Source organism: Oenanthe melanoleuca, chromosome 10 (assembly GCF_029582105.1).
Source record: "Oenanthe melanoleuca isolate GR-GAL-2019-014 chromosome 10, OMel1.0, whole genome shotgun sequence".
NCBI lineage: Eukaryota > Metazoa > Chordata > Aves > Passeriformes > Muscicapidae > Oenanthe > Oenanthe melanoleuca.
In genome coordinates, this window is record NC_079344.1 from 853,057 (window position 1) to 922,482 (window position 69,426).

The 69,426-nt window shown below is 54.3% G+C and overlaps 1 protein-coding gene and 1 long non-coding RNA gene across 19 annotated transcripts; one reads left to right on the plus strand and one right to left on the minus strand.

Moving 5' to 3' along the window:
* Positions 1 to 15,920: 15,920 nt before the first annotated feature.
* On the plus strand, positions 15,921 to 58,237 carry TLE3 (TLE family member 3, transcriptional corepressor). 18 transcript variants are annotated; one of them, XM_056500132.1, is made up of 21 exons: positions 15,940 to 16,156; positions 16,634 to 16,776; positions 16,852 to 16,952; positions 17,043 to 17,106; positions 17,985 to 18,029; positions 27,029 to 27,091; positions 27,722 to 27,826; positions 36,951 to 37,155; positions 39,558 to 39,574; positions 42,224 to 42,343; positions 43,462 to 43,512; positions 43,627 to 43,782; positions 43,865 to 43,997; positions 45,759 to 45,937; positions 47,091 to 47,167; positions 50,172 to 50,421; positions 52,106 to 52,353; positions 54,247 to 54,394; positions 54,827 to 54,977; positions 56,220 to 56,296; positions 57,784 to 58,237. In XM_056500132.1, the coding sequence occupies exons 2-21, from the start codon at positions 16,753 to 16,755 to the stop codon at positions 57,889 to 57,891; spliced, it is 2,322 nt and encodes a 773-aa protein (XP_056356107.1). In that variant the 5' UTR covers positions 15,940 to 16,156; positions 16,634 to 16,752; the 3' UTR covers positions 57,892 to 58,237. The 18 variants fall into 18 exon arrangements, with proteins under 18 accessions (XP_056356110.1, XP_056356104.1, XP_056356113.1 ...); XM_056500134.1 differs by having other exon boundaries at positions 45,759 to 45,922; XM_056500133.1 differs by having other exon boundaries at positions 36,954 to 37,155.
* On the minus strand, positions 36,354 to 36,944 carry LOC130257529 (uncharacterized). The gene is made up of 2 exons (XR_008841334.1): positions 36,655 to 36,944; positions 36,354 to 36,459 (listed from the first exon to the last, which is right to left on the minus strand). It is a non-coding gene; the product is annotated as an uncharacterized LOC130257529 (long non-coding RNA).
* Positions 58,238 to 69,426: the final 11,189 nt, after the last annotated feature.

Consider the following 69,426-nt stretch of genomic DNA (forward strand, 5'->3'; position numbering starts at 1 on the left):
GTGTGTCCTCTGCCCCGTGTCCCCTCTGCCAGGTGTGTCCTTTTCCAGGTGTGCCCTCTTCAAGGTGTGTGCAATTCCAGGTGTGACCCCTGCCAGGTGTGTCCTTTCTTCCAGGTGTGTGCTGTGCCAGTGTGTGTAATTCCAGCTGTGAGCAATTCCAGGTGTGTGTAATTCCAGCTGTGTCCTCTTCCAGGTGTGTACAGTTCCAGGCGTGTGTAATTCCAGGTGTGTCCTTTCTTCCAGGTGTGTCCTCTTCCAGGTGTGTGCAATTCCAGATGTGTCCTTTCTTCCAGGTGTGTCCTCTTCCAGGTGTGTGCAATTCCAGATGTGTCCTTTCTTCCAGGTGTATTCTTTTCCAGGTGTGTCTCAGGCTGCTCTGAGACCGAACAAACTGAGAGCTCCGAGGGGGGGAAAATTCCGCCTGGATTTTCTGTTTGTGGCTGGGAGGGGAAAAAAACCCGAGCAGAGATTTTGTGCTGCTCTTTTGGGGTGGGGCCGGACACACCCCTGGGACACGCGTGGGACGGAGGAATTCGACCCTTTCCGAGGGACAGGACAACATTTCCTGTCCCATTCCAGCATCCTTCACAACCCCCACCCCTGGCGATGAGAAGCTGCACTTTCACCCTGTAAATAATTTATTGTGGATTTGCATGAGGGTTAAACCCCTGAGCGGGACCCGCTTCAAAGCGCAGCAAGCTCCAGAGCGGGAACTGCGCATCCCACAACCAGTCCGCCCAGTTTGGGAGCACCAGCGCCGCCCCAGCTGCTCATTCCAAGCTTTCCTTGAAGTCATTAAACCCAACCTTTAAACTCCGGGAGTCTGACGGTGCGAGCCGAGCACGATGTGGAGGCACATCTGTGATAAATCTGCTTTTAATCCGCAGCCGGTGGATGCTGAGGTGAAGGGACGAGGTGCTGGCTGAGCACAGAGCTCGGGAAAACCGCCCCGACCGTGATCCATCACCTCTCACACAAAGCAGCCTTTGGTTTTATTAACTACTGAAATACGCTGAGAACTGTTAAGAAAGCAGCGCGTAAATCTCCCAGATTCGTGATTTTATGGGGGTTTAATTCCCGGGGAAAGCAGCGGCCAGGCGGTGACGTCATGGTCTGGAGGTGATTAGCGGCTGCTTAATGAGGGCGGAGGGGGACCCCAAAATTCTCCCTGCAGGGCTCAGGTGCGGCTTTAAGGGTGGGGTTTGTGAGATCGGGGTGGGAAGGGACCTGAAAGTCACCCAGCGCCAGCCCTGTCGCGACAGGGACAGCTGCCGGTGTCCCCAGGCTGAGCCTGGCCCTGCTTTAATCCAGAACTGCTCCGGTGCTGCAGCCGGGACAGGGCTGGGACTGGGGCTGCTTTCGGATTTTGGGGCTGGTCTTGGATTTTGGGGCTGATTTTGGATTTTGGGGCTGGTTTCGGATTTTGGGGCTTGTCTTGGATTTTGGGGCAGGTTTTGCCTTTGGAGTTTGGTGCTGATTTTGGATTTTGGGGCTGGTTTTGGATTTTGGGGCTGGTTTTGCTTACTGGGGCTGCCTGCAGCCGGGAGAGGGCTGGGACTGGGGTTGGTTTCGGATTTTGGGGCTGCTTTCGGATTTTGGGGCTGGTTTTGGATTTTGGGGCTGATTTTGGATTTTGGGGCTGGTCTTGGATTTTGGGGCTGGTTTTGCCTTTGGAGTTTGGTGCTGATTTTGGATTTCGGTGCTGGTTTTGCTTTTGGAATTTGGTTTTGCTTTTGGATTTTGGTGCTGATTCTGGATTTTGGTGCTGATTTTGCCTTTGGATTTGGGTGCTGGTTTTGGATTTCTGTGCTGATTTTGCCTTTGGATTTCGGTGCTGGTTTTGGATTTCTGTGCTGATTTTGCTTTTGGATTTCGGTGCTAATTTTGCTTACTGGGGTTGGCTGCAGCCAGGAGGGAGGGCTGGAATTTGGGGCTGATTTTGGATTTCTGTCCTGATTTTGCTTTTGGATTTCAGTGCTGGTTTTGGATTTCGATGCTGATTTTGGATTTCTGTGCTGATTTTGCTTACTGGGGCTGCCTGCAGCCGGGAGGGAGGGCTGGAATTTGGGGCTGATTGTGGATTTTGGGGCTGATTTTGCTTTTGGACTTTGGTGCTGGATTTGGATTTCGGTGCTGGTTTTGGATTTTGGGGCTGATTTTGCCTTTGGATTTCGGTGCTGGTTTTGCTTTTGGAATTTGATGCTGGTTTTGGATTTCGATGCTGGTTTTGGATTTCTGTGCTGATTTTGCTTTTGGATTTCTGTACTAATATTGCTTACTGGGGTCAGCTGCAGCCAGGAGGAAGGGCTGGAATTTGGGGCTGATTTTGGATTTCTGTCCTGATTTTGCTTTTGGATTTTGGGGCTGATTTTGGATTTTGGGGCTGATTTTGGATTTCTGTCCTGATTTTGCCTTTGGAGTTTGGTGCCGATTTTGGATTTAGATGCTGATTTTGGATTTCAGTGCTGATTTTGGATTTCAGTGCTGATTTTGCTTACTGAGGCTGCCTGCAGCCAGGAGAGAGGGCTGGAATATGGGGCTGATTTTGGATTTTGGGGCTGATTTTGGATTTCGGTGCTGATTTTGCTTTTGGATTTTGGTTTTGCTTTTGGATTTCGATGCTGATTTTGGATTTTGGTGCTGATTTTGGATTTTGGTGCTGATTTTAGATTCTGGTGCTGATTTTGGATTTCTATGCTGATTTTGGAATTTGGTGCTGATTTTGCTTTTGGATTTCGATGCTGATTTTGGATTTCTGTGCTGATTTTGGATTTCTGTGCTGATTTTGGATTTCAGTGCTGATTTTGCTTACTGAGGCTGCCTGCAGCCGGGAGGGAGGGCTGGAATTTGGGGCTGGTTTTGGATTTTGGTGCTGGTTTTGGATTTTGGTGCTGATTTTGCTTTTCGAGTTTGGTACCGATTTTGGATTTTGGTGCTGATTTAGCTTTTGGATTTCGATGCTGATTTTGGAATTTGGTGCTGATTTTGCTTTTGGATTTTGGTTTTGCTTTTGGATTTCTGTGCTGATTTTGCTTACTGGGGCTGGCTGCAGCTAGGAGGGAGGTTTGGATTTTGGCGCTGGTTTTGCCTTTGGATTTCGGTGCTGATCTTGGATTTCTGCGCTGATTTTGCTTTTGGATCTCGGTCTGAGCTCCCTCCCCAATCCTTTTCCAGCCAGCAGAGCTGGAGTCAGGAAAACACGGCATTGGAGGGGGAAAATCCTGTGAGCCACAGCAAAGTGCAAACACGGGAATAATTAAGAGACACATCAGGCCAGCAGCACAGCGGGTGATTTAAACCGAGCCCTGGGCTCTGTGGCCCTCTTGCCGCCCCAGGCGGGGCTGGGATGGATTTTTGGGTGCCCAGGAGCGGCAGAGCCGCAGCTCCGCCAGGATTTGCCGGGGCACGGCTCGATTTTAATAAAAAAAGCAAAATTGAAAAAGGTTGTTGGAAAAGCTGCTCCAGATCTAGAGGGAAATAACTGCGGCTCAGGGCTTAGGAAGCCAAAATGTGTTTTGGTTCTTTCCACTTTTGGAAGAAGTGTTGAGAGTTGTTGGGGATTTTTGTTGTGTTTTTTTTTTTATTTTTTTTTTTCTCTCTTGCTCTCTCTCCTCCTGTGATTATTCAATTTGCCAAAGCTGGGACCAAACCAAACCCTCGGTGCCAAAACCTCCGCACTTGGAGAACATTTGGGCCCGGAGCTGGAGATTAAATTACATCTTGCACATGGCCCCAGCCGCACTGGATCCCTGTCCAAGACACACACGAGTTCCTGGTTGTTGAAACGCGGCTCTGGAGGAGCCCGGGGGGTTCTCTGTCTTCCCAAAGCCAGGGAAAAAAAAAATTAATGAAAAATAAAAAAAAGAAAAATGAAAAATGAAAAATAAAAAAATTAAAAAAGAAAAATAAAAAAGAAAAATTAAAATAAAAAATAAAAAATGAAAAATGAAAAATAAAAAAAATATATTAAAAAAAAGAAAAATAAAAAATGAAAAAATAAAAAATATTCCGGTGCTCTGCCGTGTTCTTCACGCAGAGACCTCCAGGTGCCACCAGAGCTGTTCCCCCCAAAATCACCAGAGCTGCGTCCCTGTGTTGGGTTGATGTGACAGAAATGTGAATTCTGCCCAGCTGGGGCAGTGCCCCTGATCTCCTGGCACACATTATCTGCTCATGGGCCATCTTTAACCCAGCTGGGCAATCATCTTTATCTTCCCACAGCCCATCCTCCCTCCAGGAGATATCTCCTGTTCATGGCCACTGAGTCCCAGGGCATGACTGATAAAATTCCATCATCCCATGGGAGATGCTCCAGCCAGGGGAGCAGCCAAGCCTTTCCTACCCAGATAAAAACTGACATTTGGGACACCAAGGAACCTTCTTTCCACTGGATTCCAGAGGAAAACCAGACCTTTCCACATCATCCCTGGAGCTTCAGAGGAAACTGCACCTTCTCCAGGAGCACTGCTCCAGCTGAACCACATCTGCCCCTGCAGGAGGATGCAGCCACCATTGAATGGGACTGTGCCAACACCCTGACTGACTGACGGGTGTCAGCTTGGATTCTGACTCTGGCAGGGCTGGGATTGTTCTGTGTAATGCTGCATTGCTATTTTAATTTTCCTAGTCGAGAACTGTAATTCCTAATTTCATATCTTTGTTGAGAGCCACTTAATTTCAGAATTATAATAATTTGGAGGGAGAGGATTTACATTCTCCATTTCAAAGAGAATCTCCTGCCTTTACTGGCAGCCACCTGTCCTTGCACCAGGACACCCCTCCAGCCTCTCCCTCCCCACTTCCCCATTTCCCTTTCCCACATCCCTCCCCATCCTTTGCATCCTCCACAGCCACAAACACACATCCTCCGTTCCCGGGCAGTCTGAGCCTGCTGGAGCCGCTCGCTCCGGGGATGATTCCCCTGAAACGCTGCGGTTTAACAATTAACAACGTTAAATTTGCATTTCCCCGCCGCCTTTAATCTCCTGGCGGCCGCAGCGGCGTGCCCGAACAGGCTGCGGGCTCTGGGGTGTCCTGGGCTCCCCTCCTGTCCCTCGCCAGGGGTTTGAGGCAGAAATTCAGAAATTCTCGTCCGGGATTGCAGCAGGGCTCGGGACGCAGCGCCGGCAGCTCCGGCTCCTTTTGAAGGCGCTCGTCCCAATTATCCCCTCGTTCCCGGCGGAGCTGCAGATTCCAGACGGCTTTGAAGCAACCTGCGGGAGGATTTGTGCCCGTTCCAGGCTTGGGAGCAGCCTCAGCCACATGAAAAAAAAAAAAAAATAAAAAAGGTATTTCTGGAGCTATTAAAGCAGTGTCTTTTAATGATTTAATAAAATAGCAGCAGGACTCTCTGATGTCCAGAGCAGAGCATCATTTTCCAAACCCTGAATTTTCCATAATGAAGGAGCTGGAGGGACCCGGGAAGGCTCTGAGGGTCACTCAGAGCTCACAGAGGTGGAAGAGCAGGGCCGTAATCCCATTTATTTTGGGATTTATTGCAGCCACCCCTGATAAACGCAGGCTCGGGCAGCTGTGCTTGCTCTCTCTTCAAGCAAGAGCAGGAACATTCATCACCCAAGAGGGAATTTCTCTTCTCTGGGGGCATCGTTTGACGCTCTGTCCTTTCCCTTGGGTTTGGGGTTGGGTTCCGGATCCCCTCAAGGAGCTGGAACGGAGGATCCAGAGCTGGGGGAGCGGCTGGTGGTCCCCGGAGCCCTCGGAGTGGCCACCTGGGCACGGGGAGGAGCCGGGCCTCCCTCGGAGCCCCAGAATTTTGGGATGGTTCGGGTCGGGAGCGTGTCCCAGCCCGCGGCCGGGTCAGCAGCGTGGGTTCGGCTCGTGGCTCAGCCCCGGGCCGGTTACACAACCCGAGCAGAGCTCCCGGAATTATCCTGGAGTGAGCCGGGTATCCTGGAGGGGCTGCCCAAAACCTGATCTCCCTGATCCTGCCCCTGGATCCCCGGCCGTGCCCAGGCCGGGCTGGATTTGGGACACTGGACGGTGTCCCTGCCATGGGGATGGGATGTCCCCTTCCTTTAGTGTCCCTTCCCACCCAAACCACCGGGAATTCCCCGATCCTGTGGTTTTATGATTTTACACAGACTGGGAAGCCCTGGCTGCTCCAGCCCTGCTCCAGAACCCGGGCAGGGGAAGGCGGCTCTGCCCTTCCAGAGGCAATTTGGGATGAATTTGGGATGAATTTGGGATGAATCACGGGCAGCTGGGCTGGGCTCCCAGCCCTGCCTCTGCGGGTTGGGGCTGGTTTTGGGGTGCGGGGCTGGTTTTGGGGTACAGAGCTGGTTTTGGGGTAGAGGACTGTTTGGGGTACAGGGCTGTTTTTGGGGTACAGGGTTGTTTGGGGTGTGGGGCTGGTTTTGGGGTACAAGGCTGGTTTGGGGGTACAGGACTCTTTGGGCTACTGGGCTGTTTGGGGTACAGGGTTGTTTGGAGTGTGGGGCTGTTTTTGGGGTACAGGACTGTTTGGGGTACGGGGCTGGTTTTGGGGTACAGGGCTGGTTTTTGGGTGCAGGATTTTTTTTGGGTACAAGGCTGTTTTGGGGTGCAGGACTGTTTTTGGGGTACAGGGCTGTTTTTGGGGTGCGGGGCTGGTTTTGGGGTGCGGGGCTGGTTTTGGGGTAGAGGACTGTTTGGGGTACAGGACTATTTTTGGGGTACAGGACTATCATTCCCTCAGCTTTTCCCCGGCAATTCCCACTCCAGGCCGGGCTCCTCCGGGATCCCACAACGATTCCCGTGTTCCTCGTCTCCAGGGTGTGAAACCCCTCCCAAAATTCCCGGGCGGATGACGAAGCTCTCCGGGACGCGGCGCTGCCGAGGCTCTTCCCAGAAGGGGACAGAGGGGACAGAGGGGACCGGAGCTGCCAAAGCCCCGCGGGTTCGGTCCCCGCGGCGCGGGTCAAACACTGAAACCCATTCATTCGTCTGAAAACACGGGGACAAAGGCGCTGCCTGTTCTGCTCCCGGCGGTGGCAGCGGGCACTGACCCCTCCTGTCGCCTCCCTGTCGCCTCCCTGTCCCCTCCCTGTCCCCTCCCGGCCCCACAGATGGTGGGAGGCGAGGCTGAGGTTGGGTCCCCTCCATCCCCAGCGCAGAGCTGAGCACCCCAAAGCTCCCGGTTTGGGGTCAGGTTTGGGGTCAGGCCATAAAACGAGGCTGAGAATCGAGGAGTGGGACACGAGGATGGGGATGGTGCTGCTGCACGTGGGGATGGATGGAGGGATGGATAAATGGATAAATGAAGGGATGGATGGATGGATGGATGGATGGATGGATGGATGGATGGATGGAATGGATAAATGGATAAATGAAGGGATGGATGGATGGATGGATGGATGGATGGATGGATGGATGGATGGATGGATGGATGGATGGATGGAGGCATGGATGGATGGATGGATGGATGGATGGATGGATGGATGGATGGATGGATAAATGGATGGATGGATGGATGGATGGATGGATGGATGGATGGATGGATGGATGGAGGGATGGATGGATGACGGATGGACGGAAAAATGGACAGACGGATAAATGGATAAACGGACAGAAGAAACCCCAATCCCCATCTCTGAGCGAGCCATGGCACCGCTGCCACCAGCCCCACACCCCGATCCCCAGAAGGAGCCCCCGGGGCGCAGCAGCCGCGGGAGCAGCGCGGGGCCGGGGCCGCTCCCGAGTCCCGGCCCTGAGTGTCTTCCTGGTTAAAAGCTCTCCAAATCTCGGGGGCAGCTTGTTTTGACATTTGATTAGCCGCAGAGAACAACTTGAGAGTGCTTGAGTGACTGAGGCGGGGAGGGAGGGAGCGGGGCAGGGGCGCTGGGCACGGCTCCAGCCCGAGATAAGCGCGCTGCCGGGAGCGCCCAGGGCGGCGAGAGGAAGTGGTGAGTGAAGTCAGCTGAAAGCAGTTTCTTCTGCTCGCTCTGAGTCATGAATTTCATTAATACCTCGGCAGCGGCGTCGCCCCCCAGCCCCGGAGCGGGATCCGGGATGGAAATCCACCCAGTGCCAGCATGGGTGAAATTTTAGCTTCAAAATCCTGGGAATTCCAGCCCCAAACCCTGGGAATTTCAGCCAAAAAATCTGGGAATTCCTACCCCAAAATCTGGGAATTCCTGCCTCAGAACCCTGGGAATTTCAGCCTCAAAATCTGGGAATTTCTGCCTCAAAACCCTGGGAATTCCTGCCTCAAAATCTGGGAATTTCAGCCTCAAAATCTGGGAATTCCTGCCTCAAAACCCTGGGAATTCCTGCCTCAAAATCTGGGAATTCCTGCCTCAAAATCTGGTAACTTCAGCCCCAAAATCTGGGAATTCCTACCCCAAAACCCCTGGGAATTTCAGCCCCAAAACCCCTGGGAATTTCAGCCCCAAAACCCTGGTAGTTTCAGCCCCAAAATCTGGGAATTCCTACCCCAAAACCCCTGGGAATTTCAGCCCCAAAATCCTTGGAATTTTAGGACCACAACCCTGGGAATTCTGGCCCGTGTCCCGACCTCCTGGTGGCTTTCCCAGGTCCCCCAGCGTGTCCACGCGTGTCCGGCCCGCCCGCAGAGGTTTTGGGATCATCCCCCTCCCGCAGCCATCAGCTCCCAGGGGTTTGGTTTCTTTTTGTTTTGTTTTGTTTTGTTTTTGTTTTTGTTTTTTTTTTTTTTCTCTGCCCAGAGCTCCGACAGGCCGTGTCAGGCCGGCGGTGACACCGCGGGGCTGTTTCGCTTTCCCTCGCTATCATCGCTATCAAGTAGGAGTTAACAGCTCTTGTTTATACAATGCCTATCTGGCCAGGGGCTGATTTAATTCCTCCCACTTCTTTTAAGTGCAAATAGACTCTAATGTGTGTATTGGGCTACTTGAGCGGCTGTTCTGCTGAAATCCTCGCTTTCCAAATAACTTACCCGCAGTTAATACCGGCCAGAGGAGAAGAGCAAACTCCTTAAGAATTTAGCAATAAGAAAAAGAAAACAATGGCTTTAATATTTCCCCTTTTCCCGCTGGCTCACAGCTCCGATCCCGAGCATCCCGAGCGCTCGGGGGATGCGCTGCCGCTCCCAGCCCCGCGTCCCGGCCTCCCGTGGCTACCGGCGGGCTGGGAGCGGTAGCCACGGACTCGGGCAGCGTCTGCAGCCGCGCTTGGCAGCAGAGACGGAGAGAAACCTCATCCCTGAGCGAAACTGCGGAGTTTCTGCTGAGTCACAGCCACCAGGGAACGGGGGGAGAGCAATTACAGCCCAAAACTGGGAAGGCATCCCAAACAAATTGGTTATAATTAACAAGCAGAAGAATAACACCAGTAATGCCATTAGCAGGCCCGAAAGCCGTTTGCAATAGAATATCTGTAATCAGGCAGCGCTCGGCAGGAGCCGGGCCCGAGCTGTTTGTCCCGAGGGGGAGGGAGGGAGGGAGGGCAGGTGAGCCCCAGGGGAGCCGGGACAGATCCGGGAGTGGCCAGGAGAGCCCGGGAGCACCTGGGAGGATCCAGGAGGATCCAGGAGTGCCCAGGAGGATGCAGGAGCACCTGAGAGGATCCAGGAACATCCAGGAGCACCCGGAGCACCCAGAACATCCAGGAGCATCCAGGACCATCCACGAACATCCAGGAGGATACAGGAGCACCTGGGAGCACCCAGGAGGATCCAGGAGCACCTGGGAGGATCCGGGAGGATCCAGGAGCATCCAGGAGCGCCCATGAGGATCCAGGAGTGTCCAGGAGCATCCAGAAGGGTACAGGAGCCCTTGGGAAGATCCAGGAGCACCCAGAGGATCCAGGAAGATCCAGGAGGATCCAGGAAGATCCAGGAGTGCCCATGAGCACCCGGAGCACCCAGAACATCCAGGAGCATCCAGGAGGATCCAGGAGGATGCAGGACCATCCACGAACATCCAGGAGGATCCAGGAGCATCCAGGAGGACACAGGAGCACCTGGGAGCACCCAGGAGGATCCAGGAAGATCCAGGAGGATCCAGCAGCATCCAGGAGGATCCAGGAGCGCCCATGAGCACCCATGAGCACCCAGAGCATCCAGGAGCACCCAGAGCATCCAGGAGGATGTAGGAGCACTTGGGAGCACCCAAGAGGATCCAGGAGTGTCCAGGAGGATCCAGGACCATCCAGGAGCATCTATGAGGATCCAGGAACACCCAGGAGAGTCCAGAAGGATCCAGGATCATCCAGGAGGATTCAGGACCATCCAGGAGCACCCCAGAACATCCAGGAGTACCCAGGGGCACCCATGAGAACCCAGGAGCATCCAGGAGGATCCAGGAGTGTCCAGGAGGATCCAGGACCATCCAGAAGCATCCATGAGGATTCAGGACCATCCAGGATCACCCAGGATCACCCATGAGAACCCAGCAGCATCCAGGAGGATTCAGGAGTGTTCAGGAGGATCCAGGAGTATCCAGGATCACCCTTGAGAACCCAGCAGCATCCAGGAGTATCCAGGAGTATCCAGGAGGATCCAGGAGTATCCAGGAGCTTCCAGGAGTATCCAGGAGTATCCAGGAGTATCCAGGAGGATCCAGGAGCTTCCAGGAGTATCCAGGAGGATCCAGGAGGATCCAGGAGCACCCACGAGGATCCCAGAGTGACCTGGCTCCAGCCACAGAGCACAAGGGGGGTGTCCAGGGCACAGCCGAACCCGCCCTGCTCTCCCACATCCCTGCAGGTTTGGACATCCCCGGACATCCCATCCCTGCAGAGCCCCAGGCCGGGCTGGAGGGGCCCCCGGGACCGGGGGACGCGTCCCTGCCACGCCAGGGGTGGCACCGGGTGGGGTTTAATGTCCCTTCCAACCCCAACCGGAGCAGCTGGGATCGGACCCTGGTGCTGGGCACGATCCCCCCGTCCCAAATTTGCAATTCCGGCTCCTTGGAGCTGCCAGGAGCGTTCTGGGGCTCTCCCTCCCCCCAGCACCCACCAACCCCGGGGACACACGGCTGGTTTTGGCGCTGGGAGCCTGCGGGGGGCTCGGCGGGGATTTTGGGGGGTCCCAAACCGGGGTGCAGCCCCCAGGGCTGGGCTGGGCCAAATCCGCGGTGAGGGCGAGCTCAGGGGAGCTCGGGCTGTGAGCGGCGCTCCCGGAGCCGCTCACGGGGAGGTTTGGGGGAGAAGGGACCCCAAAAGTCTCGTCCAGCCCCTACCACGAGCGGTGACCCATCCCGGGGCTGCTTCCCTGCGGGTTTTTGTGGCCATCCCGGTGGCCAGGGGGGCTCAGGGGGGCTCAGGGGGCTGGAGAACCTCGCAGCCCGGAGCAGATAAAGCGCAGCTCGCCACAAAACCAAATATCCGGGCTGCGCTTCGCCGCCTCCCCGCTCTGAAATCCTGTTTAGATAAAGCTGAGAGGCGGAGGGAATTTGGCAGGCAGGGTCCTGCCCCGCGCGGAGGGCAGATAATGTCACCTGCGAGTGTAAACACGCACCCTGAGCGCGCTGCGAGCGCCTCGGCAGCGATAAAGTCACCGCTGGGGCGGCCGGAGGGAGGAGGGGACAGCCAAGGGACACGCGTGGGTGCGGACGGGGGTGGCACGCGTGTGCGCGGCCGGGAGCCGCGGAGGATCCGCGGGGCTGCGGCCCCTTCCCGGGGCGCGGGGGACGGGGGGACATTCGGGGTGTCCTGACCCAGGGACATTCGGGGTGTCCTGACCCAGGGACATTTGGGGTGTCCGGACCCAGGGGACATCCGGGGTGTCCTGTCCCGGGGGTGGCAGTGAGGATGTTCAAACCCTGGGGACATTCGGGGTGCCCTGTCCGGGGGGACATTCGGGGTGTCCTGACCCAGGGACATTCGGGGTGTCCTATCCCAGGGGTGGCTCAGAGGATGTGCCACATTTGGGACATTTGGGGTGTCCTGTCCCGGGGACATTCGGGGTGTCCTGTCCGGGGGGACATTTGGGGTGTCCTATCCCAGGGGTGGCTCAGAGGATGTGCCACCACATTTGGGACATTTGGGGTGTCCTGTCCCGGGGGACATTCGGGGTGTCCTGTCCCAGGGGACATTCGGGGTGTCCTGTCCCGGGGGTGGTGGCAGTGCCAGGGAGGGGACAGTGGCTGATCCCACAGAGGAACCTCGGGAAGGGGAAGGAAGAGCAGCTCATGGTTTCCCCGAAAGGGACAGGACGGTGTCACCGAGTGTCACCGAGTGTCACAACAGCCCGTTGTGCCCAGAAGCTGAGCCCGAGCTTTGTCCCCGAGGGGAGGGGACGTGCCCAGCTTCCCTTCCCGGCTGTGCCACCTCACAGGGCACCAGGAACGGGTCACGGCGGGGCAAAGCCACCTCGGAGCTGTGACATCCCCAGGGAGGGGCGGTGACATCGTCCCAAAAACCCCAAAATCACCATCCCGTGGGAAGATGAGGGATTGTGACATTATCCCAAAAAAAATCCCAAAATCACCATCCCGTGGGAAGCTGAGGGATTGTGACATTATCCCAAAAACCCCAAAATCACGATGCCATGGGAAACTGAGGAATTGCCATATCATCCTGAAAAACCCCAAAAATCACCATCCCATGGGAAGCTGAGGGATTTTGACATTATCCCAAAAACCCCAAAATCACGATCCCATGGGAAGCTGCCACTTTAATGATGCCACTGAATGTCCTCAAAGCCTTCATCCTCATCCTCATCCTCATCCTCATCCTCATCCTCATCCTCACCCAGAAAGGAGGGACACAATGTCCCCACTGATGTCCCCACTGATGTCCCCACTTCAGCTTCTCCCACCGAGGCTTTTCCTAAGAACCTTCAGGGGAAAAAAAAAAAAAAAAACAAAAAAAAAACCCAAAAAAAACCCAACTCAGAAAAAAGAAAGAAAATAAATTCTGGGAAAAGATCACGGGTTTCTAATTGGGATGTGCAAATATCACTTTAAGCAGACTTTAAATCAATATGAATCTTTTCACCTCTAATCGTTCTTTTGATTCTTTTTTTTTTTATTTTTTTTTTTTCCTCCCCCAACCAGGTGAGTTTTAATAAGCTAAAATGAAACATCTCCTCTCTCAGAGCAGCCCCAGCATGAGGAATATCAATTAACAAGAGCCATCCTCGTTCCTTGGAGCTCACCACAGCACGGTGGAGCTGGGGCTCGATGGGAATGGGAAGAAAATTACAACCTTTTCAGGGAAACCATTAAGTAAAAATCAGAATTTGTCCATAAGTACCGCGGGGGGAGGGGCGCAGCCCTGCTAATGGCTTCTATTTTGAGCAATAAAGTGAATTTTCAGTGTAAAATCGCCGCTTTCTGTTCCTCTCCCACTGGCCTCACGTCCCCTGAGCCCGGCCCTGGAAAGTCCCCGGGACAGAGTCTGGCTCAGCCCCACCACGGGAATCTCCCCCTTTCCCACGTTTCCAGCTCAGTGGGAGCAGAGTGAGGCTGGGCAGAGCCCCTCAATCCTGGAATTGTTGGGATGGGACCTTAAACCCACCCAGTGCCACCCCTGCCATGGCAGGGACACCTCCCACTGCCCCAGGCTCCAGCCTGGCCTTGGGCGTTCCAGGGATCCAGGGGCAGCCACAGCTGCTCTGGGAATCGTATCCCAGCTGGGAATTCCTTCCCAAAATCCATCCATCCATCCATCCATCATCCATCCATCATCCATCCATCCATCCATCCATCATCCATCCATCCCTCCATCCATCCATCCATCCATCCATCCATCCATCCATCCATCATCCATCCATCCCTCCATCCATCATCCATCCATCCATCCCTCCATCCATCCATCCATCCATCCATCCATCCATCCATCCTCCATCCATCCATCCATCCATCCATCCATCCATCCATCCATCCATCCGTCATCCATCCATCATCCATCCATCCATCCATCATCCATCCATCCATCCATCCATCATCCATCATCCATCCATCCATCCATCCATCATCCATCCATCCATCATCCATCCATCATCCATCCATCATCCATCATCCATCCATCCATCATCCATCCATCCATCCATCTATCTATCCATCCATCATCCATCCATCATCCATCCATCCATCCATCATCCATCCATCCATCATCCATCCACCATCCATCCATCCATCATCCATCCATCATCCATCCATCCATCCATCATCCATCCATCCATCATCCATCCATCATCCATCCATCATCCATCCATCCATCATCCATCCATCCATCATCCATCCATCCATCCATCCATCATCCATCCATCATCCATCATCCATCCATCATCCATCCATCATCCATCCATCATCCATCCATCATCCATCCATCCATCCATCATCCATCCATCCATTCCCTGTTCCTGTCCCTTGTCCCCAGCCCCTCTCCAGCTCTCCTGGATCCCCTCAGGCTCTGAGCCCTCCCTGGCTCCTTTTCCCTTCTCCAGGAGAACATTCCCAGCTCTCCCACCTCTGTGGGCATCCAGTGTCCATCCCAATGGAATCCCAAGGGATGGACACCCCAATGGGCACCCCAATGTCCATCCCAATGGATATTCCAAGGGATGGACACCCCAATGGGCATCTTTGTGGGCACCCAGTGTCCATCCCAATGGGTGTCCCCAATGGATACCCCAATGGATCCCCCCAACTTCACCCTGATGTAAAGTGTATTCACAAACAGCTTCAGCCTCGACAGAGGAAAAGCCAAAAAATATAATCCGAAAAATGGAAGAATGAGGGAATTATGAAGAGCTGGGAATGGCGGAGGAGGCGGGAAGGGCGCTGGGGCAGTGACTCCGCTCCGCGCGCGATCCGCACCGCGTTTTGCGGCGCTCCGGCCGCGCCCCACGTGGGGCAGGGGGCGTGGCCAAGCCGCGGCAGCCAATAGGAAGCGGCGGGAGCTGACAGCGCTCGGCACGTCAACAACCGGAACGCGCCCAATTAGCGGCGGGCGGGGGGGTGGCCGGGACACCCCCATCCATCCATCCATCCATCCATCCATCCATCCGTCCGTCCGTCCGTCCGTCCGTCCCCACCCGGGGGGCAGCGGGGCGCTGCACCCCCACGCCGGGGACGGAGGAGCGGGGCCGGCACTTCGCCCGACTGTTTGTTATTTATTTGGTTCTGGTGGAGAAAAGCGGCGAGGCGCGGCGCTGCCGCGGAGATCGCGGCCCGCCCGGCTCGGCGGTGACAGATTGTTTGAGCTGGAGGAAGCGCCGGCCCGGGCTAATTACGCCGCCATGGCGGGCGGGGGATGCGCGCCGGCGGCCCCGCGTGGCTTTGATTGACAGCGCCGCTCCCCTCGGCCAATAGCGTCGGCGCTTCGGCTCGTTCCGCGCTGTGATTGGCCGAGCGGCGCCGAGCGGCGCGCGGCCCCACGTGGGGCGGAGGCTCCGCTGACGCGCGGGCGAGCGGCCATTTTGTGCGCTGGGCCGGGCCGGGCCCGCCCGTGAGGCCGCGGCCGCTCCGGTCCCGCTCCCTCCGCCCCGCCGGGACCGCCGCTGCTCCCGCCCCGCCGCTGCGGGCGCGGGGTGTCCCCCGTGCGCGGCGGGAGGCTGTGACGTTATTAACGCCATCCCCCGTGTTCCTCGTTAAACCCCCTCAGGCGTGAGGGGAGGCGCGCGGGGGGGGGGGGTGAGCAGCGCGGCCCTCACGGTACATCAAAGGCGCCGCGCGGCCGCCGGGGGAGGCGGGGCGGCCTTGCCGGTACGGGGGGTTCGCAGGCAGCGCTTTCTGCGCGCGGAGGCGGTGCCGGTGACAAAGCGCTCGGTTCTGCTTCCCAGCCCGAACCGGGCCGGTGCAGCGGGGTTACGGCCGGGCCGGGGGGGGAGGCGGGGCCGGGGCGGGGCTCCGCGGTGGGCGTGGCCGCATCAGAGACGAGCTGCCATTGTGACGTCACTGCCACGGCGCCCAACCAGCGCGCTCCGCCGGCGGCCCCACGTGGGCGCGGCGCGCCGCCATTGGCTGGCGCCTCAGAGGCCGCCCGGGTTTTGTCCCCCGCCCGCCGCCCCGCTCCGCCCGGGCGCTGTGGCGGCACCGCGTGCTCGGGCGCCGCTGCCCCGCTCCGCGATGGCTCCCGGAGTTACGGCGATCCCGGCTGGACGCAGCTGAACGGCCGCTCCCCGCTGCGGGGGGGACCCGCTCGCACCTCGCATGTCCGCGGCGCCCGGGAAGTCGGATGTGTACGGCCTTCCTCCCCCTCCTCCTCTCCTCCATGGCCGTCGTGCTCCGGCGTTAGTTCCTGGCTTTGCTTCCCCTTCTCCCGGCCGCAGGAATACCGCGGGACCCTCCTCCCGCCGCCGCGTTGTTGTTGTTGTCGCTGTGGCTTTTTGATCTATTTTTTTTTTTTTTTTTCTCGGCGGCGCTGGGGGGGGGGGGGGGTGGCTAATTTTTTTTCTCTTTTTTTTTTTTTTTTTTTTTTTTTTAATTTTTTTTTTTTTTTTTCCGCCAGCGAGTGCCGGAAGGAGAGAGAGGGGGGGGTGAGGAAGCGGAGAGGCCCGGGGAGCGCGGCGGCCCCGGGGTCGGGGGGGGGGGTGTCGGCACCTGGCCGGGGCTCGGCTCCGCGGCTGCGGGACCGGGGGGCGGAATATGCGGGGAGAGGAACCGGCCGGGCCCCCCCCCAACACCACCCCCCCCAACCCTTCCACCCCCTCCGCCCTCCCTCCTCCGCCCCCCGCACGGACTTTCCTCTCTCTCGTCCCTTTGTTCAGTTCTCGGCCTCTCCGGGAGCGCTCCCAGCCCGGCGGGCAGCAGCGGCAGCTCCGCACGTCGCGATCGCCGTAGCGAGGCACGGCGCGGCTGCTCCCAGTGACCGCGCCCCAGCCCGGCCATGTACCCCCAGGGCCGGCACCCGGTGAGTCCCGGGACCCCCCCCGGTAACCCCCTTCCCACCGCCGGGACCCCCCCCGGTAACCCGCGCTTCCCGCAGGCTCCGCACCAGCCGGGCCAGCCGGGCTTCAAATTCACCGTAGCCGAGTCGTGCGACCGGATCAAGGACGAGTTCCAGTTCCTGCAGGCTCAGTACCACAGGTGAGCCCCGGCTGCGCCCCCCCCCCGCTCTCCCCGAGCCCCCCGTCCCCGCCGGGGTCTCACCGTGCGCTCTCCCCCCCTCCTCCCCAGCCTCAAAGTGGAGTATGACAAGCTGGCGAACGAGAAGACCGAAATGCAGCGCCATTACGTTATGGTGAGAGACTTTAATCAGATTTCGGATCAGCCTGGAAATGTCATTAGCTGCGAGCCTGCGAACGGGGCGGGGAGGGGGAACCGGGGGACCCCCCTGTCGGTAGCGGGGACCCCGGGGCGGGGGGGCGGCGGTGCCGCGGCCGGCTGGAAGCGCCGTCCCAAGTTTCCTGTTAACCCCTTTGGAGCGCTGCTGCTGCCGCGGGGGGGGTCGGGGGAGGGGCTGGAACAGCGACCCCGAGCTTATGGGGGGTCCCCGCTGCTGATGGGGGTCCCCCCCCTTTGCTGACTTACCCCGAGGCCACCCGGGAGCCATCCCGGCTCTCCCCCCTCTTGCCCTTCCCGAGGGAAACCGGCACTTTTGTTGCCTCAAAACGCTCTTTTTTTTGAAGCTAAATTTGCATGGCGATTCCCCCGGGTGGGCCGGTCGGGGTTTTTGATGGGTTTGGCAGCATCCAGCCCCCCCTTTTCCCGGCCGATCCCGGGCTTCCCCGGGGGCAGAGCAGATTCCCCCCCTCCCCCGGTGAGAAGCTGGATTTTTGGCCAGACTCCGGGCTGTACCTGTTCTGCCAGGGCTGAGCAGACGCCTGTCACCCTCTTTGTTTTTCTAAGTAGCTTAGGAGGAGAAAACAGGAGTCAAAAGGAGTGTCCCCTCGTTAAGTGCCTGCCAGTTAAACCCATAAACATCTGCTTATTATAAGGTGTAATTTCCTTGGCTACCCGTGCTTTAAGCCCAGTTTTGCCCAGGATGCTTTTTGGTAATGACCTTATGCAAATACCTTCTGCGAATCGAATTCAAATTCTCCTTGGCTCTCGTGTTTAATTGAATTTATTTCTTTTTTTTTTTTTTTTTTTTTCTCCTCCCTTTGCTCCTTCCCCCAGTACTACGAAATGTCGTACGGTTTGAATATTGAAATGCACAAACAGGTGAGTAATTTCGAGGGGGGAAGTTGTGATTGATTGATCTCCTGTTGCCCTTTTCCTCCACCTGAGGTGGAATCGGCCCTGATTGCACTAAATGGGGAATAAGTGCTGGAGGCAGGGATGTGACTCCAGGTGGGATCCCGTGGCCCGGCTGTTCAGTTGGCAGCCGCAGGTTGATGGCACTCGGGAGGGGTTTATTTTGTCGATATTCACCAGGAATTCCGGTTTTTTTCGCCGGAGTGTTTATGCAGAGAGGTGAGAACAGCCTCGCCTCCCGCGCTGGGAGGTCAATACCTGGAATAGCGCGTTCCCAAGGCTTGGAAAACAGCGATAGGGGCAGCGCTGGTGTTGTGGGTACAGCAGGGCTGTTTGTAAGGTCATCCCCGCTCCTGGAGCGTGAGACCGAGCAGGGAATTATCTCCCGAGCTCACCGTGTGTTGCTCAATGTCACGGAGTTGTCTTTGCATCTGGGAAGTGAAGCAATGTTTGGGGCTGGTTGGGGTTTTTTTTTTTTTCTTTTTTTTTTTTTTTTCTTTTTTTTTTTTTTTTAATTTCCCCTCCCTTCCAGTCGCCTCTAATGTGTAACTTGCCTGAAGGAAAAAATAGAGAAGGGCCCAGCAGAATGTGGTGTGCTACCTTGATAAGATTATCGGTAAAGAGCCTAAAGGCTGCGCACATGATGGTAAAACTTAAAGGAATAAAGTTATTATTGAGATTAGACCTGATTATTTGTGCTGCTGCTGCTTACTGGTTTTAGAAGGAGTTCCAATTAAGAACTTAAGGCAGATAGAAGTTGACATCAACTTTGTGCCGCTCGCGAATCAGCCCCATTCAGCTGCAAAGCGCTCGGGTTTAACAGCGGCATCGCCCTGCTCTCGGCAGCCTGATGAGATGCAAAGCAGCGCCTCTGAGAGCTCCTCTCCCTTCTTCCCCCAGTCACGGGGCAGCCAGAATAATTCCTGCTTAGTCCTCAGTTTTTTTGGTTTTTTTTTTTTGGTGGTTTTTTTTTTTTTTTTTTTATTTACTTATTTTATTTTTTGTGAATGTTTTTTTCCACGGAGATAATCCCGAGTTCCCGCTCGGGGGCTGCTGTGAGGAGACCCCCGAGCTCGGGGGAACTCGGCCGGGTTGGTGTTGGGGTGCTGGGGAACACCCCGAAATTGGGGGTTTTGTGTGGCCAGACAGAGCCTGTGGCCACCCCAGCAATGCCCAGGGGGCACTGGGGGGGTCTGGAGTGACCCCAGCCCGGGCTCTTGGGGCACAGGGTCTGCTCTCCCCGTGTCTCACCCTGCTCCTGCCTGGCTGCTGGAGATGCTGGGATGGCACCTGGGGTGTTGGGGTGATCCCCTTGCAGGGATGACACCCCAGGATATTGGGATGATCCCCTTGCAGGGAGATGCTGGGATGACACCCCAGGATGTTGGGGTGATTCCCATGGTGGGGTGATTTTCTTGCTGTGATGACACCCGGGATGTTGGGGTGATTCCCATACTAGGGTTGATCCCGTTGTTGGGAGATGCTGGGATGACACTTGGGATGTTGGGGTGATCCCCTTGCAGGGATGACACCCCAGGATGTTGAGGTGATTCCCATACTGGGATGACACCCCAGGATGTTGGGGTGATTCCCATACTGGGATGACACCCCAGGATGTTGGGGTGATTCCCATACTGGGATGACACCCCAGGATGTTGGGGTGATTCCCATATTAGGGTTGATCCCATTGTTGGGAGATGCTGGGATGGCACCCGGGGGTGTTGGGGTGATTTCCTTGCTGTGATGACACCTCAGTATATTGGGGTGATTCCCTGGCAGGGATAACACCCTGGGGTGTTGGGGTGATTCCCGTGGTGGAATCCCACCCCAGGGTGTTGGGGTGATTCCCATTCTGGGATGGCACCCGGGGGTGTTGGGGTTATCCCCTCGCTGTGATGATTCCCTTGCAGGGAGATGCTGGGATGACACCCAGGATGTTGGGGTGATTTCTTTGCTGGGATGGCACCCAGGATATTGGGGTGATCCCCTCGCTGTGATGACACCCCCGGGCTGTTGGGGTGACCCCCTAGTGCCGTTCCCCAGGCATTCCCAGCGTTTCCCTCCTTCCCCCGAGCTCTGGGATGAGCTCTGGGATGAGCTCTGGGACGCGCGGGTGGAGCAGCCCCAGGATCCCCAGCCCGGTTCCCTCCCTTTGCTGTACCGCGGTTCCCGCATCACCCCGAGCCCTTCTCGGTGACATCTGCTCGGGCAGAGCTGGAACCGTCTCCTCCTTCCATTGACAGCAGCACCGAGCGAACAAAGCAACCCGAGCCGGGCGAGCGCGGGGCGGGATGAGGTTTCCCCCCTTTTTTGGGGCCGGGAGGAGTGGGGATGAGGTTCCCCCGTTTTTTTTTTTGGGGCCGCAGCATCCCCTGCGAGGCACGGCTGGCCCCGCATCCCGCTAATTGCGGCGTGGTCCTGCCGGCATCTGGCCCGGGGTGGCTGGTCCTGAACAAACAAGTTTATCAGCTGACCTGTTTAGCGGTTGACTCGTGTTTATCTGCACACAATCAAGTAGACTGAAGTGCCTGAATTATTCATGCGGTGTCCTGCCCTCCAGACTTGACTGCTTGTGATTACATCTGCTCCAGACAAACATTGATGGATACTTCATCTTTAAGCAAAAGGGGATTGTCTGTCTGTGGGCTTATATAACAGATTATCTCTTCCACGCTGAATATTAAGTGTGTGCATATGTGGCTGCGTGTGGGGTTGAGGTTTTTTTTTTTTTTTTCCTTTTTTCCCCCCCCCTCCCTTCCTTTCTTCTCGTTTTGTTTCTCGTTAGGAAAAAAACGGAGTTTCATAAACAATTCCATATGCAAGGAAATATTTAGGAAGTGATTCCCCAGTCGGTTGCAGTGAATCGTTCCTTACCTCAGTCTTCCTGCTGAACCCGACCCTCCCCAGGCTCAGCTTTCCTAAACCCGACTCCAATCAGGAGTTTTTCTTTTGAAACACCGGCAAAACTTTTTTTTTTTTTTTTTTTTGGGCTAATTGATTTTTTCCAAAAAAGAAAAAAACTTCCCCCTGTCGGGCCGTGCATTGTTTGTGTGCAGATCTCCGTGGATAATCGCCGAGGGCAATAACCATTCCAAAAGGAAAACTCTATTTTTTTTTTTTTTTGCGTGGGGGGAACAGGACACCTCGCAGGACAGAACCTTTGTGCTGCTTTGATTTCTTGAAGCTCGGGAACGCTTCTTGTTTTCCTGCCTAATGCTTGGAAAAATAAAAATTAAAAAAAAAAAACTAAACCCCCCCAAGACTCGCAGGGAAGAGAAGCAGCTTTTTGTGTGCGTGCGTTTCTGGAATATTCCAGCAACACAATCTCCTTTCTGTCGCGCTCGTTAGCGAGGAGCGCCAGGTAATAATTTGCTAAATACTTCACATTTGCGAACCGAGCTCTCAGCACTCCCAAAACAGAAAAAAATTCTCTTTTCCCTGCCTGGATTTAACCAGATTCGCCTGAATTTTGGGGTTTCTCATGCAGCTTCACCCCGCCGGTGATAATCCCCTAACGAGGAGCCTGCGCTGCCCTCCCTGCCTCCCCCGAATTTAATTCTCATCAGGGCAGGCTCTCCACTTTGCTAACAGCGATAGCAGCCACAAATAGCTTTCAACATGCCATTGACAGCAGAGAGCACTTGAAATAGTGGCAGACAGCTGAAAGTGCCGTAATTGTGCACCCGGGTGAGAACCGCCCTGCTCGAGGGCCGGCCCCGCGTGCGCTCCCCGGGACAGCATCCTGCTTCCAGCAGCTGCTGCGAGCTGGGGAAAAAAATAAAATAAATAAAATCACCTCGGGGTGCCCAAGGAGGATCTGGGGTGGGGGTTGTGGGGTGATGCTCCTGCAGCCCCTTCTCCAGGGGTTCAGGGGGTGTATGTGGGTTTATTTTAATTTTTTTCCCATGGAATTATCACTTTTCCAGGGATTTTGGGGTGCCAATGTGAGTTTATTTTATTATTTCCCATGGAATTGTCACTGCAGCCCCTTCTCCAGGGGTTCAGGGGGTGTATGTGGGTTTATTTTATTTTTTTTTCCCATGGAATTATCACTTTTCCAGGGATTTTGGGGTGCCAATGTGAGTTTATTTTATTATTTCCCATTAAATTGTCACTGCAGCCCCTTCTCCAGGGGTTCAGGGGATGTGTGTGGATTTATTTTTTTTTTTTTTCCCATGGAATTATCACTTTTCCAGGGATTTTGGGGTGCCAATGTGAGTTTATTTTATTTTTTTCCTATGGAATTGTCCCTGCAGTCCCATTTTCAGAGGAGCCAGTGTGAGTTTATTTTATTTTTTTCCCATGGAATTATCACTTTTCCAGGGATTTTAGGGGTGCCAGTGTGAGTATATTCTATTTTTTCTCATGGAATTATCACCTCAGTCCCATTTTTAGGGGTGCCACTGTGAGTTTATTTTATTTTTTTCCATGGAATTATCACTGCAGCCCCATTTCCAGGGGTTCAGGGGTGCCAGGGAGGTGTGGATTTATTTTATTCTTATTTATTTTATTCTTGTTTATTTTATGTGTGGATTTATTTTACTTATTTATTTTATGTGTGGATTTATTTTATTTTTTCCAATGGACTTGTCACTGCAGCCCCATTTGGGGCTTTTTTTGAGTGTTCTGTGCTGGATGTTTTGGGATGTTCTCTGCAGATTTATGGTTGAATTTTAGGGTTTTTTTTGATTGTTCTGTGCAAATTTGGGGGTTTTTTGAGTGTTCTGTGCAGGATGTTTTGTGGTGTTTTCTGCAGTTTTGAAGTTGATTTTTAGGGGTTTTTTTTAGTGTTCCGTGCAAGTTTGGGTTTTTTTTGGAGGTTCTGTACAGGATATTTTGGGATGTTTGGGGTTGATTTTTAGGGGTTTTTTTGGAGTGTTTTATGCAAATTTGGGGTTTTTTTGGAGTGTCCTGTGCTGGATGTTTTGGGATATTCTCTGCAGTTTTGAAGTTGATTTTTAGGGTTTTTTTTAGTGTTCTGTGCAGGGTGTTTTGGGATGTTCTCTGCAGAGTTGTGGTTGCTGTTTGGGGTTGGGTTTTTTTTTTGAGTGTTCTCTGCAGATTTTGGGATTTTTTTGGGATGTCCTGTGCAGGATGTGTTGGGATGTTCTCTGCAGATTTTGGGTTTTTTTTGGGGCATCCTTTGCAGGATGTTTTGGGATATTCTCTGCAGATTTGTGGTTGCTGTTTGGAGGGTTTTTTTTGTGTGTTCTGTGCAGATTTGGGGTTTTTTTTTTGGGATGTCCTGTGCAGGATGTTTTGGGATGCTCTCTTCAGATTTTGGTTTTTTTTTTGGATGACCTGTGCAGGATATTTTGGGATTTTCTCTGCAGATTTTGGGTTTTTTTTTTGGGATGTCCTGTGCCAGATATTTTGAGATGCTCTCTGCAGATTTTGATTTTTTTTTTTGGGATGTCCTGTGCAGGATATTTTGGGTTGCTCCCTTCAGATTTTGGGGTTTTTTTGGGATGTCCTGTGCAGAGTTTTTTGGGATACTGAGCAGTTTGGGGCTGGTTCCTACAGGCAGCTCCACCCTCCCAGGACCAGGAGCCCAGCAGGGATCTGTGTCCTGTCCCTCGGGGGTCACCTGGGGCTGGGACCTCCTGCAGCTCCCCTTTCCCCTGACCCCAACCTGGCACAGGGAGCATCCCCTGCATCACCCTGCACCCCCAAATTCTGAAAAGCTTCTCTGCCTCTGCCCTCAGGGCTGGTTTTGCATCCCCTCTGCCCCGTGCAGGTGCAGGGATGGCAGAGCTGAGCTCTGTGACACGAGTCCCCACGTGCTTGGGATGCTGCTGGTGGCTCTGGGAGCAGCTGAGAGCAGCCCTGGCCAGAGCCAAGAGCTCCCAGGGTTGATTTATCACCAGTGCAGATGTTTTCTCTGGTTTCTCTGAAGCCCCAGGGCAGATTCCTGGCAGTGAGGGGGGCTGAGCTGGGATTTCAGCCTCTCCCCACTCCTTGCCCTTTTCTGCAGCATCCCAGGTTCTGCTGGTCCAGGGAGGATGCAGGAGCTGGGATTGCCATGGCAACCCGGGCTGGGAATGGATGCAGAGTTTGTTTGGCAGGGGGGTGAACATGGAGCCCCCTCCCCAGTTCCTGCCATCCCAGGGAATCCCTTCCCTCCCAGTTACAGCTTTGATGGGGCTGCACCTGCCAGGGAATGGGAAAAGGGAAGTGAGCAAACATCTGGTGAGTCTCCTGCTCACAGGAAAACCTCTCAGCTGTAAACACATTTTGGACATCCAGTATCTCTGTGAATATTCCAAAGTGGAAAAAAGAGCTTGGCTTGGAAATTTTGCTCCTTCCCTCCCTGGGATTTCCCAGGTCCAGCCCAGGGGAGCAGTGCTGGCTGCACCCTGCTCCCCTCAGCCTGGGCCAGCTTTGTTCTGGTTTGTTCTGGTTTGTTCAACCCAGAGCTGGGAGCTGGAGGATAAATCCTCAATCTGATGGAGCAGCAGTGCCAGGAAGCCTGGAAGGAGCTTTTCCTTCTCCTGTGGGCTGGTGGCACACACAGGGCTGGGATCTGGCACTGGGGCTGAAAACCTGTGCTGGGGACAGGGGTGACAACAGCCAGTGACAGGAGCCAGGAATGGCTCCCACTGTGAGCACAGGGTACTGGGAAGTGTCCCTTCATCCCCTGGGATTGTCCCTTCATCCCCTGGGATTGTCCCTTCATCCCCTGGGATTGTCCCTTCATCCCCTGGGATTGTCCCTTCACCCCCTGGGATTGTCCCTTCTTCTTCACCCCCTGGGATTGTCCCTTCTTCTTCACCCCCTGGGATTGTCCCTTCTTCTTCATCCCCTGGGATTGTCCCTTCTTCTTCATCCCCTGGGATTGTCCCTTCATCCCCTGGGATTGTCCCTTCATCCCCTGGGATTGTCCCTTCATCCCCTGGAATTGTCCCTTCATCCCCTGGAATTGTCCCTTCACCCCCTGGGATTGTCCCTTCTTTTCCATCCCAGGCATTGTCCCTTCATCTCTGGCAGTGTCCCTTCATCCCTGGAGTTTTCCCTTCATCCCTGGAGTTTTCCCTTCATCCCTGGAATTTTCCCTTCATCCCTGGGATTGTCCCTTCAGCCCTGGAATTTTCCTTTCTTCTCCATCCCTGGGATTGTCCCTTCACCCCTGGAATTTTCCTTTCTTCTTCATCCCTGGGATTGTCCCTTCATCCCTGGGATTGTCCCTTCATCCCTGGGATTGTCCCTTCATCCCTGGGATTGTTCCCCATCCCTGGAATTTTCCCTTCATCCCTGGGATTGTCCCTTCACCCCTGGAATTTTCCTTTCTTCCCCATCCCTGGAATTGTCCCTTTGTCCCTTTCCCCCCTGGGATTGTTTCCCACCCCTGGGATTGTTTCCCACCCCTGGGATTGTTTCCCACCCCTGGGATTGTTTCCCACCCCCGGGATTGTTTCCCACCCCTGGGATTGTTTCCCACCCCTGGGATTTTCCCTTTTTGTCCCTCCCCAGCCTGCAGAGTCCCTGGCAGTGTTTGCAGGGCTGTGTGCTCCCCTCCCTGCATCCTGCCACCCTCATCCTGGTGCCACCTGAGCCAGCCCTGTCCCGTCCCTGCCTTGGCACCGTGTGCCAGCACGTTCCCAGCCCCTGGAATTGCTAAGAAAAGCAGCAGGTGTAACCCAATCGCTGCCCAGGGAGGGGCTGTGCCTTTTTTTGGGTTTTTTTTTTTTTTGGGGTTCTTCCCTCCCACCGAGGTGGCTCCAGGATTTCCCAGGCTGGGAATGTTGCTTGTGGTGGTTGGGTTGTTCCTGGAGCAGGAGCAGCAAGGGCTGGGTGGCCTTTGGGGTTTTTCCCTCTAATTTAGGATATTTGGGATCTTCCTTGGGGTGCTTGAGAGGAGCTGAGGGATCCTTGGGGTTGGCTGGGTTAGAACCCAGAGATGCTGTGGGGTCAGGAGGGGGATTTGGGATGATTTTGGGTGGTTTGGGATGAATTTGGGGTGGATTTGGGATAATTTGGGGAGCAGGGTTGGCTGTGACTGTCCTGGGAGCAGCTGGAGCTGAGGGATCCTTGGGGTTGGCTGGGTTAGAACCCAGAGATGCTGTAGGGCTGTGCCAGGAGCTGATTTTTGGGGTCAGGAGTGGGAAATTGGGATGATTTGGGATAATTTGGGGAGCAGGGAGTGGCTGTGACTGTCCTGAGAGCAACTGGCACTGAGGGATCCTTGGGGTTGGCTGGGTTAGAACTCAGAGGTGCTGCAGGGCTGTGCCAGGAGCTGATTTTTGGGGTCAGGAGGGGGAATTTGGGATGGATTTGGGGTGGTTTGGGATGGGTTTGAGGTGGGTTTGTCACTGGGGTGGGACAGGGAAGGGATTTTGGGAAAGGACACGGGGGGTGGAACAGGAAGAAGTTTTTGGGAAAGGACGGGGAGAGGAGACAGGGGAGAGATTTTGGGAAGGGACAGGAAGGGGATTTTGGGAAGGGGAGGGGATTTTGGGACAGGAAAGGGATTTTGGGAAAGAAGAGTGGGACAGAGAGAGGAATTTGGGAAAGGACATGGAGGGGATTTTGGGAAGAGGGGACAGGATGCACAGGAGGTGATTTTGGGAAGGGACAGGGAGAGGATTTTGGGAAAGGAGAGTGAGACAGAAAGGGGATTTTGGGAAGGTACAGAGAGGAGATTTTTGGGAATGTAGAGAGGGGAGATTTTGGGAAGTCTGGGGCCAGAGAGGAGATTTTGGGAGGGTACAAAGAGGAGATTTTGGGAAGTCTGGGGCCAGAGAGGAGATTTTGGGAGGGTACAAAGAGGGGATTTTGGGAAGTCTGGGGCCAGAGAGGGGATTTTGGGAAGGTACAAAGAGGGGATTTTGGGAAGTCTGGGGCCAGAGAGGGGATTTTGGGAAGGTACAAAGAGGGGATTTTGGGAAGTCTGGGGCCAGAGAGGGCATTTTGGCCCCCTGGGAGGCTGCCTGGTGCTGATGCTGCTTTTCCTTCTTCCCTTTTTTCAGACAGAAATTGCTAAAAGACTGAACACCATTCTAGCCCAGATCATGCCTTTTCTGTCACAAGAGGTGAGGACAGAGCCCCCCCTGCTCCAGGGGTCCCTGGGGGGATTGGGGTGCAATGTCCTGCCCCAGGGCTTGGGGGATGCACTGAGCACAAAATGGGGAAATAGGGGAAAAAGTGAAAATTGGGCAAAAAAAATAGAGGGGAAACAGGGAAAATGGGGAAAAAATAAAGGGGAAAATAGGGGGGAAAAAAAAAAGGGGGGGAAGAGCGAAAAGAGGGCAAAAAAATGGGGGGAAACAGGCAAAATGGGGCAAAAAAAGAGAGAAAAATGGGCAAAAAATAGGGGAAAAAAGAGAGAAAAATGGGCAAAAAATAGGGGAAAAAAGAGAGAAAAATGGGCAAAAAATATGGGGAAAAAAGAGAGAAAAATGGGCAAAAAATAGGGGAAAAAAGAGAAAAATAGGAAAAAATAGGGAGAAAAAAAAGAGAAAAATGGGCGAAATAGGGGCAAGAAATAGGGGAAAAAAGAGAGAAAAATGGGCAAAAAATTGGGGAAAAAAGAGAGAAAAATGGGCAAAAAAAAAGGGGAAAAAAAAATAGAGAAAAATGGGCAAAATAGGGGAAAAAGATTGGGGAAAAAAGGGGGAGCATGTGTGGGGTGGTGCCGGCTGTGACTGACCCCCTGTCCCCAGCACCAACAGCAGGTGGCCCAGGCTGTTGAACGTGCCAAGCAGGTGACAATGACGGAGCTGAATGCCATCATCGGGGTACGTGGACTTCCCAATCTGCCTCTCACCGTGTGTATTCCCCTTTTATTCCTTCATTTGCCATGGCCAGAGGCAGCCCTGCCCTCGGGGGGTGCTCGGGGGGCTCCCGGTGCCCAGAGTGCCACAGGGGTCCCCAAAACTGCCTGGCTGTGGGACGGCACCAGAACTGTCCTAAAATTGTCCTAAAATACCAAAACTGCCCCATTCCCACTGCCTGGCTGTGGGACGGCACCAGAACTGTCCTAAAATTGTCCTAAAACACCAAAACTGCCCCAGTCCCACTGCCTGGCTGTGGGAAGGCATCAGAACTGTCCTAAAACACCAGAACTGTCCTAAAACTGCCCCAAAACACCAAAACTGCCCCAATCCCACTGCCTGGCTGTGGGACGGCACCAGAACTGTCCTAAAATTGTCCTAAAACAGCAAAACTGCCCCAAAACTGCCCCAGTCCCACTGCCTGGCTGTGGGACAGCATCAGAACTGTCCTAAAATTGTCCTAAAATACCAAAACTGCCCCAGTCCCACTGCCTGGCTGTGGGACAGCATCAGAACTGTCCTAAAATTGTCCTAAAATACCAAAACTGCCCCAGTCCCACTGCCTGGCTGTGGGACGGCACCAAAACTGTCCTAAAAATACCAAAACTGTCCTAAAACTGCCCCAAAACTGCCCCAGTCCCACTGCCTGGCTGTGGGACAGCACCAGAACTGTCCTAAAACACCAGAACTGTCCTAAAACTGCCCCAAAACAGCAAAACTGCCCCAAAACAGCAAAACTGCCACAGTCAAACAGCCTGGCTGTGTGAAAACACTAAAACTGTCCTAAAACACCAAAATTGTCCCAATCCCACATCCTGACTGACCCAAAAAACCAAAGCTGCCCCAAAATTCCAAAACTTCTTCAGTCCCACAGCCTGGCAGTCCCAAAACACCAAAAACTGCCCCAAAACACCAAAAACTGCCCCAAAACACTAAAACTGCCCCAATCCCACTGCCTGGCTGTGTGAGAACACCAGAACTGCCCCAGTCCCAATCCTGCCCCAGTCCCAATCCTGCCCCAGTCCCAATCCTGCCCCAGTCCCAATCCTGCCCCAGTCCCACAGCCTGGCAGTCCCAAAACACCAAAAACTGCCCCAAAACACAAAACCTGCCCCAAAACATCAATCCTGCCCCAAAACACCAATCCTGTCCCAGTCCTGCCCCAGTCCCACAGCCTGGCAGTCCCAGTCCCACACCTCCCCCCTCCAGGCCAGGGCTGGATTTGCTCCCCCTGGCAGCTCCAGCTTTGGGGTTTTTGGGGTGGGAGCCCCCCCAGCCCCCGAGGCCAGGCCTGTCTCTGAGGGGCTCTTGCTGTGCAATGTGCTGTGCCCTGAGCTCGTGTTGTTCCTGCACTGACCCCTGCCCTGCACAGATTGATGCAAAATTAACCTTGTGAATTATTCCTTTAATTAACCTTGTGAATTATCTCCATAATTACTGTCACCCTCTTGCTCCTGCAGCAAATATTGGAATTCCCAATCCAGGTGGCTCCAGAGCTCCTCTGGCTTTGTTTCCCAGAAAACACTCATTTATAATTTTTTAAATTTTTTTTTTTTTTTAATGACTATTTCCACTTTTTGATCTTTCTAATTCTCTGTGCTAACTTTTCTTCCTTCTCCTGTATTTTCTGTGGAATCGTGCTCTGGGCTCCTGCAGTTTTTTTTGGGAATGAGGAAAAGCAGCTGGATCCTTCCTGGTGGGGTTGGTGACACTCAGGGAGGGCCCCAGAAATTGGAGCTGAGTTTTGGGGTGACCCTGAACCCTCCTGCTGGGCTGGGATGGAGCAGGGATGGTGGTTCCATGGTTTTAGGGGATGGAGCTTCCATGGTTTTAGGGGATGGAGCTTCCATGGTTTTAGGGGATGGAGCTTCCATGGTTTTAGGGGATGGAGCTTCCATGGTTTTAGGGGATGGAGGTTCCATGGTTTTAGGGGATGGAGGTTCCATGGTTTTAGGGGATGGAGGTTCCATGGTTTTAGGGGATTGAGGTTCCATCCTCCCATGGATTTTGGAGAAGATTCCAGACTCATCCCAGAGCTTGGACCTGGTTTAACTGGAGGATTTGTGCCCCTGCAGCTGCTCCAGAGCTTCCCAGAGCAGGAAATCCCAATAATTTTGCCTTTTCTCCTCCCCTTTGTCCATTTGTTTCTGTAGGGGATGGAGGCTCCATGGTTTTAGGGGATGGAGGCTCCATGGTTTTAGGGGATGGAGGCTCCATGGTTTTAGGGGATGGAGGCTCCATGGTTTTAGGGGATGGAGGTTCCATGGTTTTAGGGGATGGAGGTTCCATGGTTTTAGGGGATGGAGGTTCCATGGTTTTAGGGGATGGTGGTTCCATCCTCCCATGGATTTTGGAGAAGATTCCAGGCTCATCCCAGAGCTTGGAGCTGTTCTAAGTGAAGGATTTGTGCTCCTGCACCTGCTCTGGTGCCCCCAAAAACACAGAATCCCAAGGATTTGGGTTTTTTTTTTTCCCTCCTCTCCTTGCATGGAGTGGTTTGTTACTGTAGGGGATGGTGATTCCATGTCCTCAATCATTTAGGGGATGGTTCCAGGCTCATCCCAGAGCTTGGACCTGGTTTGGGTGGCAACTGCAGCCCCTGAGCCCCCAAACTCAGAGGATTTGGTGTTTTGCCCTGTTCCCAGCAGGTTGTTTTTGTAGGGCTGCCCACAAGGACACAGCCCTGGGGTGTCCCAGTATCCCAGAACTCCATCCCTGGGGTGTCCCAGGATCCCAGAACTCCATCCCTGGGGTGTCCCAGGATCCCAGAACTCCATCCCTGGGGTGTCCCAGTATCCCAGAACTCCATCCCTGGGGTGTCCCAGTATCCCAGAACTCCGTCCCTGGGATGTCCCAGTATCCCAGAACTCCATCCCTGGGATGTCCCAGTATCCCAGAACTCCATCCCTGGGGTGTCCCAGTATCCCAGAACTCCATCCCTGGGGTGTCCCAGTATCCCAGAACTCCATCCCTGGGGTGTCCCAGTATCCCAGAACTCCATCCCTGGGGTGTCCCAATATCCCAGGGCTCCATCCTTGGGGTGTCCCAGGGCTCCATCCCTGGGTTGGTTTGCTCAGTTCTGGGGTGTCCCAGTATCCCAGGGCTCCATCCCTGGGGTGTCCCAGTGTCCCAGAACTCCATCCCTGGGGTGTCCCAGTGTCCCAGAACTCCATCCCTGGGGTGTCCCAGTGTCCCAGAACTCCATCCCTGGGTTGGTTTATTCAGTTCTGGGGTGTCCCAATATCCCAGGGCTCCATCCCTGGGTTGGTTTGCTCAGTTTTGGGGTGTCCCAGTATCCCAGAACTCCATCCCTGGGTTGGTTTGCTCAGCTCTGGGGTGTCCCAATATCCCAGGGCTCCATCCCTGGGTTGGTTTGCTCAGCTCTGGAGTATCCCAATATCCCAGGGCTCCATCCCTGGGTTGGTTTGCTCAGCTCTGGAGTATCCCAATATCCCAGGGCTCCGTTCCTTTGTTGGTTTATTCAGTTTTGGGGTGTCCCAATATCCCAGGGCTCCATCCCTGGGTTGGTTTGCTCAGTTTTGGGGTGTCCCAATATCCCAGGGCTCCATCCCTGCTGTCCCCAGCCCCCCAGTGCAGGTGCTGCAGCACCCCAACCCTCCCAGAACGGTGCACAGCTCTTGCTTTGCCCCTTCTGAGGTCCAGAACTGTTAATTTTGTGCGTCTGGGCCATTGTGTCTCTGCTCCTGAGCTCCAGGCTGGGCTGCACTGGAGCCTTGGTTTGGTTGTAGCCCTGGGAATGATTAAACTCTGTCACTAAATTTAACTGAGCTGAAGTGCTGAACCATTAAATCAGGAACAAAGGCGTGGAGCTGATGGACATAATCCAATTAAAGACACTCCTTGCCAGCCCCACTCCCAAATTTGGAGCCTCTTGTGTGTCCCCATCTCAGTGTGGCACTGCTGGGGGTCCCCAGGGCTCCCCCAGGATTGTTCTCCTGGGAATTTTTTGGGGTTTTGGGGCCATCCCTCCCTGCTGGGAGCACAGGAGGAGCCCAGCTGATGCTGGAATCCTGAGGGGTGTGAGGTGGGATGGGCTCAGCCACTCCCTGAGCCCAGAATGCTGCTCCAGTCCTTGTCCTGTGTGTGTCACTGGTCACCTCGTCCCTGAGGGGGGATTTGGGGTTCCCAGGGAGCTCCCCAGCCCTGGAGTGCTGCAGCAAGGCCTGATGGGCACAGGGATATCCCTTATCCAGGGATAAGGGCTGGGATAAGGCAGGGATGGGCTGTTCCAGCAGAGCACACCTGGAGAGAGCAGCACCTGCAGGGATTCACCCCAAGGGAGTGATGGAAACTCATCCCCAGGGATTCATCCAGTGGGAATGATGGAATTCATCTCCAGGAATTCATCCAGTGGGAATGATGGAATTCATCCCCAGGAATTCATCCAGTGGGAATGATGGAATTCATCTCTAGGAATTCATCCAGTGGGAATGATGGAAATTCACCTGGTGGGAATGATGGAAATTCACCCGGTGGGAATGATGGAAACTCATCCCCAGGAATTCATCCAGTGGGAATGATGGAAACTCACCTGGTGGGAATGATGGAAACTCATCCCCAGGGATTCACCCAGTGGGAATGATGGAAATTCACCCAGTGGGAATGATGGAAACTCATCCCCAGGGATTCATCCAGTGGGAATGATGGAAACTCACCTGGTGGGAATTCACCTGGTGGGAATGATGGAAATTCACCCAAGTGGAATGATGGAAACTCACCTGGTGGGAATTCACCTGGTGGGAATGATGGAAACTCGTCTGGAGGGAATGATGGAAAGTCACCTCCAGGAATTCACCCAAAGGGAATGATGGAAACTCATCTCCAGGAATTAATCCAATGGGAATGTTGGAAATTCACCTCCAGGATTTCATCCAGTGGGAATGATGGAAATTCACCTCCAGGAATTCACCTGGTGGGAATTCATCCAGTGGGAATGGTGGAAACTCATCTCCAGGAATTAATCCAGTGGGAATGATGGAAATTCACCCAAAGGGAATGATGGAAATTCACCTCCAGGAGTTAACCTGATAGGAATTCACCCCATGGGAATGATGGAAATTAATCTCCAGGAATTCATCCCCAGGAATTCACCTGATGGGAATGATGGGAATTCATCTCTAGGAATTCACATCCAGGAATTCCCAGCCTGCCTTGGGAATTCACCTCCAGGAATTCACCCCATTGGAATGATGGGAATTCATTCCCAGGAATTCACCTGGTGGGATTGATGGGAATTCACCCCAGGAATTCACCCCAGGAATTCTCTGGGGTGCCAGCTGGGCTTTGTCCCCTCCCTGGGCTCTGCAGGATGTGATTCCCAAGGGATTTGCAGGGAGCACTCCCTGGGCTGGCACAAGCACATGGAGCAGGATGGGAGCTGGGAATGCTCCAGTCTGGGAGCTGGGAATGTTCCTGCCCCAGTCTGGGAGCTGGGAATGCTCCAGTCTGGGAGCTGGGAATGTTCCTGCCCCAGTCTGGGAACTGGGAATGTTCCTGCCCCAGTCTGGGAACTGGGAATGTTCCAGTCTGGGAACTGGGAATGTTCCTGCTCCAGTCTGGGAGCTGGGAATGCTCCTGCCCCAGTCTGGGAACTGGGAATGTTCCAGCCTGGGAACTGGGAATGCTCCAACCTGGGAGCTGGGAATGCTCCTGGCCCAGTCTGGGAGCTGGGAATGCTCCTGGCCCAGTCTGGGAGCTGGGAATGCTCCAACCTGGGAACTGGGAATGCTCCTGCCCCAGTTTGGGAGCTGGGAATGCTCCTGGCCCAGCCTGGGAGCTGGGAATGCTCCAACCTGGGAACTGGGAATGCTCCTGGCCCAGTCTGGGAACTGGGAATGCTCCTGGCCCAGCCTGGGAGCTGGGAATGCTCCTGGCCCGGTCTGGGAGCTGGGAATGCTCCAGTCTGGGAACTGGGAATGCCCCAGCCTGGGAGCTGGGAATGCTCCTGGCCCAGCCTGGGAACTGGGAATGCTCCAGTCTAGGAACTGGGAATGCTCCTGCCCCAGCCTGGGAGCTGGGAATGCTCCTGGCCCAGCCTGGGAACTGGGAATGCTCCAGTCTGGGAACTGGGAATGCTCCTGCTCCAGTCTGGGAACTGGGAATGCTCCTGGCCCAGCCTGGGAACTGGGAATGCTCCAGCCTGGGAACTGGGAATGCCCCAGCCTGGGAACTGGGAATGCCCCAGCCTGGGAGCTGGGAATGCTCCAACCTGGGAACTGGGAATGCTCCTGGCCCAGCCTGGGAACTGGGAATGCTCCAGCCTGGGAGCTGGGAATGCTCCTGGCCCAGCCTGGATGTGCTCTGGGCTGTGGCTGAGCTCTGCAGCCCTGCTCTGGGATCCCAGGGACACTGGGATGAGGCTCCAGGACATCCCACATGGATTCTGCTTCCACTGCCAGGGGACAAACCAGAACTGGAGATGGGATCTTGTGTCCTGACCTGATTTACCTGGATGGATTTATCTGTAAAAACCAGGAAGAAATCCCAGTTTTTCCTTCTCTGCTGATTGTTGTGCCCTGGGGCTGTTCCAGGGTTGGGATTCTCATGGACACCCTGACAATTGGAGTGCTGCTGTCCCTTTGTTTTTTGTTTTTTTGGTTTTTTTTTTTTTTTTTTTGGGTGGAAAGCTGCTGGGATGAGTTACAGCCTGCAGATGTTTCTGGAAGCTGGAGGATAAAACTTTGGATCTTGGGATGGGCAGCACTGGAGAGGAATGTGCTGGAAAACCACCTGGGGCTGTTTTCTCTGCTACAATGGGTGGAAATCCTGTGAAATTGGGATTGGGAAGAGCCAAGGATCTGCTCCATTTGTTTTTGGTGCCATTTGGTTTTGGATCCTGGAGGGATTTATGGATTTCCTGCAGCAGAAGAAATCTCCTTGTGGCTCCTGCTCCAGCTGGGATCTGGGATCTGCTTCCATGGATCTGCTGTGCCTGGGATTGCCTTCAGCTCCCACCTGGAATCCTGTTCTGGAATCTTCCCTCTCCATCCCTGGAGGGGCTGGGTGACCCATCCAGGGCCAGAGCTGCTCCCCAAAACAATGTGGGGAGAATTCTCATGGAATCACAGAATGGGTTTGGGCTGGAAGGACTGTAAATCCCCCCCAGTGCCATGGCAGGGACCCCTCCCACTGTCCAGCCTGGCCTGGGGCACTTCCAGGGATCCAGGGAGCAACTTCTGGGTGCTGGAGATTCCCTTGGTGGAAACAGCAGGAGCACAGAGGGAGCCCTGAGTCCCTGGGGCTGATTTTGGGGTGTCCCCCATCCCTGGGGGTGTTTTTGGGTAACCCTCCATCCCTGGGGGTGTTTTTGGGGTGTCCCCCATCCCTGGGGGTGTTTTTGGGGTGTCTCCCATCCCTGGGGGTGTTTTTGGGGTGTCCCCCATCCCTGGGGGTGTTTTTGGGGTGTCCCCCATCCCTGGGGGTGTTTTTGGGGTGTCTCCCATCCCTGGGGGTGTTTTTGGGGTGTCCCACATCCCTGTTCCTCCCTGCCCATGGGAGGAGAAATCCTGATCCAGGCTGGCTGTGGGGAGCTGGGGGGCTCTGTCCCCTCATTTGGGGTGTCCCCCTCATTTGGGGTGTCCCCTCATTTGGGGTGTCCCCTCATTTGGGGTGTCCCCACTGTGCTGAGCTGCCCAGCAGTGGCTCCTGGGAGTGAGGAGGGGCTGTGGCTGCGGGCAGGGGGTCCCAGGCAGGACCCTCTGCTGCTCCTGGGGCCTCTCAGGAGTGAATCCTTGGATTTCAGCTGCTTCTCCTCCCAAATTGTGTTTGGATTTCCCTTCCTCTGTGCCCAGAGCTCTTTGCAGTGAATCCCCATGGCTGGATGAGTGCTGGGCTGCCTGGGATTGACTCCCAAAAATCCCCTGGGAGAGCTGGGGGCCCTTTGCCCTCCTGGCTGGGATTTTGGGGTTTCCCATGGTGGGAATGCAGGATCAGGGTTTATCTGATGGGGTTGGGAGCAGCAGGATCCTGGATGGGACCAGGACATTGGGTGGAATTTTGTTCTGAAAAAATGAGCAGAATTTCCCTGTCCTGTTCTGGCTGGGAAATTCCTGGGAGTGCAATTTTCTCTCTCTGCTTTAATCCTCCAGCCATGGACTCTCTGCCTATGGATGTGATTGCTGAGTTGTTTTTTTTTTTCCTTTTTACTGTTGAAAAAGCCAAACTAACCATTCCCCCAGGGATGAGCATTTTGGGAATGCAGGATTATCCCATGGTGTGACCTGGTGATCATCCTTGGGGGGCTTCTGCTAATGGGGAGTTCTCCTTGCAGGACCCAGTGGGGTTGGGCACGTCCCTTCCCTGAATCCTGAGGTGTTTTTTTTCCTTTTTCCTGCTGGAAAAGCCAAATTAACCATTCCTCCTGGGATGAGCATTCCAGGAATGCAGGATTATCCCAGGAGAGTGGGCATCATCCCTGGGGGCACCTCCTGCTTTTCTAACAGGGGCTTCTCCATGCAGGCACCCAGCGGGGTTGGGCACATCCCTTCCCTGATTCCTGAGGTGGTTTTTTTTTTTCCTTTTTCCTGCTGGAAAAGCCAAACTAACCATTCCCCCAGGGATGAGCATTTTGGGAATCCCAGGAAATCGATGCTGTGACCTGGGGGCACCTCCTGCTAACATTGGGGCTTCTCCATGCAGGCACCCAGCAGGAGCTGGGCACATCCCTTTTTGGGATTGTCCCTTCCCTGATTCCTGGGTTGTTTTTTTTCCATTTTCCTGCTGGAAAAGCCAAACTAACCATTGATGAGCATTTTGGGAATGCAGGATTACCCCAGGAAGTGGATGCTGTGGCCTGGGGGCACCTCCTGCTAACGGGGAGTTCTCCTTGCAGGCACCCAGCAGGGCTGGGCACATCCCTTTTTGGGACTGTCCCTTCCCTGATTCCTGGGTTGTTTTTTTTTCCATTTTCCTGCTGGAAAAGCCAAACTAACCATTGATGAGCATTTTGGGAATGCAGGATTACCCCAGGAAGTGGATGCTGTGACCTGGGGGCACCTCCTGCTCACGGGGAGTTCTCCTTGCAGGCACCCAGCGGGGCTGGGCACGTCCCTGTGGGGACTGTCCCTGCCCTGCCTGCCTCACTGTGCTCTCATTGCAGCAGCAGCAGCTCCAGGCCCAGCACCTGTCCCACGCTGCCCACGGCCCCCCCGTGCAGCTGCCCCCGCACCCCTCGGGGCTGCAGCCCCCCGGGATCCCCCCGGGCAGCGCCGCCAGCTCGGGGCTGCTGGCCCTGGGGGCCCTGGGCAGCCAGGCACACCTGGCAGTCAAGGATGAGAAGAACCACCACGAGCTGGACCACAGAGGTGAGAGGGGCTGGGCTGCTGCCGGGGCCCCCGGGGTGGTTTGTTGGAAATGACGCCCTGTGCCCACCCAAATCTCCACTTCCCACTCTGCAGCCATTCCCTGTGTCCTGCCTCTTGTCCCTCTCCAGCTCAGTGGGAGCAGAGTGAGGCTGGGCAGAGCCCCTCAATCCTGGAATTGTTGGGATGGGACCTTAAACCCACCCAGTGCCACCCCTGCCATGGCAGGGACACCTCCCACTGCCCCAGGCTCCAGCCTGGCCTTGGGCGTTCCAGGGATCCAGGGGCAGCCACAGCTGCTCTGGGAATCATATCCCAGCTGGGAATTCCTTCCCAAAATCCATCCATCCATCCATCCATCCATCCATCATCATCCATCCATCATCCATCCATCCATCCATCATCCATCCATCATCCATCCATCCATCCATCCATCCATCCATCCATCCATCATCCATCCATCATCCATCCATCCATCATCCATCCATCCATCCATCCATCATCCATCCATCCATCCATCATCCATCCATCATCCATCCATCCATCATCCATCCATCCATCCATCATCCATCCATCATCCATCCATCATCCATCCATCATCCATCCATCATCCATCCATCCATCCATCCATCCATCATCCATCCATCATCCATCCATCCATCATCCATCCATCCATCCATCATCCATCCATCCATCCATCATCCATCCATCATCCATCCATCATCCATCATCCATCCATCCATCCATCCATCCATCATCCATCCATCATCCATCCATCCATCCATCATCCATCCATCATCCATCCATCCATCATCCATCCATCATCCATCCATCATCCATCCATCATCCATCCATCATCCATCCATCATCCATCCATCCATCCATCCATCCATCCATCATCCATCCATCATCCATCATCCATCCATCCATCCATCCATCCATCCATCATCCATCCATCATCCTCCATCCATCCATCCATCCATCCATCCATCATCCATCCATCATCCATCCATCATCCATCATCCATCCATCCATCCATCCATCATCCATTATCCATCCATCCATCCATCATCCATCCATTATCCATTATCCACCCATCATCCATCCATCCATCCATCCATCCATCCATCATCCATTATCCATCCATCCATCCATCCATCCATCCATCATCCACCCATCATCCATCCACCCATCCATCCATCCATCCATCCATCCATCCATCATCCATCCATCCATCCATCCATCCATCATCCATCCATCCATCCATCCATCCATCCATCCATCCATCCATCCATCCATCCATTCCCTGTGTCCTGTCCCTTGTCCCCAGTCCCTCTCCAGCTCTCCTGGATCCCCTCAGGCTCTGAGCCCTCCCTGGCTCCTTTTCCCTTTTCCAGGAGAACATTCCCAGCTCTCCAGGTCCCTCTGGTCCTGTCATTCCCCGTCCCTCAGCTCAGCTGTGTTCACATCATGGCCTTGCACTTTTTAATGCTGCAGAATTCCCTAAATTCCACTCTTTGGTGGAGCCTGGCTGCAATTCCTGTGCTGGGAAATCATCCTCCTCCTCCTCCCCACCACCTTCCCAAGGCCAGGGATCCAGCTCTGTGCACCAGGAATTTGGAGATTTTTCCCATTTGTTAGGAGATGGGATGATCCAGGATTGTCCTGGCACATCCCCCTGTCCACCAGCACAGGGAATTTGGGATATTCCCCCTCCCAGGTTCCCACAACCTCTCTGAGCTCTGCTGGTGGGGAAAAAAAAAACCCCAAAACCAGTGAGACAAAACTATTGGCAGCAAAAATCCACTTCCATTGCTTGTCCTGCATGGATTCAGACTGTCAGATTCCAGGGGAAATGGGCACTTTGGGGGTAGAAATGGGCACTTTGGGGGTAGAAATGGGCACTTTGGGGGTAGAAATGGGCACTTTGGGGGTAAAAATGGGCAGTTTGGGGTACAAATGGGCACTTTGGGGGTAAAAATGGGCAGTTTGGGGGTAAAAATGGGCACTTTGGGGTACAGATGGACACTTTGGGGTACAAATGGGCATTTTGGGGTGCAAATGGGCACTTTGGGGTACAAACTATTGTCTGAAGCACACCCTGGACGTGGAGCTGAGCACCCCAGGGCTGTGGGGTCACCTGAGGGACAAACACCTGGAGCTCTGCCAGCAGCAAATCCCTTTGGATTTGGGGCATTTCCAGCTCCTTTTGGGCAGATAAATCAAAAAGGGGCAGGAATTGGATGGGGGGAGATTTAAAAGCTGGAGAGAGCCCAGACAGGATTTGAGTTCAGAGCATGAGGAGGTTCTGGGTTTGTTTTCTTGGTTTAAGGCTGATCCTAACTTGGTTTATTTTCCTTTCTCTTTTGGCTGTGCCCTCCCCTCTGCCCTGGCATCTCCTGAAGAGAGAGACTCAAGTGCAGTAAGTGCCACTCCTTCCTCTTGCTCCCACTTTTTGGTGGCTGAGTTTTATTTTATCCCTTAAAAACCCACCTGGTGGCTGCAGGGCTGCCTTTGGCACAGGTTCTATTAAATAATAAACCAGGCAATAAAAATCCCTCATCCTGCCTGGAAGAGCTGTGCTGGGATGAGCAGAGTGACCTTCTCCATGGTGGGGGTGGTTGGGAAATTAAATTTAAATCGTGGCAAAGCAGGAAATTCTGGCTGAATGAGCGTGGTCGGAACCTTTGGGGAGGTTGGTTCATTCCTGATCATTCCTTAATTATCTGGGGTCATTAATTTGGGATTGGTTTGGTTCTTGGTCAGGGAAGTTGGTTCATTCCTGATCAAACCCCAATTTTTTGGGGTCATTAATTTGGGGTGAGTTTGGTTCTTGGTGGTCAGGGAAGTTGGTTCATTCCTGATCATTCCTCAATTATCTGAGGTCATTAATTTGGGGTGGATTTGATTCTTGGTAGTCAGGGAGGTTGGTTCATTCTTGATCATTCCCCAATTTTTGGGGTCATTAATTTGGGATGGGTTTGGTTCTTGGTGATCATGGTTCATTTCTGATCACCCCCCAGTTATCTGGGATCATTAATCTGGGATTGATTTGGTTCTTGGTGGTCAGGGAAGTTGGTTCATTCCTGATCAAACCCCAATTTTTTGGTGTCATTAATTTGGGGTGGGTTTGGTTATTGGTGGTTGAGGAGGTTGGTTCATTCTTGATCACTCCTCATTTTCTGGAGTCATACATCTGGGATTGATTTGGTTCTTGGTGCTCAGGGAGGTTGGTTCATTCCTGATCATTCCCCAATTATCTGGGATCATTAATCTGGATGGGTTTGATTATTGCTCCATATTAAGGATCTGGGAGCTCAAGCAGCTCCCAACCAGGGCAGTCCATGGATTTTGGAGGAGCCTGTCCTTGGGATGGATTTCCTGGGAGCAGGGATGGATTTCCTGGATATTGAGGGTGGCAGGAGCAGGTGGGGGCTGAGCCAGCACCTCCCATTCCCCATTCAGGACAAAGGGCACATCAGGAGGAATTCCTCCTTGGAAGGGGCTGTTAAACACTGAGAGGGGCAGCACAGAGAGGCAGTGGGGGTGTCCAGGGAAGGCCTGTGCTGGTGACAAGCTGGGGCTGTGTCCCAGGTCAGACTCAGATTTTTTTTTCCCCATCCCAACATGGTGTGAAAAGCTGCCAAGGACAGAACCCCGGCCGAGCTGCGGCTTTGGCAGCGATTCCCTGCCAGCCCCGAGGCCACAAACAGCCCTTTGGAGAGAGGGAGAGGGGAAGTGCCGAGCCAGGGGGGAGAGCCAGAGGGGAATTGGGCGTCATTAACCCGCCCCTGCTGCGGGCAGGGGGCCGGGCAGCTTCCCAACCCATCAGCTGCCAGCCGGGGTATTCCCCGTGGAGCTTTAATGTCTGTGTGATAATCAGCCTCAGCCATTCATATTTTTTTTCCCCCAGCCTTTTTTTTTTTTTTTTTGCCTGTGCAATAAAAAATATTTAGTTGCTTGGCTGCGGGCCAGGAGCGGGGCTGAATGGATCGATGCCTCTAAATGCCTGACATGATTCTCTGGGAGCTGCCAGGGTTTTCAGCATGACTGCCTGGGAAGAAAGAGCCCCGTGTTATCCAGAGCTGCTTAGTGGGGGCTGAGCAGGAGCGTGAGCTGCTGCCTTTCACGGGGGAAGGAAGGCAGGGAGGGCTCAGGGAGAGGGGGAAGGAAGGCAGGGAGGGCTCAGGGATGGGGGGAGATGCTGCTGCTCGCAGGGATTGAGGGCAGGGAATGTGTGGGGTGGTGAGGGGGGTGTGGGACCAGGGCCAGGCATCCTCCTGCTGCTGCTGCTGGGTTTGATTCCAGCGTTTCCTGGGAGTGCTGGCGGCTCCTGGGCTGTGCCACGGGCTCTGGGCTCTGCCATTCCTGCTCACGTGGATTTTCCAGGACGTTCTGTGGATGTCCTTTGGCTCCAGAGCCATTCCTTTGCCATTCTCCCTGTTCTGCCAGTGGGAGAACTAAGCTCTGGAGCTTTCCTGGGAATGCCAGCACCTCCTGGGCTGTGCCACAGGCTCTGGGCTCTGCCATTCCTGCTCACGTGGATTCTCCAGGACCTTTTTTATTGAATGTCCTTTTTATTTTAAAAAGCCATTCCTTTGCCATTCTCCCTGCTCTGCCAGAGGGATGAGCTCTGGAGCTTTCCTGGGAATGCCAGCACCTCCTGGGCTGTGCTGCTTGGAGAATTCCTCCTGTGCCACAGGCTCTGGGCTCTGCCATTCCTGCTCACGTGGCTTCTCCAGGACCCTTTTTATTGAATGTCCTTTTTATTTTAAAAAGCCATTCCTTTGCTCCTCCTGGGTGAGCTCTGCCAGAACTGAGCTCTGGAGCTTTCCTGGGAATGCCAGCTTGAAGGGAGCCCAGGACATGCTGGCATTGCCAGGAAATTCCCAGTGAGCAGAGCTGTGCCACGAGCACTGGGCCTTTCCCAGCCCTGTGGGTTTTCCCAGATGTTTTTATAAACAACATTTTCCTGCTAAAAAAGGAGCTCACGAGCATCCTCCCAGGATGTCCTGAGGGACAGGGCTGTGTCTCCTTGTGCTGCCCCTGCAAAGCCTCTCCCTGTGCACAGAATAACTCCGTGTCCCCCTCGGAGAGCCTGCGGGCCAGCGAGAAGCACCGCAGCTCCACGGACTACAGCCTGGACTCCAAGAAGAGGAAAGCAGAGGAGAAGGACAGCATGAGCCGATATGTGAGTGCCAGGGTGTCCTGCTGCAAGGACAGGTGGCTGCCAGTAAAGGCAGGGGATTCCCTTTGAAATGGAGAATGGAAACCCCTCCCTCTGAATTATTATCATTTTGAAATTAAGGAGCTCTCAGGCACAGATTTGGGAATTAGGAATAACAGTTCTTTACTAGGAAAATTAAAATAGCAATGCAGTATCACACAGAACAATCCCAGCCCTGCCAGAGTCAGAATCCAAGCTGACACCCGTCAGTCAGTCAGGGTGTTGGCACAGTCCCATTCAATGGTGGCTGCATCCTCCTGCAGGGGCAGATGTGGTTCAGCTGGAGCAGTGCTCCTGGAGAAGGGGCAGTTTCCTCTGAAGCTCCAGGGATGATGTGCAAAGGTCTGGTTTTCCTCTGGAATCCAGTGGAAAGAAGGTTCCTTGGTGTCCAAATGTCAGTTTTTATCTGGGTAGGAAAGGCTTGGCTCCTCCCCTGGCTGGAGCATCTCCCATGGGATGATGGAATTTTATCAGTCATGCCCTGGGACTCAGTGGCCATGAACAGGAGATATCTCCTGGAGGGAGGATGGGCTGTGGGAAGATAAAGATGATTGCCCAGCTGGGTTAAAGATGGCCCATGAGCAGATAATGTGTGCCAGGAGATCAGGGGCACTGCCCCAGCTGGGGTAACAGATGGGACAGAATTCACATTTCTGTCACATCAGCCCAGCACACAGGGACAGGGCCAGGCCACAGGGACACCTCAGGACAGCGTTTTGAGGGGAGAAATCAGGATTTGGGTGACGTTTTACACACGTGGTGTGGGTGAGCTGGAGCAGAGAGCCATGGAATCATTCAGGCTGGAAAAGGCTTTGGAGGCTGTGGGGTCCAACCATCCCCCAGCAGTGCCAAGGCCACATAACCCTTGTCCCCAAGTGCCACATCCACTCCCCTGACTGACTCCACCCCAACCCCTTCCAACGCCTGGCCACGAAAAAAAATTTCCATGAAAAAAAAAAAATCTGCTTTTCCATGGAAAAGCTGTCCCCTGAGTGCCCTGCTGCCGTTTGGTTCGGCTCCTGGGGGTGGATCCCCCCGGTTTTTGGAGCTCTCTGCGGGGCGTGACCCGTTGTGTGTTGCAGGACAGCGATGGTGACAAGAGCGACGACCTGGTGGTGGACGTGTCCAACGAGGTGAGCGAGCCCTGGGCTGTGCCCGTCCCTCCTTAGGGACCCCCAGCTCTGCTCCGAGCAGAAACCAGAGGGACCATTCCCAGCGTGGTAATCCCAGCCCTTCCCGTCCCGCAGGACCCTGCCACGCCCAGGGTGAGCCCTGCCCATTCCCCCCCGGAGAACGGGCTGGACAAATCCCGAGGGCTGAAGAAGGGGGACGCCCCCAACAGCCCGGCCTCGGTGGCCTCCTCCAGCAGCACTCCCTCCTCCAAGACCAAGGACCTGGGCCACGTATGTCCCTGCTCCAGGGGGGCTCTGCATCCCGGGGGGGGCTCTGCAGCTCATCCCTGTTTCCCATCCCTTCTCCTCCCAGAATGACAAATCCTCCACGCCCGGCCTCAAGTCCAACACTCCCACGCCCAGGAACGACGCTCCCACCCCGGGCACCAGCAGCACCCCGGGGCTGCGGCCCATGCCCGGCAAGCCCGGCGGCATGGACCCCCTGGGTGGGTACTGGGGTCACCTGGGGTCACCAGGGGTCACCTCGGGTCACCAGGGGTCACCAGGGGTCACCACGGGGTCACTGCTGTCCCCAGCGCGGCTGCAGCCCGTCCCTGTCACGGGGAACGGCAGATTTGGGGGGAGGATTTATGGGGGATTGTATTTATTGGGGGGGTAGCATTTATTGGGGGGATTGTATTTATTGGGGGATTGCATTAATTAGGGGATTGCATTTTGGGGTGTTTTCATTTATGGGGGGGTTTGCATTTATTGGGGGATTGCATTAATTAGGGGATTGCATTTTGGGGCGTTTTCATTTATGGGGGGTTTTCATTTATTGGGGGATTGCATTAATTGGAGGGATAGCATTTATGGGGGTTTTCATTTTTGGGGGGATTGCATTTTGGGGGGTTTTCATTTATTGGGGGATTGCATTTATTGGAGGGATAGCATTTATGGGGGAATGCATTTATTGGGGGGGTTTCATTATTGGGGGGACTGCATTTTTGGGGGGTTTTCATTTTTTGGGAGATTGCATTTATTGGGAAGATAGCATTTATGGGGGATTGCATTTTGGGGGCTTTTCATTTATTGGGGGTGGTATTCATTTATGGGGGTTTTCATTTATGGGGGTTTTCATTTATGGGGGATTGTGTTTGTGGGGGAATGAGGTTTATGGGGACCTGATCCAGGTCGGGATGGGGTGAGGAGGGAGGTCCAGTCATGGGATGAGGGGACACAGCCTGAAGCTGTGCCAGGGGAAGCTCAGCTTGGACATCAGGAGGGATTTCCCCATGGAAAGGGTGGGAGTGCACAGGGGGAGGTGGTGGGGTCCCCATCCCTGGAGGTGTCAGGGAGGTGGCACTGGGTGCTCTGGGCTGGGGACAAGGTGGGGCTGGGCTCTGCAGCGTTGGGTTTTTCTGTGGCTGTGCCCTGCTCCTCTCCCTGTCCCGTGTCCCCATCCCTGTCCCATGTCCCTCCGTGTCCCCATCCCATATCCCTGTCCCTGCCCATGTCCCCTCCCCTGTCCCACCCCTGTCCCCCTGACGCTGCCTGTCCCCTGTCCCCACCCCTGTCCCATGTCCCCATCCCTGCCCATGTCCCTCTCATGTCCCCACCCCGTCCCGTGTCCCACCCCTGTCCCCTCCCTGTCCCCTGTCCATGTCCCTGTCCATGTCCCTGTCATGTGCCCTCGCTGTCCCCTGTCCCTCCCTGCCCGTGTCCCCGCCCCTGCCCATATCCCTGTCCCATGTCCCTGTTCCCTGTCCCCTGTCCCTCCCCTGTCCCCTCCCTGTCCCCTGTCCCCTGTCCCGTCGCTGTCCCCCGTCCCGTGTCCCCATCCCTGTCCCCTGTCCCCGGTCCATGTCGCTGTCCCCTGTCCCGTGTCCCCATCCCTGTCCCCTCGCTGTCCCCCGTCCCATGTCCCCTCGCTGTCCCCATCCCTGTCCCCCGTCCCGTGTCCCATCCCTGTCCCCTGTCCCGTGTCCCATCCCTGTCCCCCGTCCCGTGTCCCCTCGCTGTCCCCCGTCCCGTGTCCCCATCCCTGTCCCCATCGCTGTCCCCTGTCCCGTGTCCCCATCCCTGTCCCCTCCCTGTCCCCTGTCCCCATCCCTGTCCCCCTCGCTGTCCCCCGTCCCGTGTCCCCTCGCTGTCCCCCGTCCCGTGTCCCCTCGCTGTCCCCATCCCTGTCCCCATCCCTGTCCCCTCGCTGTCCCCTGTCCCCTCGCTGTCCCCTCGCTGTCCCTCGCTGACGGAGTGTCGCGCAGCCTCGGCGCTGCGCACGCCGCTGTCGCTGGCGGGCTCGTACGCGGCGCCGTTCGCCATGATGGGGCACCCCGAGATGAACGGCTCGCTGGGCAGCCCGGGCGCCTACGCGGGGCTGCACAACCTCCCTCCGCAGATGAGCGCCGCCTACGGCCGCGCCCCCATGGTGAGCTTTGGAGCTGTACGTAGCCCTTTTAGCTCCTTTCTGCGGGGGGCTGGGGGGGTGGGCCTGGGGGGCCCCAAAGCTGTGGTTTGGGGTGGGGATGTGGGGGGGGCTGGTTGTGGGGTGGTGGGAATGTGCTGCTGGGTTGGGGTTGCTCCTTCCTGGTGTTCGGCCTCTTATCCCATTCCTTATTGCCCTTCCTGTTCTTTAACCCTCATTCCTCAACCCTCATCCCATTCCTTAATGCCTTTCCTGTTCCTTAACCCTCATTCTTCAACCTCATCCCATTCCTTAACTCCCTTCCCATTCCTCAGCCCTCTTATCCCGTTCCTCAACTGTCATCCCATTCCCCAGTCCCCTTATCCCATTCCTCAGCTCCTTATCCCATTCCTTAATGCCCATCCTGTTCCTTAACCCTCATTCTTCAACCCTCATCCCATTCCTCACCCCCTTATCCCATTCCTCAGTCTCTTATCCCATTCCTCTACCCTTATCCCATTCCCCACCCCCTTATCCCATCCCATTCCCCACCCCCTTATCCATACCAGTCCCCACCCCCTTATCCCATTCCCCCACCCCCTTATCCCATTCCCTCACCCCCTTATCCCATTCCCTCACCCCCTTATCCCATTCCTCACCCCCTATCCCATTCCCCACCCCCTTATCCCATTTCCCACCCCCTTATCCCATTCCCTCACCCCCTTATCCCATTTCCCACCCCCTTATCCCATTCCTCACCCCCTTATCCCATTCCTCACCCCCTTATCCCATTTCCCACCCCCTTATCCCATTTCCCACCCCCTTATCCCATTCCTCACCCCCTTATCCCATTCCCCACCCCTCTTCCCGTTCCTCTCACTGAGCTCCAGTTTTAAGGCAGAACAAGGAGTCAAGCTCTGCCCTTAGAGCAGAGATTGGGGTTTCTGCCCTCGGGGTGCTGGGCTGGCTGATCCCATTCCTGGGGGCTTGGGAAGAGCACAGGGAAGGGAGGGAGCGTGTCCCACCTGCTTCCTGCACCCCCCAAACCTTCGGCTGCTTCCCCTTCCTGTGGGGGGAAATTCCCAATTATTAATGAGCTGTGAGCAGCCCGGGGGGATCGGGAGCTGCCCTGGGGCGATGGATGTGAGGCTGTGACACTCCTGCCCTCACCTGTCCCTGCATCTCTTGGCAGGTGGGGTTCGACCCGCACCCCCCCATGCGAGCCCCGGGGCTGCCCTCCAGCCTGGCCTCCATCCCCGGAGGGAAACCGTGAGTGCCGTGCATTCCTGTGGGGTGGCAGGGGAGGGACACGGTGACAGCTGGGCGTGTCCCCAGCATGGTGATACACAGAAATGACTCTGTGAGGAATGAGTTATAAAGTAGCCGTGCATTTGTTCAGCGGGGATGATTCCTCCCAAAGCATCCGCACCAAAATTCAAACTGCTCCATTAATCCCCTGAAAACCTGGGATTGCACAGTGCCTAATACATATTCATGTCCTGGCCCCGCCCACACACGCTTCATATTCAAATTAACCAAAAGTTCATTTTAGTGCACTCGTGCTCCCCAAATTTGGGGGTTGTCTGATGAAGGCTCCCAGACTCTTCATCACCCTTGAACTTTCCAGCTTTGTCTGTGGAGCATGCACCTTAGGCTTTTGGGCACATTCCAGGCCTTGAGATGAGTTCTTGCTGGTTTATGGATTTATCACTTATGGGATTTATTTTTGGGGGAAATTCAATAAATCCATGTAAGGATTTATTGTTGGATTTATCGCTTATGGGGTGCAAGTTCCAGTTTGCCTCTCCTGTGGATTTTTTGCAAGCACAGTAAACACCAGCCCCTCCTCATTGTGTGCTGAGCTATTCCTTATTGTTCACTCCCCTGTCCCACTCCCATGGTGGCTCTGAGCCCTTTCCCCCTGGCAGGGTGTCACAATCCACTCAGCCCATGCAGTGATGGTTCCTTCCACCCCAGGGTGCAAAAGACAAGAGCAGGAGACTCAGGTTTTATTCAGCAGAAAGCAGCAATGCAGTTTATTGTGTGTAACAATTCAGTTTTGGGATAGAGAGAGAGAAGAAGAGGTAAAGGAAATGAAGTAAAAGGAGAGAGAGAGAGAGAAAGGTAAAGGAAATGAAGTAAAAGGAGAGAGAGGTTGAAAGGTAAAGGAAATGAAGTAAAAGGAGAGAGAGAGAGAAATGATGGGATGTAGCTGCCAACAGATAGGACGGGTTCTCATGCTCGTCCAACGATAAAAGCATCTTCAATCCCTTGGGGAGACAGAGATCTCAGAGTCTCTTTAGGAAAGTCACTTTTTATAGTCCTTTTCCAAAGCAAGTGGTCTGTGGTCAAAAGGTGGGAGATTTATGGGCTGTTGTGTGTGGAGATCATGGCTCCAGGTAACAGGTGCTGGAACAGGGAGCAATAACCAGCACCCTGCTGAGAGCAGCACCAGGCAGAGCCACAGACAGTGCTGGGCAGCACCAGCACAGGCACAGACAGAGCTGGGCAGCACCAGCACAGCACAGACAGTGCTGGGCAGAACCAGCACAGCCACAGACAGTGCTGGGCAGCACCAGCACAGGCACAGACAGTGCTGGGCAGCACCAGGCACAGCACAGACAGTGCTGGGCAGCACCAGCACAGCCACAGACAGTGCTGGGCAGCACCAGGCACAGCACAGACAGTCCATGGCAGCACCAGCACAGGCACAGACAGAGCTGGGCAGCACCAGGCACAGGCACAGACAGTGCTGGGCAGCACCAGCACAGCCACAGACAGAGCTGGGCAGCACCAGGAACAGGCACAGACAGTGCTGGGCAGCACCAGCACAGCACAGACAGTGCTGGGCAGCACAGGCACAGCCACAGACAGAGCTGGGCAGCACCAGCACAGCCACAGACAGTGCTGGGCAGCACCAGCACAGCTACAGACAGCGCTGGGCAGCACCAGCACAGGCACAGACAGTGCTGGGCAGCACCAGGGACAGCCACAGACAGTGCTGGGCAGCACAGGCACAGCCACAGACAGTGCTGGGCAGCACCAGCACAGGCACAGACAGTGCTGGGCAGCATCCACCTGGGCCAGGCCAGAGCTCAGCTCCAGAGCCGTGGTGGGTCCTGGCTGTCAGTCTCTGATGGTCGTGAGGCAGATCAGGGAGATTTGGTACTGACTTTGAGAACAGGCTGGGCATGGCACTTGGTGCTGCAGTCTGGACTCTGGGTTGAGGTGTTAGGACATAGGTTGGGCTCGATATTAGAGGTGCCTTCCAGCCTCATGGCTCTGTGTCTGTGTGTCCGTGTGTCTGTGTGACTGTGTATCTATGTGTCTCTGTGACTGTGTATCTATGTGTGACTGTGTATCTATGTGTGACTGTGTATCTATGTGTCTCTGTGACCGTGTGACTCTGTGACTGTGTGACCGTGTGACTGTGATTCTGTGACTCTCTGACTCTGTGTCTGTGTGTTTGTGTGACCGCGTGTCTGTGTGTCTCTGTGACTCTGTGATTCTGTTACCGTGTGTCTGTGTGTCTGTGTGTTTCTGTGACCCTGTGTCTCTGTGACTGTGAATGTGTCTCTGTGTGACTCTGTGTCTCTGTGTCTGTGTGACTCTGTGACTGTGTGACTTTGTGTCTCTGTGACCCTGTGTCTCTGTGACTGTGTGTCTCTGTGACTGTGTCTCTGTGTGACCCTGTTTCTCTGTGTCTCTGTGTCTGTGTGTCTCTGTGACTCTGTGTCTGTGTGTCTCTGTGCCTCTGTGACACTGTGTCTCTGCGTCTCTGTGTCTCTGTGTCTCTGTGACTGTTTCTCTGTGACTCTGTGACCGTGTCTCTGTGCCTCTGACTGTGTCTCTGTCACTCTGTGACGGTGTCTCTGTCACTCTGTGACTGTCTCTGTGCCTCTGACTGTGTCTTTGTCACTCTGTGACTGTGTCTCTGTGCCTCTGACTGTGTCTCTGTGACCCTGTCTCTGTGTCTGTCACTCTGACCATGTTTCTCTGTGCCTCTGACCGTGTCTCTGTCACTGTGTCCCTGTGTCTCTGTCCCTGTGTCTCTGTCACTGTGTCCCTGTGTCCCTGTGCCTCTGACTGTGTCTCTGTCACTCTGTGTGACTGTGTCTCTGTGCCTCTGTCCCTGTGTCTCTGTGCCTCTGACTGTGTCTCTGTCACTCTGTCCCCGTGTCTCTGTGTCTCTGTGACTGTGTCCCCGTGTCTCTGTGCCTCTGACTGTGTCTCTGTGTCTGTCCCTGTGCCTCTGACCGTGTCCCTGCCCCAGGGCGTACTCGTTCCACGTCAGCGCGGACGGGCAGATGCAGCCGGTGCCGTTCCCGCACGACGCGCTGGCGGGGCCGGGCATCCCGCGGCACGCGCGGCAGATCAACACGCTGGGGCACGGCGAGGTGGTGTGCGCCGTCACCATCAGCAACCCCACGCGCCACGTCTACACCGGCGGCAAGGGCTGCGTCAAGATCTGGGACATCAGCCAGCCCGGCAGCAAGAGCCCCATCTCCCAGCTGGACTGCCTGGTGAGAGGGGCCGTGTCCCCCGCCGGCCCCTGGGCTCTGGCCCCTGGGCGCTGTCCTCTGGGCTGTGTCCCCTGGGCCGTGTCCCCTGGGCCATGTCCCCTGCTGTCCCCTGGGCTCTGTCCCCTGGGCTCTGTCCCCCTGGGCTGTGTCCCCTGGGCTCTGTCCCTTGTGCTGTGTCCCCTGGGCTCTGTCCCCTGGGCCATGTCCCCTGCTGTCCCCTGGGCTCTGTCCCCTGGGCTCTGTCTCTTGTGTTGTGTCCCCTGCTGTCCCCCAGGCTCTGTCCCTAGGGCCATGTCCCCTGCTGTCCCCCAGGCTCTGTCCCCTGGGCTCCGTCCCCCGCTGTCCCCTGGCCTCTGTCCCCTTGCCTCTGTGCCCTGGGCTCTGTCCCCAAGGCTCTGTCCCTTGTGCTGTGTCCCCTGCTGTCCCCAAGGCTCTGTCTCCTGCTGTCCCCCAGGCTCTGTCCCCTGCCCCTGTTAATGTCCCCATTAACAACCTCTGATGTTGTTAATCATGTTCTCCTCATTAACACCAATATCTCTTCCCCACGTTGCCATCTGTGTTTCCTCTTTTCCCTCCCTTTCCTCTTCCTCCCTTAACATCCTGTTGCTCTTCTCCATTACCAACTCTGTCTTCCATTACTTTTTCCTCTTCCTGTTATCTCTCCTTTCCCCCTCTAAATTTCCCTGTTCCTTTTTCCCCATCAACATCCCTTTTTCATCTTCTCCCCATCAACATCCCTTTTCCTCCTTTCTCACCCTGCTGCCCTCTTCTCCCCACCAATGTCCCTTTTCCCCTTTCCCTACCACGGTCCCTTTTCCTCCTTTCTCACCCTGCTTTCCTCTTCTCACCAACATCCCTTTTTCCTCTTCTCTCCATCATGGTACCTTTTTTGTCTTCTCCCCATCAATGTCCCTTTTCCTCTTCTCCCCATCAACATCCCTTTTTCCTCTTCTCCCCATCAATGTCCCTTTTTCCTCTTCTCTCCATCATGGTCCCTTTTTTGTCTTCTCCCCATCAATGTCCCTTTTTCCTCTTCTCCCCATCAATGTCCCTTTTTCCTCTTCTCCCCATCAATGTCCCTTTTTCCTCTTCTCTCCATCATGGTCCCTTTCCCTCTTTTCCCCATCAATGTCCCTTTTCCTCCTTTCTCACCCTGCTACCCTCTTCTTTCCATCAATGTCCCTTTTCCTCATCTCCCCATCAATGTCCCTTTTCTTCTTCTCCCTATTAATGTCCCTTTTCCCCTTTCCCCATTAATGTCCCTTTTCTTCTTCTCCCTATTAATGTCCCTTTTCCCCTTTCCCCATCAATGTCCCTTTTCCCCTTTCCCCATCATGGTCCCTTTTCCTCCTTTCTCACCCTGCTACTCTCTTCTTTCCATCAATGTCCCTTTTCTTCATCTCCCCATCAATGTCCCTTTTCTTCTTCTCCCTGTTAATGTCCCTTTTCCCCTTTCCCCACCAATGTCCCTTTTCCCCTTTCCCCACCAATGTCCCTTTTCCCCTCTCCCCACCAATGTCCCTTTTCCCCTTTCCCCACCAATGTCCCTTTTCCCCTTTCCCCACCAATGTCCCCTTCCCTCCTCTCCCCACCAACACTGTTCTCCCCCACCAACACTGTTCCCCTCTCCCCACCAACACTGTTCTCCTCTCCCCACCAACACTGTTTCCCTCTCCCTCCCCAGAACAGGGATAACTACATCCGCTCGTGCAAGCTGCTGCCGGACGGGCGCACGCTGATCGTGGGGGGCGAGGCCAGCACTCTGACCATCTGGGACCTGGCGTCGCCCACGCCGCGCATCAAGGCCGAGCTGACGTCGTCGGCGCCCGCCTGCTACGCGCTGGCCATCAGCCCCGACGCCAAGGTGTGCTTCTCGTGCTGCAGCGACGGCAACATCGCCGTCTGGGACCTGCACAACCAGACCCTGGTCAGGTGAGACGGCACGGGGGCGTTCAGGGGGTGGGGGGTGTTCAAGGACTGGGGGGGCATTGAGGGGCTGGGTCATTCAGGGGCTGAAGGGACTGGGGGGTCATTCGGGGATTGGGGGGTCATTCAGGGACTGGGGGGTCATTCAGGGACTGGGTCATTTAGAGGTTGGGTCATTCAGGGAATGGAGGGACTGGGGGGTCATTCAGGGACTGGGTCATTCAGGGACTGGGTCATTCAGGGGCTGGGGGTCATTCAGAGGTTGGGGTGTCATTCAGGGGTTGGGTCATCCAGGGACTGGGGGGTCATTAAGAGGTTGGGGGGGTCACTCAGGGCTTGGGTCATTCAGGGACTGGAGGGACTGGGGGGTCATTCAGGGGTTGGGTCATTCAGGGGTGTGGGTCATTCAGGGACTGGGTCATTCAGGGGCTGGGGGGTCATTCAGGGGTTGGGTCATTCAGGGGCTGGGGGGTCATTCAGGGGTTGGGGGGACTGGGGGGTCATTCAGGGACTGGGTCATTCAGGGCTTGTTCGGTCATTCGGGGTTGTGGAGTCATTCAGAGGCTGGGGGTCATTTAGGAGTTGGGTCGTTCAGGGGCTGGGGGTTTATTCAGGGGTTGGGTCATTCAGGGGCTGGGGGTCATTCAGGGTTTGGGTCATTCAGGGACTGGGGGGTCATTCAGGGGCTGGGGGGTCATTCAGGGGTTGGGGGGTCATTCAGGGACTGGTGGGTCATTCAGGGGTTGGATCATTCAGAGGTTGGGGGGTCATTCAGGGGCTGGGGGGTCATTCAGGGGTTGGGTCATTCAGGGGCTGGGGGTCATTCAGAGGTTGGGTCACTCAGGAGTTGGGGGGTCATTCAGGGGTTGGATCAGCAGGAAAGGGTTTGCAGAGATGGTTGTTTCAGCCACTGCTCAGCGCTGTCCAGGATCAAAGGCCAAAGGGCTCAGAGGGTCCAGGTTTAGTACCTGGGATGAGCAGGGTGGGGAGAGCACCAGGGACCAGCCAGGGGACATGGGGGTGGCACAGGGTGAGGCTGGGGCAAAGGGCCAGCAGGGAACCAGGGTGGGAGTGACCAGAAGGGCAGGGAGATGGCACAGGGTTTGTTCTGGTTGGGAGCTGGGTCTCCACAGACTGGGGGGTCATTTTTCCCTGGCATGTTCCTTTCTGGCTGCTCCTGGCAGTGCTGCTTTGCCTTGTCCCTGTCAATATTCCTTTTCCTTTTGTCAAAATTCTTCTTCCTTTTGTCCGTGTCTTTCTTCCTCTCCCTTTTTCCAACATATCTTTTCTTCTTCCTTTGTCATCATTCCTTTTCCTCTTCGTTTTGTCAGTGTTCCTTTTCTTCTTCCTTCTGTCAACCTTCCTCTTCCTTTTCTCAGCGTCCCTTTTCCTCTTCCTTTTATCAGTGTCCCTTTTCCTCTTCCTTTTGTTGATGTTCCATTTCTTCATCCCTTTCCTTGTCCCTTTCTTCATCCTTTTCTTCCTTCTCTGTCAATGTGCCTCTCTGTCTTTCTTTTCTCAACATCCCTTTTCCTCTTCTTTTGTCAATCTCCCTTTTCCTCTTCTTTTGTCAATCTCCCTTTTTCCTCTTCTTTTGTCAATCTCCCTTTTTCTCTTCTTTTGTCAATCTCCCTTTTTCCTCTTCTTTTGTCAATCTCCCTTTTCCTCTTCTTTTGTCAATCTCTCTTTTCCTCTTCCTTCCATCAATGTCTCTTTTCCTCTTTCCCCACCCCATTACCATCTCTTCCCTCTTTCCCCCTCTTCATGTTCCCTTTCCCTCTCCCCATCATGTCCCTTTCCCTCTCCCCCCACCTTGCTCATCTCCGTGCCTTTCCTAGCTCTCCCCTTGCACAAATCCAGAATCCCAGAATCCCATCTTTGTTTTTCCCTGCTCCCAAGGCAATTCCAGGGCCACACAGACGGTGCCAGCTGCATAGACATCTCCCACGATGGCACCAAGCTGTGGACGGGGGGCCTGGACAACACAGTTCGCTCCTGGGACCTGCGGGAGGGGCGGCAGCTGCAGCAGCACGACTTCACCTCCCAGGTATGGGATCCCCCAGGGCAGCTGGAGCTGCTCAGCCTCTGGGGGTCCCTGCAGCCCCTCTGAGCCCAGCCTGGCTGTCCCTGCTGCCTGTGGGGCGCTGGGGTTCTCTGGATGCTGTGCCAGCTCCTCTCCTGCGTCCTTGCGGGATTTGAGGATTTGTGGTGGGGTGGGGCAGGGGCAGGATTGTGCCTCTGATCAGAGGGGCAGAGCTGGGACCTTGTGTGCTGCAAAAGCAGCAAAATCCCAAGGGGTGGAGCCACCCAAACCCATGGATTGTTTGTCTTTCTGTGTTCTCCCAAACTTCTCACCCAGCAGCTCCAGCAGTGCCTCAGATCCCAGCACAGCTGGGTCAGGGGCACACTGAGGCTGTCTCACCCCACATTTCCACGGGGATTGAGCTGCTGATCTCCCCTGACCCCGTTTCCCCCCCAGATTTTCTCCCTGGGGTACTGCCCCACGGGGGAGTGGCTGGCAGTGGGCATGGAGAGCAGCAACGTGGAGGTGCTGCACCACACCAAGCCTGACAAGTACCAGCTGCACCTGCACGAGAGCTGCGTCCTCTCCCTCAAATTCGCCTACTGTGGTGAGCAGGGAGCTGGGCTGGGGGGCCCCTGGAATTCCTGGGGGTTTGGGCTGGGAGAGACCCTCAGGGTGTTCCCACCTGACCCCCCTCGCCCGTGGATGGGGATGTGGAGTTGTGGAGTATTTGGGGTTGGAAGGAACCTGAAATTGGGACACCTATGCCAGGGTGCTCCAAGCCCTGTCCAGCCTGGCCATGGGCATTTCCAGGGCTGGGGAACAGGGATGTCCATGAGCTCAGTGCATCACTGGGGGCTCAGCTGGGATGTTTCCAGCAGGATCCATCCATGGGTGCTGCACTTGGGGTCTATCCCCATAAATCCATCCTGGCTGTGGTGGGGTTTGTTCCTATAAACCCATTCTGGCTGTGGTGTTCATTCCCATAACCCCACCCTGGTTTTGGCAGGGTTTGTTCCCATAATCCATCCTGATTTTGGCTGCAGTTATCCCCATAACCCATCCTGGTTCTGGCAGGGTTTATCCCCAAGCCCCACCCTGGTTTTGGCAGGGTTTATCCTATAACCCACCCTGATTCTGGCAGGGTTTATCCCATAACCCATCCTGGTTCTGGCAGAGTTTATCCCCAAACCCATCCTGATTCTGGCAGAGTTTATCCCCAAACCCATCCTGATTCTGGCAGGGTTTATCCCCAAACCCATCCTGATTCTGGCAGGGTTTATCCCCATAACCCATCCTGGTTCTGGCAGGGTTTAATCCATAAACCCACCCTGATTCTGGCAGGGTTTATCCCATAACCCATCCTGATTCTGGCAGGGTTTATCCCCAAACCCCACCCTGGTTCTGGCAGGGTTTATCCCCATAACCCACCCTGATTTTGGCAGGATTTATCCCATAACCCATCCTGGTTCTGGCAGGGTTTATCCCATAACCCACCCTGATTTTGGCAGGGTTTATCCCCATAAATCCATCCTGGTCTTGGCAGGGTTTAATCCATAAGCCCACCCTGATTTTGACAGGGTTTATCCCCAAACCCCACCCTGATTTTGGCAGGATTTATCCCATAACCCACCCTGGTTCTGGCAGGGTTTATCCCATAACCCACCCTGGTTTTGGCTGCAAACAGCCACAGGGCACTGCAGGAGCCACCCTTGGATTGCCTCCCAAGGGAACCTCCAGGTTTTCCCAAACCTCTGGGCTCAGCAGCCTGTGGGGACAGGGGACATTCAGAGAGGTGGCACTGGCAGTTCAGCTGCTGATCCCAGGTTCCCAAATTCCCAAATTGCAGGGAAGTGGTTTGTGAGCACCGGCAAGGACAACCTGCTGAACGCCTGGAGGACACCCTATGGAGCCAGCATCTTCCAGGTGGGGCTGGAGGGGGATGGGAGGGCAGGATTGGGGCAGGATTGGGATGGGGAGGGCAGGATTGGGATGGAGAGGGCAGGATTGGGATGGGGAGGGCAGGATTGGGATGGGGAGGGCAGGATTGGGATGGGGAGGGCAGGATTGGGATGGAGAGGGCAGGGTGGGGATGGAGAGGGCAGGATTGGGGCAGGATTGGGATGGGGAGGGCAGGATTGGGATGGGGAGGGCAGGATTGGGGCAGGATTGGGATGGGGAGGGCAGGATTGGGATGGGGAGGGCAGGATTGGGGCAGGATTGGGATGGGAAGGGCAGGATTGGGATGGAGAGGGCAGGATTGGGATGGGGAGGGCAGGATTGGGATGGGAAGGGCAGGATTGGGATGGAGAGGGCAGGATTGGGGATTGGGATGGGGAGGGGAGGATTGGGACAGGATTGGGATGGGGAGGGGAGGATTGGGATGGAGAGGGCAGGATTGGGATGGGGAGGGGAGGATTGGGATGGGGAGGGCAGGATTGGGGATGGAGAGGGCAGGATTGGGATGGGGAGGGCAGGGGTGGGTCAGGATTGGGATGGGGGCTGGGCTGGGGGATGGGGAGGGCAGGGTGGGGCTGGGGGTGCTCCAGGACCCCTCCTGGACCACCCTGAGAGGGGAGATCCCTCAGGATGGCTGGGTTGGTGTCAGGGATGGGGTGGTGGCTGCTGGGAGATCCTGGAATCCCAGCTGGGTGGATCCCAGCCCATCCTGAGGGATTCCCTCCCATCCTGATGGATCCCATCCCATCCTGATGGAATTTCCTCCACTCTGATGAATTTTTCTCCCATCCTGATGGGTTTTGTCCCATCCTGATGGGTTTTTCTCCCAATCTGATGGATTCCATCCCAACCTCATGGATTTTTCTCTCATCCTGATTGATTCCCTCCCAACCCTGATGGATTTTAATCCCATCCTGATGGATCCCCTCCCTTCCTGATGGATTCCATCCCAACCCTGATGAATTTTTCTCCCATCCTGATGAATTTTTCTCCCATCCTGCAGATTTTTTTCTCACATCCTGATGGATCCCCTCCCATCCTGATGAATTTTCTCCCACCCTGATGAATTTATCTCCCATCCTGATGGATTTTTCTTTCATCCTGATGGATTCCCTCCCAACCCTCATGGGTTTTAATCCCATCCTGATGGATTCCATCCTATCCTGATGAATTTTTCTCCCATCCTGATGGATTCCTTCCCAAACTGATAGATTCCATCCCAATCCTGATGAATTTTCTCCCACCCTGCTGAATTTTTCTCCCACCCTTATGAATTTTTCTCCCATCCTGCTGAATTTTTCTCCCACCCTGATGAATTTTTCTCCCATCCTGATGAATTTTTCTCCCACCCTGCTGAATTTTCCTCCCATCCTGATGAATTTTCTCCCATCCTGATGAATTTTCCCCCACCCTGCTGAATTCTCTCCCCCTGATCTCTCCCTGTCCTTTCCCAGTCCAAGGAATCCTCGTCAGTGCTGAGCTGTGACATCTCTGCAGATGACAAGTACATTGTCACAGGCTCTGGGGACAAGAAGGCCACAGTCTATGAGGTCATCTACTGATGCTGGAGCCCCAGGGGAGCCCCAGCTCTGCCACACTCGGATTTATTTGGAAATCTGCAACTCTGGCACACATGGAAGCCCTAAATGGATTTTTATTTGGTTTTCAAAAAGCTTTTTTGGGGTTTCTTTTGAATATATTTTTTTTTTTCCTGGTTCTATCCATCTGGCTTTGGTGGCACTATAAAGGACTCCTTTTTTTAATGGGACTTTTATTTTTTTTTTTTTGGTGCATCCAGCATAAGACTTGTGAAAAATGTAAATACTGGACTAGGAAATAGCATGGGAAGGGGGGACCCTCCCAGTACACTTAGTTGTGTATTTTTGTCTGCTGTAATTGTATCCCACTGATGGTTTTTGGTGGTGGCAATTTTATTCTGGGTTTTTTTTTTGTTGGATTTTTTTTTTTTTTTTTTCCTTTTTCTTTCCTTCCTCGTGGGAACTTTGCCATGCAGGCTGAGCAGAGATGTCCACTGGTGAAAAGTTGTTCCTCCTGTTGTGTGTGGTGTGGGAATCACTGGGATCCTCAGCTGCTGATCAACACAATCACCTTGGGGGTTGGTTTTTTATAGATGGATTTATGGATTTATCCTTTTTTTGTTGTTTTTTTGATTTTTTTTTTTTTTGTTTTGTTTTTTTTTCCCATGCTTGGATGTTTGAAGAAAAGGGGAAGCCCATGCAAACCCTTCTTGGTCTTCGGACAGAAGCAAATGAGGAGTGATTTCAAAGAAAGCTTAGAAAATTCAGCTCAGGGAGCCATGAAAGATAATAGCAAACTTATGTGTTTTGTATTCAAATGAAAGTAAAAGAATTAGAATTGATAACCTTAAAAAAAAAAAAAAAAAAAAAAAAAAAAAAGACAAAAAAAAAAAAAAAAAAAACAAGTTTTTTTTTTTTTTTAAAAAAAAAAAAAAAAGCAAAAGTTTACTAACAAGTTGGGTTTGTGTGTGGTGGGGGGGCTGCTTGTGGTCCTTGTGGGCTTTATGGTCTTGTGTCTTCTGGTTTTATGGAGCAACTCCCTCCCCCCACAGGCCTTTTGTACTAAAGGGTTCCAAAAAGGACATTAAAAAAAAAAAAAAAAAAAAAAAAAAAAAGACAAAAAAAAAAAAAAAAATGCAAAGACCTAACGGGAAAATAAAAGTATTTGTGTAGCAGAAGTGCTCACCTGTACTGCAGCACATGGCAGAGGATTTTTATACAGCATTTTTATGGATTATTTTTGGCGAGTTGGATCTGGTCCAAAAGGAAAAAAAAAAAAAAAAAATAATAAATGAAAATGTTTATGGTTTGGAGAGGAGGAGGATGGAGAGGTGAGAGCTGGAGCTGCATCCCATCCCAGGGAGGAGCAGGAATCTGGGAATTCTGTTCCATGGGAATGAGGGGTCTGGGGGATCCCAGGGGAGGAAAATTCCCTGAAGCTGCTTTTGGGGAAAGGACTTGGAGTCTCTGCCCTGGGGGGGTTTGGGGTCGGGGTTTGGGGTGTGTGGGGCAGCTCTGCCCCTGCCCAGCATCCCCCAGGGCTGGGTCCTGCCCTGTCACCCCCAGGCTCCCAAAATTCCAGGGCTGAAATGCAGGAATTGCTTGTTCAGGAGCCTCCCAGAGCCAGGCTCCCAACTTCACACCAAAGTATGTAGCAGAATCTGTACAGCTGTTAATAACTACCACTGGTTTGTGTTTTGGTTTTTTTGGGGTTTTTTTTTGGGTTTTTTTTTGTTTTGTTTTTTGTTTTTGGTTTTGGTTTTTTTTTTTTTTTTGTAAAAAAGGGCCAAAAAGAGAAAAAAAAAAAAAAAAAAAAAAAAAAAAAAGAATAAAAAGTCAATGTACTGAAGCTCAACTGCAAGCAAAGTGTCTCTGAACCCTGAGATCCATGGAATTCATGGGGTGGGGGGAAGGGGAGGGGTGGGGGGACCCCCAGAGAGGGACCCTGAGCTGGGATGGAGAACAGGAGGGGTGGGAGAGGATCCAGCCCTGGATCTCCCAGCCCATCCCAAACCCCAGCCCGGGCTGCTCTGCTCCTGGGCCTGCCAGATTTGGGGTGCTGGCATCAGGATTTTGGGGTGCTAGGAAAGGTCTGAGCTCAGGATCCTGCAGGGATCAGGATCCTGCAGGGATCAGGATTTTGGGGTGCTGGACTCAGGGATCCACTGTGATCAGGATTTTGGGGTGCTGGGATCCACTGGGATCAGGATTTTGGGGTGCTGGACTCAGGGATCCACTGGGATCAGGATTTTGGGGTGCTGGGCTCAGGGATCCACTGGGATCAGGATCTTGCAGGGATCAGGATTTTGGGGTGCAGAGCTCAGGATTTTGGGGTGCTGGGAAAGGTCTGAGCTCAGAGATCCTGCTGGGATCAGGATTTTGGGGTGCTGGGCTCAGGGATCCACTGTGATCAGGATTTTGGGGCAGGGATCAGGATTTTGGGGTGCAGGGCTCAGGGATCCACTGTGATCAGGATTTTCCAGGTGTTGGGAGGAGCTGCTGGACTCTCCCATCCCCATTTGTGCTCTTTGCCAGCTCCCAGATTTTATAATCCAATTATTCCCATCCCCACGCCGGAATTTTAAATTCTGAGCTCAGGAGGGTTTTTGGGCTGCCGGGCAGGGCTGGGAACGGCCGGAGAAGGGATCGGGGATGGTTCCCCGGGACGCTGAGGGTGGGACGGTGGCACACGGTGGGTTTGGGGTGGCGCTGCCCAGATCTCGGTGTGATTTCCTTCCGTGGGTGTGGAAGGGCAGGGGCTCGGTCCTGCAGGAGCCAAACTGGTTTTCCCAGGCTGGGAATGGGAAGGGCAGCGCTGGGCAGGGAGGGTGGCAGAGCTGGGCTGGGCTGTGGGGTGTCCTGTGTCCCGTGGGGTGTCCCGTGGGGTGTTCTGTGTCCCGTGGGGTGTCCTGTGGGGTGTTCTGTGTCCTGTGGGGTGTCCTGTGTCCCGTGGGGTGTCCCGTGGGGTGTTCTGTGTGCTATGGGGTGTTCTGTGTCCTGTGGGGTGTTCTGTGTCCCGTGGGGTGTCCTGTGGGGTGTTCTGTGTCCTGTGGGGTGTCCTGTGGGGTGTTCTGTGCCTTGTTCTGTGTCCTGTTCCATGTTGTCTGTCCCCACACCCTGTGTGCCCCATGCCATGTTCTGTGTCCTGTGCCATATTCCATGTCCCATCCCACGTTCAGTGTCCCCATTCCATGTTCTCTGTCCCCATCCCATGTTCTGTGCCCTGTTCCATGTTCTGTGTCCTGTGTCATATTCCATGTTCCACCCCATGTTCCATATGCCCCATCCCATGTTCAGTGTCCCATGGGATGTTCTGTGTCCCCATCCCATGTTCTGTGTCCTGTGTCATATTCCATGTTCCACCCCATGTTCCATGCCCCACCCCATGTTCAGTGTCCCCGTCCCATGTTCTGTGTCCCCACCCCATGTTCTGTGTCCTGTGTCATGTTACATGCCCCACCCCATGTTCAGTGTCCCATGGGATGTTCTCTGTCCCCATCCCGTGTTCTGTGTCCCCACGCCATGTTCGGTGTCCCCCGTGCCGTGTCAGCCGTGCCCACTCCAGGAACAAGGCAGAGCAATCCAGCTGTGCCCCGGCACATCCACACAGCCTGCCCACCGGGGAAAAACGGGATAATGGGATCCCGTTATCCCATCCCGTTATCCCATCCCATCCCATCCCATGGATCCTATTGATCCCATCCCATTATCCCATCCCTTTATACCATCCCACCCCATTGATCCAATCCCATCCCATTGATACCATCCCATGGATCCTATGGATCCCATCCCATGGATCCCATCCCTTTATCCCATTATCCCATTATCCCACTGATCCCATCCCCTTATCCCATCCCGTTATCCCATTATCCCATGGATCCCATGGATCCCATCCCACTGATCCCATCCCATCCCATTATCCCCTTATCCCCTTATCCCGGTTTCCCGGGTGCCCCGGGCTGGGCTCTCGGGGTCCCCTCGCTGCCGCCCGGGTTTTAATTACGTTAATTGAGCGTTAATGAGCGGCGGTGCCGCCCAGCCCCGCTCATCCCGCTCCTCTCCCCGCCGCTGGATCCCGCTGGAAAACCGCAGGGATGGAGAAAAACTCATTCCCCACCAGGGAAAAAAAAAAAAAAATTTAAATTATTTTTACCGACAACCAGAGCCAAGGCGGGAAGCAAAACAGCCCAGCAGCAAAAATCCCAAATCCGGGCTGGAAAATCCATCCTGGGGCTGCCCGTGGAGGGAATTTGGGAATTCTGGGATGATCAGGATGGGTTTGGGGTCACCTCTTGGACAGAGAGCCCCAAATGCAGCCCCTGAGGGGAGTTTGGGGTTTTTTGGCTTTTCTGGGTAATAATAAAAACTTTCATTGGAGCAGAGCCTGGGCTGGCCAAAATGAACCTCGTTAATTCCAGGGAATTGTTTCATCTCAGCTCAACAGGAATAATGAATTTTTATTATTATTATTATTATTATTTTTATTTCTTTTTTTTTTTTTTTTTTTTTTACAAGATGAGTTGGTGACCGGCCAACTTCCTCCAGGGGAATTCCTGGGGAGTGTTGATCCCAGCTGGAATTTACCTCAGGAGCGGGATGGGGGGAAAAAAAAAAAACTTAAAAAAGGAGAAGAAAAAAGGGGGGAAAAAACCATAAAAATAGCAGGGAAAAAAGCGAAGGCTTTAAAGACTGAAATGCTGCTATTCATAACAACGTGTGATGGAGCTCAGCCTTTTCCTGACAGCTCCCAGATGGAGCCGAGGCTTTTCCACAACACCCTCACACAACACCTCCCTCCGGAGCCAGCTCCAGCCCCAAACAAAAACCGGGAGCACACAGGAGCCTCGTTATCCCGGGGAAAGCCGAGCAGCAGCAGCAATCCTGCCTGGAAAATGAAAATCCAACTCCGTGGGTGTCCCCACGTCTGGGGAGCTCCCAGGGCTGAGCAGCTCTGAGTAAACCAGAAAAGAGAAAAAAAAATTAAAGCTGGGAAAGGTTTTTTTTTTTTTTGTAAATAGGAAAGCTGGGCCTTAATGAGATTTGGGAGATTTCTGTGCTTTAATGGAATTTTTTGTGCATTTCCAGGCTGGGGCAAAGGGGATCCATGGGTTTGGGAAGGCAGGGATGGAAGGGCAGAGTTTCCCTGGGAATGGAGAATCCAAACCCATCCCTGTCCCTCCCCAGCCCCTGGAAACTCCCCCTGGATCCTTCTTTTCTCCAGGTGAGCATCCCAGAGCCTCTGGAACAGCTCCAGGTCCTGCTGGTGACGGGAATCCCAAACAAATCCCTGATCAAAGCCGGGCAGGGCTGGGATGGGGACAGCACCGGGATTTCCTCACCTGGTTCCACGGCCGGGGCTAATTAATGACTAATTAATGGCTTTGCCTCCACCAGGGCACAGCATTCCCAGAGGGATCCAGGGAGAGCCGGGAGCTTCCAGGACCTAAAGGAGCTTCAGGTGAGCTGGAGAGGGATTGGGGACAAGGGATGGAGGGACAGGACACGGATGGATGGATGGATGGATGGATGGATGGATGGATGGATGGATGGATGGATGGATGGATGGACGGACGGGATTTTGCGATGGAATTCCCAGAGGAGCTGTGGCTGCCCCTGGATCCCTGGAATTTTCAGAGCCGGGTTTGGAGCTGCCCCATCCCGCTGCTGCTCCACAATTCCGAGCCCTGGATCCTTCCCCGCAAAACTCCTCAAAATCCCCTGGGAGCATCCCCCACCTTGGCACGCCATTAACCGCAACCCCAGCCTGGAACTGCCGAGCCCGGAGCTGCCCCAGGCAGGGACCTGTCCCTGCTTTTTCCAGCACTTCCTTAAATAATCCGCTTTCCCCTCGGGATCCTCCCCTCGGAACGCGCGCACTCGCCGGACCACCCTGGGAAGCAAATCCCGATAATTTATGGAGAGGCTCAGCTGAGAACAGCCCTGGTGGTTTTTTTGTTGTTGTTGTTGGTTTTGGTTTTGTTTTTTTTTTTTTCCTTCCCACTTTTCCCCTTCTGTCCTGACTATAAATTTTTCACGGGGTTTACAGAGCACCAGCGGAAGCTGGAGACGCCAGGGAGGCTTTTGGAACCTGCCTGAGCGTCGGGATCAAAGCAGCAGCGCTCCCATTCCTCACCCGGGGCACGAGGAACATCCAGGAACATCCAGGAGCCCCCAGGACCCCAGAGCCGGCCCAGGTTTGGGGACACGCGGGGACGGAGCAGCTCCAGGCCGGGATGAGCCAGTCCCTGCTTGTCCCCACCCCAAACATCCCTAAATCCCCATTTACCCAAATCCCCATTTCCCAGATCTCTGCCTGATCCCAAACACCCCCAAATCCCAATTTCCCCTAAATCCCCATTTCCCAAATCCTTGCCTGTCCCTTCCCCAATCCCCATTTCCCCAAATCCCCATTTCCCAGATCTCTCCCTGTCCCCACCCCAAACACCCCCGAATCTCCATTTCTTCCAAATCTCCATTTCCCAAATCCCTGCCTGCCCCCACCTCAAACACCCCCAAATCCCCATTTCCCAAATCCTTGCCTGTCCCTTCCCCAATCCCCATTTCCCCTAAATCCCCATTTCCCAAATCCCTGCCTGCCCCCACCTCAAACACCCCCAAATCCCCATTTCCCAAATCCTTGCCTGTCCCCACCCCAAATACCCTATTTCCCCCAAATCTCCATTTCCCAAATCCCTGCCCGTCCCCACCTCAAACACCCCAAATTCCAATTTCCCCTAAATCCCCCTTTCCCAAATTCCTGCCTCTCCCCACCCCTAACACCCCCAAATCCCCTCAATCCCCATTTCCCAAATCTCTGCTTGCTCCCAAACATCCCAAATCCCCATTTCCCAAATCCCTATTTCCTACATCCCTGCCTATCCTCACCCCAAATCCCCATTTTCCCCAAATCCCCGCCCGCTCCCAACACCCCCAAATCCCCATTTCCCAAAAACCCCATTTTCCCCAAATCCCCGTTTATTTTTTCTCCATTCCTTGTTTCACATTTCAGAGCAGCCCAGTTTATCCCAGTTTTGGTTCGGATTGGGGATTTCTGCCCCGGGACAAACCCGGTGCGGGGTTTTCCCTGGGCTGATTTAATTCCCAAAACCCGCAGGAATGTCAAGCGGGGCTAAGCGCTCGCCCCAGCGGCTCTGCCGGACAAAAGGCGACACTTGGGGACATTAAACCGCTCAGGGACCCTCAAGGACTCTTCAAAGCGGCTGCGAATTGTGCGGCCGAGCTGGGAAACGCAGGCTGGGCACGGGCGCGCCTCTCGTCGGGGAAAAGGACGGAGCAGAGGAAAAAAAAAAACCAAAAAAAACCCAAAATCGTATTTTTGATTTGGGAAAATGAAGGGGAGAGCTCGGGGATTTGGTCTGGGGCTCCAGGAATGGGAACGGCGGCAGGAGGAGATGCCAGGAGGGCGCTGGGGTGTCCGGAGGAGGTGCCGAGGCTGATGAAGATTGATGAAGTAACCAGGGTGGGGATTGAGGTAGCCAGGACAGATTTGGGGCGGCTGGGGAAGATGCTGAGGTACCCAGAGAAGATTTGGGGAGGATGTTGAGGTACCCAGAGAAGATTTGGGGGGGATGCTGAGGTACAGAAGGAAGATTTGGAGCTGTTGGGGTACCCAGAGAAGATTTGGGGCTGCAGGGGAAGATTTGGGGTACCCAGGGATGATCCGGGGGGGATGCTGAGGTACCCAGGGAAGATCTGGGGCTGCTGGGGAAGATTTGGGGAACCCAGGGAAGATCTGGGGAGGATGTTGAGGTACCCAGAGAAGATTTGGGGCTGCAGGGGAAGATGTTGGGGTACCCAGGGAGGATCCAGGGGTGATGCTGCCGTACCCAGGGATGATATTGGGGTACCCAGAGAAGATTTGGGGATGTTGAGGCAGATTTTGGGGTACCCATGGATGATATTGGGGTACCCAGGGACGATGCTGCGGTACCCAGGGAGGATCCAGGGGGATGCTGCGGTACCCAGGGACGATATTGGGGTACCCAGAGAAGATCCGGGGGGATGCTGCGGTACCCAGAGCAGATTTGGGGATGCTGAGGCAGATGTTGGGGTACCCAGGGAGGTTGCTGTGGTTCCCAGGGAGGATCCGGGGGGGATGCTGAGGCAGATGTTGGGGTACCCAGGGAAGATGCTGCGGTACCCAGGGATGATCCGGGGGTGATGCTGCGGTACCCAGGGAGGATCCGGGACGATGTTGGGGTACCCAGGGAGGTTGCTATGGTTCCCAGGGAGGATCCGGGGGTGATGCTGCGGTTCCCAGGGATGATATTGGGGTGCCCAGGGTGAATCCGGGGGTCGCTGCCGTACCCGGGCAGCCCCAGGCCCGTGCCGGGTTTCGGGCAGCCGCCGGGGCTCCAGGAGCGCTGCCAGCCCTGGCGGGGAGGACGCCGGGGCTGCGGCTCGCAGCCATCCATTGTGGCTGCCGAAAAAAAAAAAATGTTTCGGAATCAGCCGTTTAATGGGAACAAAAGGAATTAATTGGTGGTTTAGGCCTAATGAGACCGCTGTGCAAATTACCAGCCCTCATCAGCAGAAACAAACAGCCTCCTTAAACGAATCGCGGCCGACGCGGAGCGGGGGGAGGATCCGCGGCACCATCTGCGCGGAAAAAAAACCCCAAAACCCGCCCGGCCGTCCCAGCAAAGCGGCGATCCCCGGGTTTATTCAGGCGGGCGCAGCTTGACACCGGCATCTCGGAGCGGGGATAAAGGCGAGCCCCCCGCATTTGCATCTGAAAGGGGCGAGACGCGGCCCCCGGCTCGGGGGGCTCCGGGGGGCGTTTAACCCCATTGATGCCGCACAAAGGGGCCCCCCCGGGCCGGCTGCCGGCTCCTCACACGGCCCGTTTGTTCCCGCTGTTTACTTAAGGCGTTCCTCAATTCCCAGCGAGGATTTGGATTTCGGGGCTTGGTTTACTTTCTGTTGGCAGGAAAAAAAAAAAATTAAAAAAAAAAAGTAAGAAATAAAAATAAAAAAAATAATAAAAAAAAATAAAAAGAGGAGGAGGGGGAAATAAAGAAAGAAAGGAAAAAAAAAATCTGTCTGATCTTTAATAATCAAAGTAATTAGAATAATCCTTTCAGGGCTGAATGGGGGATTATTTCTTCGTGTCATTTTCGTTTCATCCTCATTTCGGGGGCTCCTAAAACGCGGAGAAAAGCACTTCAAAAGCCTCGCTGTAGTCCCGGGCTCTCTTCAGGCTCCTGGAAATTCCCACCCAGGCGCCCGTTCTCAGGGAAAAGAGCCTGTTTGGCTGCGGCCGATTTATTTATTTCGGGCCTGCTCAAATAAACAGCGGGGCCGGCGAGATTTGCGGCTGGTTTGTTGTTCGGCTGTCTCGGGCAGATAAGGAAGCCTTTGATGGAGAGCAGGGACTTTGTGTGTCTAATCTGAGCCCGGCAGCGCCGCCGAAACGCGGCCGAGCCTGCGGGGAGCAGTAATTACATCGGGGGATTAAAAGGTCCGAAACCTCACCTATATTTCACTTTTGTAAACCAGCGAGGAACAAAGAGCGCTCGGCTCGCCCCGAGGAAAGAATAATTGACACAATTCGCGGGCTCGGGATGATTATAATGTAAATAAACGCGGGGCTCGTTTAGCACTGCGAGTTTTCAGCTGGGTTTTAACGAGGGGGATCAAAAACAGCGCCCAAAAAAAAAAAAAAAAAAATTCCCCAAATCCCTCATTTTTTTTCCCTCCCGTTTCCCGCTGGGGGTGCAGCTCATCAGGGATTGGATTCAGGCATTGCCCCGAGTGAAATCCTTGGGAATTGTGACCGGCAGCGAGCAGCAGGTACCTGGCTATAAAGAATTGTTAAAATCTTGGAATTAGGGAATTATTTCTCCAGGAAAAGCCCTCTGAGATCCTTGATTCCAAGCGTTCCCCCAGCAGGGTCAAGGCCACCATGTCCCCAAGTGCCACATCCACACGGCTGCTGCTGGGATTAGACAGAAACAGGGCCGGGAAAAGCCCTAAAAAATAAATAATAATAGTTTTAAAATCTCTTTTCTTTCAGCCAGCTTGACTCCTGATTTCGGGTAGGAAAAGGGGACAAGCTCCCATTGGAAGCTGAAAGTCAGGAAGGGTTTTAGGAGTGCAGGAATGATCCCAAACCCAGTCCAGGAAGGGTTTAAGGGAAGCAAGAATGATCCCAAACCAGGAAGGGTTTGAGGATTGCAGAAATTATCCCGAACCAGGAAAAGTTTAAGGAGTGCAGGAATGATCCCAAATCAGTCTAGGAAGGGTTTAAGGAATGCAGGGATGATCCCAAATCCAGTCCAGGAAAGGTTTAAGGGGTGCAGGAATGATCCCAAATCCAATCCAGGAAGGATTTAAGGGGCACAAGAATGATCCTGAAACCAAACCCAGAAATTTTTAAGGGGCACAAGAATGATCCTGAAACCAAACCCAGAAATTTTTAAGGGACACAAGAATGATCCCAAATCCAACCCAGAAGTTTTTAAGGGGTGCAAGAAAGATCCCAACCCAGGAAATGTTTAAGGAGTGCAGGATTGATCCCAAATCCAGTCCAGGAAGGGTTTAAGGGAAGCAAGAATGATCCCAACCCAGGAAATGTTTAAGGAGTGCAGGAACGATCCCAAATCCAACCCAGGAAGGGTTTAAGGGAAGCAAGAATGATCCCAACCCAGGAAATGTTTAAGGAGTGCAGGAACGATCCCAAATCCAACCCAGGAAGGATTTAAGGCGTGCAGGGATGATCCCAACCCAGGAAAGGTTTAAGGGGTGCGGGATTGATCCCGACTCCAAACCAGGAAGGAAGAAAACCAGGGCTGGAAAATCAGGGGCTGTGAGGAGCCGGGTGTTTCTCCCGGGTTTTTCCGGGCTCGGGGCTTGACCTGATCCCGAATTATCAGCGGGAAAAGGGCAGGAATGGGAAATGGAGGCGGGAGCTCCGAGCAGGGGCCATAAATGCATTCCTATTAGGGAGTCAATACCCGGCCGGCAGCTCCTGTCTGCGCCCATCCCTCGTTAGACAAAGCCTTGACCTTGACCCCATTGTCCCGTTCGCCGGGAGACACAATCCCGGGACAACTCGTATTGGCGCGCTAATCCATAAATATTGATTCATTGTTTGCAGTGTAATTTAAATGTCAGTTATGAGCCCGGGGCAGATAAAGATCTGTATCAACAATAAACTGGAGAGGCCGTAAATCCCTCGGGCTTCCAATGGAGCTGCAGAGCCGGGAAAGGAAAAGCGAAAACAAAGGGAAAAGCCTCCCCCGAGCCCCGTGTGCCGGCTCGGAGGGAGGAGGGAGGACGTGGATGAGCCGGGGCAGCCCGAGCTGGGTGGCCCCAGACCCGCGGTGGCCGAGTGGAGAGTCCTGCTCCAGAATTTGGGAATTCTGCTGAGTCCCTGCGGCCTGGTCACTTCTCTGTGTTCTTCTTCTTCTTCTTCTTCTTCTTCTTCTTGTTCTTCTTCTTGTTCTTCTTCTTCTTGTTTCTTCTTCTTCTTCTTCTTCTTCTTTTTCTTCTTCTTCTTCTTCTTCTTGTTCTTCTTCTTCTTGTTTCTTCTTCTTC

What these genes read in the sequence shown, in the direction of transcription:
- TLE3 (XM_056500129.1), top strand. Translation starts at nt 16,753, where the DNA reads ATGTACCCCCAGGGCCGGCACCCG. An exon ending in TCCATCCCCGGAGGGAAACC is followed by an intron (nt 47,168 to 50,171) that starts GTGAGTGCCGTG and finishes TCCCTGCCCCAG; the next exon opens with GGCGTACTCGTTCCACGTCA. An exon ending in TCTCCCAGCTGGACTGCCTG is followed by an intron (nt 50,422 to 52,105) that starts GTGAGAGGGGCC and finishes CTCCCTCCCCAG; the next exon opens with AACAGGGATAACTACATCCG.